The following is a 72,089-nucleotide window of genomic DNA, read 5'->3' on the forward strand; positions in this document are numbered from 1 at the left end:
TCTATCTATCCTTTCTTGCTTTTTTTTTTTAAAGTAAAAAATGTTCTCATTTTGGTTTTCTATATGTGGTACAAAGATACATATCAAACACGTTTCCACACTTTTTCTAAGCAACATATTAAACGCCCACAATTCTTGTTATTTTTGGCAATGCAAAGGATCCCACACTTCCATTCACGTCACCCAATCAGCTCGTGATCTGTGCAGAAGGCACATTGCATATTCAAACCCAAGCCCTCAGACAACAATCTGTCCGAAAAGGAAGGCCTACTGAAGAGCCCATGGGGTCTGGCTATCAGAGTGATGCATGGCATCATATGAACGGACACCTTTTCATGCTGCTGTAGTGGGTAGGAGAGCGGTCCGCTGAAAAACGATTAGAGGGCTGGGAACGTGACCCCCACAGCTTGCTAATGACACTTCTACAAGCCAGTCCAGAGCCGTGCACTGCTTTGCTGAGGGGAATATTCCGATTTTGTCTCTCTCAGGAATGATGAAAAGAGGAGCTGTTTAATAGATGTAGATGATTGCTGTTCATGGCCGCTTGGTGCTCTTCAGTCAGAGCTGGTGGGACAGACTGAGCATGGGTTTGGTAAATAAATGAATGAAATCTGCTTCCTATGCATAGCAAAATCTGTAGAAGCAGTTTTTGAGACCCCCTCCTGGAAATTTAGGTTAATGTTTTGCATATTCATATTTGCCTTGCACAAAAAAAAAAAAAAAAAACCCAAACAATAAATAAATAAAATAATAATAATACAAAAATGTATATATATAAAATATATATATATATATATAATATATATATATATATATATATATATACAGTATATACTGTATATATATATACACACACACACACACACACACATGTAGTGTTTTCATGTTTTATGGGGACTTTCCATAGACATAATGATTTTTATACTGTACAAACTGTATATTCTATTCCCTTACACTAACCCTACCCCTAAACCTACCCATCACAGAAAACTTTCTGCAATTTCACATTTTCGAAAAAACATCACTTTTTTGATTTACAAGCCGTTTTCCTCATGGGGACCAAAAAATGTCCCCACACGAACAAGGATTTCGGATATTGCCATCCTTGTGGGGACATTTTGTCCCCACAACGTGATGATTACCAACTCACACACACACACACACACACACACACACACACACACACACACACACACACACACACACACACACACACACACACATATATACACAGTACATATATATATATATATATATATATATATATGTACACACATATATATACAAATATATATAAATATATATGTGTGTATATATATATTGCTCTGTATTATAATCATTTTCTTAATATTATATTTTTTTCCCAATAAAAATATATGAACATCTTTAAAATAGATAGATAATTTACTTGAGAAGCAAAAATTTGATAATATTTTAGGACACGGTTTTAGAAAATGCATAAAAATAATGTGTTTTTCTTATACCATTGGCAAATAGTTTTTCTTAAATCAACATGTAATATAATTTCTGTATTAAACATTATATAAACATATTATAAAATGTATATTATTTAACAAGGTAAAAAAAAAAAAAAAACTATTTACCAATGGACTAAGAAAACAAACTTAATTCAAAGTTATATTATCTGAAAATACAAATTGACTTTGTGTTAAGGATGTTTAGACACAAAAATACTGGTTTGCAATGTGAGAAATTAGGTTAATGATTACATGAAAGAGGGCATTTGCATATTTTACGAATAACCTTTGGTTTCGTCACAAAATCAATATCAGTAACAGAACATGTGAGGCTCTCAATGAGGAAATATGACCTTATTTGTGATTTGTCCTTTTGGAAAAGGCACTTTTTTAAGCCTGAGGGGGTTTGGTGATTGGAGAACGCAGGAGCAGACAGTAATTTAATGACGAATGGTTGCAGGGGCCGCCACGCTGTTCATGGCCTCTCAGTGGAGACCGAATGGCTGAATCTGCTAGTCTCTCATTGCTTTAGTATGATAATGATGCCTTATGGGGGTCCAGAGGTACAGCTGGTGGGTCCAGAACACCTGAGTCTATTCAGTCACTTAAAAGTGAGCCGCGGCGACAATTAATGAAACACAAAGGAATTGTGGATTCCTGAATTCAGTGCTGAAGGCAAACTTGAGCATTTGTAAGATCAGATATAAATCTCAAGCCACACTGAAAAATGTCTCTGAAAAACTTCTGCCATTGAACAATTTCTTTGCTTATTTTGCAAGAGTCTGAGCAAAAGCTTTCTGAAATCTGTTTGCAAAAGTAAGAATCCATAATCTTACATCTTTCCCTCTGTTCCAGACGACTGCGGGGGTCTCTCTCCAGGTGTGTGCTGACGAACAGATGCACACCACAGGTGGGCTGAAGTTTTTTTTTTGGTATATATTCATGAGTGTGCCGATGTGACTGCATGAATGTGGGTCGCTCTGATGGTAAAGCAAGAGCCCAGCAGGGGCGTCCAGTTTGTATTTCACAAATGCTGCTCCCCTCACAAACTCATAATTAGCACTAGTGAACTAAAATGGCTAATGAGTCTCAGAGGGAGTTCAAAGATTAACCCACACAAGCAGGAGAAGACCTGGGGTTTATGGCCATGCTGGCTCTGACAGGTGTCTTACATTCTGCCTGTTTCAAATTGTAGCATACATGAATAAAGCATGCAAGAGGAACAAATGAAACATGATTGAATGAATGATTTTACATTTTTAAAATCAGCATGTGAGAGCAAACGAGAGCCCTGTCTCAGCTTTAATGCGGCGCATATGCATTTTTTTCAGACAGTTTTTTTTTTTTAACACTTAACTAGATTTGGTACAGACATTATAGCCAAAGATTATATATATATATATAATTTTATTTATTTATTTATTCATTCATTCATGCATTCATTCATTCATTATTAATGAAGCAAATGTGTAAAATAAACAATTAAAATAAAACAACAACAACAATAATAATAATAATGTATGTATTGTATGTAACAATATATTTTCTTTTTATTATTGCCTTATTTTTAGACTTTTTCCAATAAAAACATCTGAATATCTTTAAAATAAAATATATTTTTACTGGAGAAGCGAAAAATACATAATATTTTGGGACATGGTTTTAGAGAATATATCTTGAATGTGAATTAGATTTATTTTTCTTACACCATTGAAAACAACAAAACAAAATGTAATAAAATAAAATAAAATAAAATGTAATAAATAAAATAAAAATTACTTTATCTTCCCACCCCTAAATGTTCTGATTAGTCTCACTAACATAACATTTTCCATAAGAATACATTTATATAAATAAATAAATAAATACATTTTCCCACACTGCCCAGGTTCATTCAAATAGGACAAAACAAATACAGCCTTCATAGTTTATGTCACAGAAATCCATTTGGATCAGTTCTAAAAATGCATTAGTGTGATTTAAATGGATTTTCAGATATGAACCCATAAATTGAACTGCAATTCTGTTATGACAAACCCCTGCACTGGAGAGATAACACAAAGGTGGCCTCTTCTCTGGATGAGGCACAGGTTCAGGACACGAGAGGTTCCCGGGCTACTGTGGGTTTGACGGACGATGGGGATCTTCAGGTCTAATGAGCTGTGTAGGAAGCAAGTGGAAAGGAGAAGATTTCCTGCAGCGAGTCAGCCAAAAATGATTTAACAAAAGAAAATATGCAGGAGGTCCAACAGTGAGGGGCTTTTCATTTTCTCCCCTCTCTCTTTCTGCCTTCCTCTCTCAATTTCCTTCCTCAATTTGTGATCGCGACTCGCGAGTGAGAAGAGGAGATATAGAGAATGGGAGAGAAAAATTGTTTCAATCTGTGAGGAACAGGCAGTGCAGGCCCGGTGAGAGCCACGGGATGTGTGTGTGGGCTGGAGTTAGCTCACACTGTTTTGACATTTTTTATATGGAATAAAATAACAAGGCTTTGAGGATCAGGCAGGAGTGAATTTGTATCTGGAGTCGATCATTTAGTTCACGTTACGGCTGATATTGAGTGAACGGTGTTACCGCTGCGTTTGAGGGGAATGATGTGGCAATAATTTACACAGTATTCAGAGTCGGTTTGAACATTACCTACACCTACACAAGTCCACCGAACAAGATGTAAATTATCTTACTGAACTATGAGCTCAGCTTAACCTGAGTGGTAAATATATGCAGTATATACAGTGGCGGTGTGTGGGCATGAGAGATGAGTCAATATAGCAGTTAAAATATATAACTATTAAACTTTAAAGCTGAAGTGCATCATATGTGCTTTGTGTTTTGAATTCAGACTCACTGCAAATTAAAAGGACCCCCGATAATTTTTTTTTTTTGATGCCAAGACCATTGGACAATTTCCACAATTTAAAAAAAAATAAAAAAAAATAATAATATATATATATGATATAATAATTAAAATCTAAATTGACTGACACAATTTTTTTTATATTTTGTAATATATATATATTACAAAATATATAAAAAAAAATTGTGTCTCAGTCAATTTAGATTTAAATTATTATATTATATAATTTACTTTTTCATTTTTCATTTATTATATTACCATTAATTTACCCCTAAATGACAAATGAAAATTTGGTTGTTTTACTGTAAGTCTCGCTGTGTGTGAAATGATATACTGAGTACTACATTTGAATACTGTGTGACCGTTAGAATATGTTCTATATAGCATGAATGTGGATGAATGAAATTCGGACGAAGACTACATCCGCCATGTTGTTACTGTCACATGATCTACTTTTCACCTACTGTTTTTCGAATAATATTCATTTGGACTTACTATGTTGGCGTACTGTTTTCGTACACTATGTTAGTATTCGATTTCGGATGCAGCAACTGTCTTCTGTTTTAACAGGCCAAATAAGCTAAGCAAAGTTGAATAGACGATAGTCAAGCCTTTTAAGTCCTACTAACTTTCTTTTAGGCTGTTCAACTATTACAGGGTAATTTAATCATATGACTTTTTTGTCTGACTATTGGCAGATCTGGAGAGTGTTTTTTGGGAAACCTGATTGAAAACAATCATTATTAATTCCATTATATGCTTTACAGCTGTAAATAATTTCAGTGCGGCATCAGGTGCAAACTTCCCTCATTCCTCTGACCTTTAACCTTCTCTATTGAACCAAATTGTATTACACACATTGTTGCAATATAGTCCCCGGAGCTTTGGCTCTTCATTCATCTACTTGCAAGATGGTCTAGATCCACTCAAGGGAAAGCAAGTGACCCACATTCACTAGGCACTATCAATGAGACTAGAGAGCAAACTCTCTCACTGTGGCCCATATACAGTGAACACTATCCTTCATTTCATAAAATGATTACAACAAGGATGATGGATCACTTTTTGTTTGGACAAACAGTCATTACATAACATAAATGGATGATGTTCAAACAGACTGTGTGAGTCGGACTGAATCCCTCATTGTCTCTCTCTCTCTCTCTCTCTCTCTCTCTCTCTCTCTCTCACACACACACACACACACACACACACACAACACACACACACACACACACACCACACACACACACACACACACACACACACACACACACACACACACACAACACACACACACACACACACACACACACACACACTGATTGGCACTCACGTCATTCACACGTCCACTCTGTAACACTTTCTCCCACTCATTTTCTTTTTTTTCCTCCTGGTACTCATCTCTCTTTTCTCTCAAGATGCTGCTTCTGTTGTCGGTCATGCGAAGACTGTAGAAAAAGATTGGCCCTTGTGTTCACAAAAAAAAATGTAAATGGGGTTATTTTGAACCACACAGAGTAGTACAGTTGAATTGATTTTTGTTCTGTATTGCCATCTGTCTGTCAGCAAAAACATGGATAGGTGGATTCGATTCTAAGACAGTAGCCAGACATAAGGTAATTAATATTACACATCCTCTAAAAATGGTAACACACACTGTGCTCCAATACATTTGATCTTATGCATTGATTCAGTTTTAAAGACAAAAACAAACAACAAACAAATTAATATTTTGAATGGAAGTTAATGAAGAAATTACTTTTTTAGTTTTTAATGACTCTTTTTTGACTTGTGGGGGGGGGGGGGGGGGGGGGGGGGGGGACAGAATGTTCTTCATCTTTAAGTTTTCCTCACTGTTTTCATAAATGTTTTAAATATATTTGTTTATACTTGTTTATATTCTCTGGAAACTTAATATTTTACTGTAGGTTGTGCTGCTTCACAAGAAAATTAATTTTTAGGCATTTGAAGGATTTTTAAATATTATAACTGTAAACTAAATGAAAAAACTAACGAACGAACAAACAACATACATACATACATACATACATACATACTTGTATACATACACACACACACATACAGACAGACATATTATATTTTGTAGACTAAGTTGGGCAGTAAAAAGTATTTTAACATTGAAAATAAATATTCATTGCTCTGTTTGAGCAGACCAACATGAACCAGAGCCCCTCTCCCTAAAGCAATCTTAAAAATTGCTTAACATGGCAGTATCTAATATAACCAATCTCCATGGAGAAAAAAACTACTTTTTAATGAGTTTTTAATTATTAATATTTGACTTGTTTTCCAATAAAATATCTACAAATCCTTGAATAAAAAAACGACCCCCCCCCCCCCAAAAAAAAAAAAAAACCTTGAGAAGCACTGCATAAGATATTAAGACTTGTTTTCAAAGAACGTATCTTTAATACAAATGTATTTTTTCTTACTACACTAACAGATGTTATACTTGTTTTTATACTTTGTTTATATATATATATATATAATTGCTCATACTTCTGGATATTAAAGTGTATTCACCCTCATGTAAATGTCTGAGTTTATTTCTTCTGTTGAACAAAGTATTTAACAAAGAACAAATATTTTCTTATTTTAAATCTAAAAAGAATATATTTTAAAGAATTCTGGTAATCAAACAGCTGACGGGACCCATTGACTTCCATAGTAGGAAGAAAAGAAATACCATGGAAGTCAATGGGTGCTGTCAACCGTCTGATTACCAACATTCTTCAAAATATCTTCTCAGCTGTTCAACAGAAGAAAGAAACTCAGACAGGTTTAGAACAACTGTGAGTAAATGATGACAAATCTGTCCTTTTTGGGTGAACTATCCCTTTATTATCTTAGGTTGCTTGTCAAGAAAATGTGTTTGATGGATTTTTACATATAACTGAAAATAAGAAAAAAATAGTTAAACAACATTTTTATGCAATGCTAGATAGACGACAGATTTATACTACAGGTACAGTGCACACAAAACTCTTTGTACCCTGTCTACACCTGCAATCTTAATCCCAGCTTTACAAGGGGTCTAAGAAAAAGCTCAGTTAGAAGTGCTGTGAATAAGTGTTCAGCCACACAATAGAAAGCAGCAAGCCATTCAGAGACAACAGATATAGAGAAGAATACCAGATGGAGAAAAGAAAGGCATGAGTGCTTGAGATTCTTTAAGGTCAGAAAGAAGAAGTTAGATGAAACTTGAAGGGGAGGAGGGAAAAAAAGGGGTTTGAGATAAAGGAAAGACAACGGAGAGATAGGCGGCCGCTGGGATAATGATGAGACTGAGTTTGAAAAGTGCTCTGACAGTGTCCTTTACAACACCCTTTCTGCTTCCTTCAACAGAGAGAGAGAGAGAGAGAGAGAGAGAGAGAGAGAGCGAGCGAGAGCAGCCATCTGTCAAGACTTTACACTGCAGTCTTGCAGCTATCTGATAGCCGGCAGGAGAGAGCGGCCTGACAGCTCAGTGTAACACCTGCATTAGCATTCGCCGGGCGGAGAGAGAATGCATGTAAGGGCAGGACAGAGTGCTGAATCCTGCTGATATTACAAGAAGGCTTTTTAAGCACAAATTATTCAAAAGTAGCCCTTTTGTGAGGAAATTCACTTTCCTCACGCATCCGCACACACACACTCGGACTCCATTCTGCCCTTGGGGAGGAAAATAAACATTTGCCGCAGGATAGTCTTTGTTCTCAGGGTTTATTGACATTTCAAACAGATGAAAAATGCAGGGCTTCGTTAATGGCTTACTGTTTCCTTGCTGTTTGAGCAGGTTTTTGCAGAACGTTTTATTTTTTTATTAGTAGATAAAGCAGGTTATTTATGAATATAGGTTACGGAGAACACATTGGCTGATGCTTGACTCCAGTATATACACTAGCATGCTAATTTATTGGGTTCTTGAATAGATCACTATTACATTAAATTTCTGCCTTAGCTTGAGTTTAAAGACTGCTAATTACTCATTTGTGTATGTATGATCACATACAGCCCTCTTTTAATCCCATGTGAATGTGATAAGGTTTTAAAATATTATTCCTCTGAAACCTCCTTTTCTTGATTGGACTCTCATCCCAAGAGTCCAAAAATGCTGACTGACAGGATAATTCATAAGACACAGTCTTGGTAGTCATTAATATCTGTCTCTTTCTACAAACTGTCAGTAATGGTTAACGTCCTTCTTTTTTAAGCATGACAGATACTGGATACAGTACATCAATCTTAGTGGTGCGGCACCATCACCAAAAAAACCTGATTAGAACAACATTTCAATAGAGGTTTGTGTTCAACTAATAAGACCCACAAGCTAACACAGATTCTGTCTCTAGACAGCAGCATAATCCAAATTAAAATCTCTTTCCTCTTCAAAATACACCTAATACATTGATTTATACCAACAAAGTCCAGATGCATTCTATCACCAGCCCTGTTCAATTTGTACGCTGAAACGATCATGAGACAATGTAATCTGGACGAATCACCAATTGGTGTGAAAATCGGTGAGAGGAACAACCTTCGACATGCCAACGATACGACCTTGCTTGCGGAAAGGGAAAAGGACCTGGGGTATCTGGTTCAAAGATTCAAAGAAGAAAGCGAGTGCATGGGACTTAACATCAAGAAAACAAAGGTAATGAAAGCAGTAGGCAACGGCACAGTTCACATAACAATCAACAATGAAGAAACTGAATGAGACCGAAAATCAACAGAATAATTGAACTTGACGTGATGCAAGGAATGGCAAATATTGGGAAGAGCAAAAATATTAGCACTGCAACAAAGATTCGAATAATCAACGCAATTGTTTTCCAGATCTCCACGTAAACATGTGAAAGCTGGACACTCAAGAAAAGAAAAAAAGACGTTTTCAAACAATGATGTTGGGGGCGAATGAAGCGCACATCATGGACATCAAAGTTCACAAACAAGACAATCCTAGAGCGAGTCAAAACAAAGATATCGCTGGGGGGCAAAATCGCCAAGCAGCGGCTCTCATATTTTGGTCACATCATGCAAGCTAATTCCTTGGAAATAAGATAAATGTTTGGCATATTCAGTGGGATGAGAATAAGAGGACATCAAAGAACACACTGGCTGGAAAATAAGAAAAAAAGAAGGAAAATAAGTGGTCAAAGACCATAAAGCATAAACAAGGATGATCCATAAAGTTTCCGAAAGTTAGGCTCAACTGAACAGTTAAATCACTTACCAACAAAACTAACTTGCATGCGTTACATCAGGTATAGCTCTTTAAGGTAACAAATGCAAGTTACCACTTTTTACATTGAATATCCTAATGCATTGGTTGTTGACCAATCACATCATGCAGATGTTTACCACCAACCTCTGTGATTTTACATTTTCATGAATAGTGGCATTTCATCATCTTTGTTCTTGTTCACTCATCTGAGCTCTTTATCTCTCTTTCCCAGAATAATATAGAACAATGACTGTATAATACCGAACAGCCTGTAAGCTCTGTGTCTAGTGTGTTCAAGAGGGATGTACTACAGTATATCTGTGTCTCTGCAATCAGAGAGAATCATGCTAGCTTGCTCCTCCCCTCCCCATTACATTCTCCACACGATGACACCCGTGGTGAGAGGTGATAATGATTATTAAACCTTATTAATAATCATAATTTAGGAATCATGTTAGTATATCACCTCTAGATCATGTTCCAACATAGTCCTGTAACTGTAAACTATTATTTTCTACTGAATACAAAACTATGAATGATGAAGTCTATTAGGCCTAAATTATTCAAGCCATAAATTGAAAATCTTTTCTTTTTTTCGTTCTTTTTTTTGTGCCAGACACATGAAAAGAGGCTCATAGCAGGAATAAAAAGTGATTTATTTCTTAGCGACAAGGACTTCTTTTAAACTCTGCATTAAAACCCTCAGTATTAAAATGACTGTATCACCAAGCTTTATTAGGGAGAAATATTTTTTTTTAAGTGCCAGCTCAAAATATTCATGCTATTCAAGAGTGTTCATTACTGCATGAACACGCTCAATGGCACAGACATCAAAGGCAAAAGCCCAGGCCGTAGATCCGCTGAACCTTCAACACAGCATAACGAATCCCCCTTCTGCCATCCTTCAGTATTCATACTTTTCACACTCTTAGGTGGCTTTATATTAGAGTAAAATCATATCAAAGTGGAGGTTTTTACTTCAGATTGGTTCGAAATGACTTTAAACTGCAGGCATAGTGCTGCTGATAACAGTTTAACTATAAAGCATCAGCAAATATGATGTAAAAAAGGAAGCTTCACCTTCCATGCAGTGAAATTAGATAATTCAAGCCGCTTTTCTATAGGTCGATTATAGTGATGATATGGCAGAGAAAATCTCATGAATCTCATGACCATGCTTCTTTAATTTCAATTGACTGAAGTGAGCTGAAAATGTACTAAGGAAATAGGGAGGGGGAAAGCAAGGGAGAGTGAAAGAGAGCAAGGAGATTTCACACATGACTCTTTTTTTTCATTCAGTGAAGATCAAAGGTAACATGATTCCTTTTCTTCTGCCGGATCAGAGGTTTTTAATGTATCTGCTCCTCTCTAAAGTTGCTGAACTGGATACGACTGGTCAGAATATCACACCCTTAGGTAACCTCAATGAACATTTCCTCCTGTCAGAAACAGTTACTGTATTCTGAAACGTACAAATCACTTCATCTTAAATGGTAAAGCATCCTTTTTGTCATATTATGGAAAATTAGCATAACCATCATGTTGAGTTCAGGGTTTGAGGAAAACCCAGCAGCGTTTTAACAGCTCAAAAAATACACTGTCCATTGAAGTATTAGGCTGACACTTTATGAAACTCTGACAGTCGTTTGCTTTGATTTATTTTCTTGTATTTCTACAGTATGTTGTTGTTGGAATAAAATAGCCTAAATAAATTAAGAAAAACACTTATTAAAATGAAATATTTATATATAAAGATATTTAATATATTTAAAAAAACACATACACAAATATTTGATTTGTTAACCTGCATGTAATGTGACCATTAACCAACATCAAAGAACCACGAAATTTTGATGCTTTAAAGGACAAGTTCGGTATTTTACACTTAAAGCCCTGTTTACAGATCGTATCTGATGAAATAGAACGGTTAAGATTAAAATTTGGACACATGCTCCTGTCCCGAGAATTTTAGGTTTATTTAGCTTTTGTGGACCTATTTTGCTAAACGTTTTGTCACACCCGTGATTCTTCCGTTGAGAGCTTGAATAATAGACACTCCAGCCCAGTTGGTGGCGATAATGCACCTTTGCCAATTGCAAGCAAACCACGGGCATTTCATTGAATACACAGAAGAAGCAGAAGAAGAAGCGGCGGAGTAATACCGTAAAGGTGCTGCGGTCTCACAGCACGTCTTACAAGTCAATGGAGTTGGACAAAAACTACGATAAAACCTGTTGGAAAGCATCTTTTTCAGCGATTTTTGATGGAACATATCAGTGAACACCCCTGACCACTCGGTGAGTTTCACGTCTTTGTAAACGAAAGTTTAATGTGTTTTTAGGAAGGAATCTTCCAGTGCATATAGACAACCATTGTGGGGGTGGGTGGGGGGAAGCGAAATAAACCTAAAATTCTCGGGACAGCAGCATGTGTCCAAATTTTTATCTTAACCGTTCTATTTCATCAGATACGATCTGTAAACAGGGCTTTAAGTGTAAAATACCGAACTTGTCCTTTAAATTATTGAAATATAAAAGGGTAAGTTCACCCAAAAATGAAAATTTCATCATCACTTACTCACCCTTATTATTTTACTATCATTTGTATGCACCCCATAAACATAATAAATTCAATCTTAACAAATCACTAGGGATAAAAATGAACTGAATATGTCTCTCACATTTTTAGAAATTTCAAAAATGAACCAGTCTGTTCATGCAAACTGTCACAAGGCTTCATATGGGCCACTTTTATGAACTCCACAAACATTACGAACTTGACGAAGCTCGTAAGGTTCAGACCCCATTCATTTTAATTGCATGGAAAATACAAACAAGCAAAGTGTTTAGAATGTCTTCTTTTGGTTTCCACATCAGAAACATAGAGGGGTTTACTCTCCCTTCAATTCTGTAAAACTTACTCAAACACTCATAAAGAGAGGCTCTATCCTCTCAGAGTCAGATTTCCTGGCAGTCTGTCCCACAGGCTCTGACGTAAGAGAAGATCTCAAAGGAGCTCTCCATGGTGCTGATATTTCCGCTGAAGCGTGGGGCTCTTCTCTGCTACGAGCTTTTCAGAGCCAGCTGGATAACCAGACAACATGCCGGGTCACTTGGTCTCCCCTCCCCTCTCTTCCTCTCCGCACTTCACAGGCATGAGGAAGCACTAGTCAGACTCTTGGCTCTCCATTTGCCAGGACAGGCAGACAAATATAGAGTCAAAGTGCCCAACAGCACGGGGAAAGAGACATTGCCAGTTAGTTTTGGCAGGGACCCGATTCACCACTTCAGCAAGATTACACACTGTGCTGAAAAGGGCAAGAGATTAAAAAACAAGCACTTGGTGAGAGAAAGAGAATAATAATAAGCACGGCTACAATTTTTTTTCATCAACATGGTGATTATATAGGTCAAAGGTGCACTTAGTAATTTTTACTACTTAAAAAGTAGACGAAATGAACAGCATGTTTGCTCACATGAAATGAAGACTCATGTTTTATTTAACATGGAAGGTCGCCTCATGGGGGTCACATTGATCACATGACCAATATAATGAATACTACTCTTTTTATTGGACAATTTTGCTCAAGGCACAAATTATTTATGGCTGATTGTGAATAGCAAATTAAGGGCACTGGGTAACCAAAAACTTTGGTCTTATACTACACCCCTAAGTACTGAACATGTTGATGTGTTTAATATGAGTAAAAACTAATTAACAGCTTTTTAAATGTCACATTTTTAGTCTTTTACAGTTAAAATTATAATATTTTTTTACAGTGCATAAAAAAATAAATAATTTCTAAATGCTATTAAAATTGTTTAGCACTAACCCTAACATCAACTTTGCAAAACTATTTCATACCAAGCACACAAATGCTGAATCTATAAATAGCTACACATTTAGACCTGTACTTCCTGAAGAGAAAACACAAAGACATACCCAAACCCATATGTCCAAACAAGCAAGCACACACTATGGGTCAAATAGAGGTTGGCACATAGAGCTGAGGGCTGGCACAGCCACATCAGATCTGCAGTATGGTCACTAATCTGTGGGATCAGTAAAATCACGGAAATGAGAGCCATCACACTGCAGTAATCTCCTGCGTCGGGGAAACTGTGTGTGAGTGTGAAAGAGAGACGGATAATGTGAGATGAAAGAGGATGAGAGAGGCTGTAGAGGCCGGTAAACAGTAGCAGCCATGATCAACCAACTATTTAAACCATGTGTAATTGCATAGGATTAATGGCATCGAAATAAACCCAAGTTCAGCCTGCGTGTGAAGAGTCCAGACACCAGTTTGATGAAAAGAGGCTAGAAGGCTGGAAAAGGAAAAGATACATGGAAGATGACAATGAATCAGCAAGAATGGAAACAAATGGACAAAATAATGATGCAGAAAAGAAATTTTCATTATTCTGATTTTATCATTGTCTATTTTGAGCTCATGTTCTTTTTTTTTTGCAGCCTGAGAGATCCCAAAGCCCTTTTAATATCTCAAAAATATACTTACAGTCAAGATTTATCTTGTCTAGTCTTATCGTGAAAGATTCAGCTGTGCATGTTATTCCAAAGAGAAAATGCTTGTCTTTGTAATCTGTAATCTTTAATCGAAATTGAATCAAACTCAAAAAAAATTAAAAAATACTTCACATCACGGAAGTAAAATGGATTGCAGTTCATATGTAATATTAAAAATATCAGGTTGATACTTCGACAAATCTTATTATTCTTGATTGTAAACAAAATTTCAAATTGATGTGCATCAAACACCCTCTATGAAACATATTTTATGACTTCTGTTGATGGTCTCAGAGACCTCGGGTGTAAAACATGAATGGCCGCAAAAAATGTCTGTCAAAAAAAATTTAAAAAGGTTTTCTGTCATACACTTATTTTTGATTTATATTGTGTTTTTGTTTAAATAAATAGAAAGGACAACAATGCATCTGGATATTTTTACATGGAAACCTTTTATTTCACCATGACACAATAGTGCACCGAGCCATTGAAGGAAACAAAACATCAATTTGACAAAAGGTGCAACATAAAACACCAAAGTAATGACAGATTTCAAAAGACGTGAGAAACAAACACATTAAAGAAACTATTCACAACATCAAGATCATATTTCCCCCTGAAAGGGAGCGGAACTACCTTTAATACAGAAAGAAGTAAACACTGGTAATACCTGTAGGTCATTTACAAAGGGGTTTTACCATGGCTGCAGTCTGCTGAACCCATCAAGCACAAAACACTGCAATCAACGAGAAGTTAATCTTTATTTTCAACTTAGTTTTGACATTGAAACCTGAAAATTTAATGGAATTCGCAAAGGTTGATCTCTGTATCTGAATATTACATCATGGTTTCCAAATGATAATTGATGTACGACAAATAAACACTTTATCAAATGCATCAAGCAAATCTGAAACACCGCTTAAAGCTAAACCGATTCAGGTGTCTGATGGTTGCTTTAATTTTTTTGTTATATTGTTTATGTTACACATGAAGATTTGGTATAAAATGATCTTCCGAAAGGGATGAAACCGTGAGCTGAGACAAAGAGGGGGCAAAGAAAAACAGACAAAAGGAGAAAGAGAAAAGGAAAAGTACTCAGACATTTTGTCTTTGAATAGGACTAGAGGCACAAAGGGTCCACAGAGCAACAGATGTGACCATTCTGTAGAGAAAAAGAGAGGGAGGGTAGGGAAGGAAAAGGAAGAGAGACATTAGTCAAAAAAGAAAAGCAGCCAATGTGACACTCACTCAACCACTTCCATACTGTATGTGCGTAAAGCATCGTCTAAGCATCAGTACAGCCTCTCACTCTCTCACAATTCATCTTTCAGTTCAAACGATGCTGATGACCTTGGCCAGTCATATAAGGTGCTTTAATAAGTAGATGAATTCTCTCCTGTCCATGAGCACAGTTCTTTATTCCCGCATTCATCTCTGTTCACTCCTCGGCGAGGCAAATCTCGCAGTACCCGGGACCGTTTTCTGTGTGCTCAGATGGATTGTCCATGTTTCTTAGCCATCTATCTTTAAATGACTTATCCCATCATTTAGAGAGGAGTACAAATGCCTGAGACCAGTTGAAAGTACATCTATTTGAATTATTATATTTCATTATTTTTTACTTCTAATAATAAATTATTAATTTATAAATATATTTTCATTATAATATATATTTCATGATGGAAAAAATATATTTATTATTATATTTTTTCATTATAAATTATATTTTATGCATCATTTAAGTGAAAAGTTGAACTGAAAAATGAACATAAATTCTGAATTTCTTTGTATTTGGGCTAGGCGATTTTTTGCTCCATAAACTTCGTAAGTTTGTTTAAAAGATGATCCAAAGAGCATATTGATCTTTGATTGAAAAACATCTGACTGTCTGTAAAAAAAAAAAAAAAGAAGAAAAAAAAAAAGATTGGTGTCACAAATGTACTTATCTGATTAGTGACCTAGAAAAGGTAAAAAAAAAACTAAAACAAAACTAAAAACCATAAATATGTTTCCCTTTCGAGGGGAACAAGACGCTGCGTCAAGTTGATGCAATGGGGACGCGTCCCACAGGACCCGGTGTCTGAGGCACGTGTACCAACTAGCCAATCAGTGGTGAAGCAGTGATGATGTCGCAAGGTGCTCCCCAGCATATAAAAAGGGCACCCGAAAACAAGAAATAATTTTCAATGTCTTAAGGAAGCCGCTTGTCTGTGTGCTGTGTGAAGATTGCAGTGCGTGAAAGAGAAGGCAATATGGCAAGCAAACAGTTTAAACGCTGTGTCCATCCATGCCTGCGTTTCATAACACCGGGTCATGATATGTGTGTTTTCTGTCTAAAAGTGGAGCGTGCACGTTCAGCCCTCGAGGGGACTGCATGCATTCATTGCGATGATTTCTCACTGAAAAAGCTCCGCTTTCGGCTGGAGCTCTTCATGTGTGAAGAGTGTCAAGCCGCTGAGCATCGAGGCTCGAGCTCTGCGCAGCTGCCAGCCGTGGGGATCTCAGACCGAACTGCTTGAGGAGCGTGCAAGTTCCCCTCACTTCTCCCCCTAGCTCTGCTGTCCTCATGCCTGAAGCGGAAGCCCACTCGGCGGCTTCTTCCGTGGAGCATGAGGACTCATTGCTCGCTTGTGATTCTGACAATATAGAAAGCGTGGAGTCAGTAGAGTCAGATATTTGTAAAAGATCCGTTTCCAGCTCCATGCAGCAAAATGCCGAATACGATGAGCTAATGGAGCTTATGACTCGTGCTACAGACAAATGAGCTTGGAATGGTCCGGCTTGAAGAGTGAGATCGCAGGCAGCCTCCTATGAGCGATATCCTCAAAGTCATAAGTGCACTTCTCCGGTGAGCCTTCCATTTCACACTGAGGTGTCAGGTTCGTGGGAACATCTATACTCTGCTTGCATGGCCCATTCTACTTCAAATTATTCGAATGCAGAGGGGCTGAGTGAGTGGGGTTATGCGAGGACGCCTCGGGTGGAGAGGAATTTAGCGAATTACCTTTCTCCGGGGACATCCTCATCGTTGAAGGCTCCCGTTTCGCCCTCTAAGCCATGTCAGATGACATTCGAGGTTGGTTGGCAAAGCGTATGTGGCGACTGGTCAGATTGGCGGAGCTTTGCATATTATGACAAAATTGCAAGTTTACCAGGCAGATCTGCTTAAGGACCTTTGGGAAATTTATTTCTCACCAGGTGCAGGCTCCTCCTAGACCGTCTGAGCCCTCGCCAGTTCCTGGAGAGAAGAGCGGAAGGCGAGTGTGGCTCCGAGGAGGGAGTGAGCAGAGGCGCCGTAATAGGAGTAAGCCGCACTCAGATCAAAAGGCTTTAAATACGTCAGGAAAAGAGGAGAATGCTTAAGTGGGATTCTGCTATTTGAGCCTTGGTCCCGTTTTTCATTCTTTTCTTCTTCTAGTTCCTTTCTGCCATCTTTGAGGAGGGTGCTGGGGTACAACAATTCTGTTTTAGAGGAGACTAAAATCTCCTCCCTCCCCTTTTGAGGAGGGCCTGGGGTACAGTATGTTGCTTTTTGAGAAGGGTAAAACAATGTCTTGTTTTAGAGGGAAATAATCTCCTTACTCCAGCTCTGAGGAGGGTGCTGGGGTACAATAATTCTGCTTTAAGAGGAGAACACAGTGTATCTCCCTCCCCCTTTGAGGAGGGTTCGGGGGTGCAGCGAACCTTTTTTCATCGGTGCATCGGTCATGATTGGCTAGTTGGTACACGTGCCTCAGACACCGGGTCCTGCGGGATGCGTCCCCATTGTGTCAGCTGATGCAGCGCTTCGTTCCCCTCTCAGGGAACCATGGTTACATGTGTAACCTGAGACGTTCCTTACATCATTAAGTGTCTGTGTTTTAAATTTTTTACAATTGTAAAAACTTTGTTTATTTCCAGCCTTAAATTAAGATTCCAGATTTAAATTTGATTCCAAATCTCAGATTTTTCAATGAGTTCCGAGAAATTTGGATCTCACTGTAAGTGTTTTAAAAATATTTAAATGCACAAAAACAATATAATCAAAACCTTGACTGGGCACACAACCAAAAGCATTTGCCTTTGACTGAATTGGCATTCAAATGTTTAAAAGTAAATTAGCCAGATGTCCATGAAACCCTTAGAGGGCCTGTGGAAGCTGTGTTCATATTATGTGAAAGGATCCAGCTTAAAGTCGGCATAAAACAGACGTTGCGATAGCCTTTTCTTCCCTTTTGTGACATATAATATACGAGTCAAATGGATATGTTGTTCTTATTCTTCTTGAACAAGAAAAAATTTAGTGTGGGACTTGATTTAGTAACACTTTATTTTTAAGGTTACTTAGTTACACAATACAACAGTACATGTTACTTACAGAAGATTATGCATAATTAACCCTAAACCAAACCCTAATCCTAACTGTTACTCTGTAGTAAGTACGTTCATTTACTTTGAGAAAGTACAATGTGACCTTAAAATAAAGATGGTTTGATTTGCTATTGCTGTGATGTCATGTGGGTGACATGATGTCCCGCCCTCACGCCAGTCAACACATCATCAGAGAAGAGATGTAACAAGAGGAAGGGAACATTATTTTGATCAAAGATCACGAGGGTACGTGAATTAAAAATAATAATAAGCATGTGCATGGATAAATCATAAAAAAACAAGAATTGTCCATTTTGATTTAATAGTAACTTTAAACATAGCGACAACCACAGGGTTTTTATGTCTTAATATTAAACCACTCAATAAAGTGCTTGACCTTGGTAAATGTATGTCTGTGGGTGGTTATGTAAGTGTCAAGTACCTTGCACTGGCAGAGGGAACATTCCGTGCCGTGTTTGGTCCAAGCGGAGCCGCTGAAGCGAGTGATTCCGTATTCATCCACGCAGGTCTTGGTGATGTCATTCCGAACGGTATCGGCCAGGCAGGGGTCTGTGACGCAGCGCGGACAGCACTCGCCCTCAGGAACTACTGTAAACTCGCAGTCAGAGACCGGTGCGCATGATATCGGCCAGCAGTCCACTTCACCCCCCTGAGAAACACACAGACGGAGACATATTTCATTCCCACACTGAAAAGAATCAATATTTTTGCAATTCCATTCAGTGACGCTAGTGGCACATAAATTACACACTTCCGCTTTACCATGCTGCAAATCACAAATACTATGTTGTGCTCACTGATCCAGAGAGGAGCGTGTAATGAAGGATCGATACGACATTCCTAGGTCAGTGCTGGTTTAATATAGTCACACACACATGGCTATCTCCATTCTGTATTCTTTAAAACCTTGTTTAACATCTGTTAGAGTTAGACTGCAGGTGATGTGTCAAGATATATCAATGCTTTATCCTTGCACCTGTCGGAAAAAAAATCCACAAAGGACCAAAGTGATGGAGTTCTTGGAATGCCAAATATTAAAGTGTGTGAAAGTCACTCCGGTCAAACACTGCATGTTAAGTTTAAGACAGACTCTAGTCTACCCAGAGAGCATATGAGGAGATTATATTTTCTTAATAGATCCTGCATTTCAGTTCATAAAAAATTCCCTCACTTTTTTTGATAGAGGCATCACCTGCTTTTTAATTCTACAACGTAATTTATCCAGTTCTTATGTTCAACTCAGTTACTCAGTGTCTGGTGAGTAAATAATAATGATCAATAATTTTTTTTATTGAAGTCATGTAGACTATTCAGATGATACTTTTTTGGTTTTGAATCATGAAATTAATTGATATTATTTTTTAATACTTATTTTATATTTATTCTAAAGTTTATCTGTACATTAATCATTCTCGTTTTGTATTTCAGAGAAGATAAAAAGTCATACAGGTTCATTTTTCGGCGAACTGATTGCTGTAGTCCCCTGCAAGACAAAGTATTTTTCAGATTACATCCTGAATCAGACCGAGCATCTAACATAGACCTTGAATACAAGAGGAATGCAGATATTTCTCTGAATGTCACTCTCTCTCTCTCTCTCTCTCTCTCTCTCCCCTCCTGGAGTTTTCCGTTCCGGAAACATTCTTTGTTCTTTCACTCCTCGCACTTCTGTATCCTTAAAATACAAAGCATTCTTCCTGCCTCCTTCTCTCTTTTTCTGTCTCTTCCTCTCTTTCAAGTTATGTGTTCCTTTTACTTCACAGGGAACAAGAAAAAAAAACTGATGAGAACCAGGATTCGAAGTGTAAAGGGGGTTGAAAATGACTAAAAGAAAACGCTGACTGAAAGAGAATGTGATAACTGTGTAACAACATAAAAGAGACAAACAAAAACCAGCTGTACTGAAAGCTAATGAAATTTCAATACGGCCATGCAAAACTGTCTCTGTTTGATCATGTTCCTCTCTCAAAGCTGGTTTAATGGACACAGATTACGCTTGTGTAGGATTAAAAAGGGTTTTCAATTGAAAGTCAGTTATTGAGCAATTAATCCAGAGCCTGCATGGCTTTAGCATTAGCCTTCCGTCTGTGACGCTGTCCACTACTGTCCAGAAGTCTTTAACATAATTCATTACAAATCTACATGTTTAGCAGTCCAAAACCCTGTGGAAAAAGCTTCATTCTCTGTGTACCAAAAACCTTCTCTGACAGAGAAAAAGTGAGCTGGGAGCCTGGCATGTCACGAAAACCTCTGACAAGTTTAGGAGCCCTGTCTGAGCCCATTGTCAGTTCAGCAAATACTATTGAGGATTTTCACTAGAGAGAAAGATGGAGCCGGACTTTATAATTCGATTCTTTTCAGAGTGCAAAAAGTTTTGCATAAAGAAAGAAAAAATTGCAGGAAGGACAAACACCAGAGGGGCTGAAAACTGCATTGTTCAAGGTTTGGCGTCAGACTTCCTGACTGAGATATTGCAGAGAGTTCCACTGTGAACAGCAGTTTCTCAGTGTAATAGATCTGAATCTAATCCACAGAGAACAGCATGACAGGGGAGTTTATTCTGTGCATTGTGCATTTGTGAATGCATACTGTTTTCTAAAGACAACATTTCACACATTTGCATCATATTCATTCCCTCAAGTCGTTATAACGCTAGTCAAGGTTTCTTGAAAAAAGGTTTCTATTCAGTTTTATGTGATCATTTTCCAACCCTCACTCTGACACTTAGACTATTATCTCTGTTATGATTGGCTAATCTCCTCATATCACAGTTTTCATCCATATTTCACCCACCCATTTCATCCAATACTGAACAACTTTTGATATAAAAATGTGGCTGGCCATTGTGCTTTTATTTCATTGATGGTAAAAGCCCAAAACTCCTACTAGAACCAGAAAAATGTTCTACTACTACTGCAACTAATTATCATTAATATTAAATAATAATTTATTATACTTAAGTAATGTGCAATTAATATAATACTATCCAAAATACAACTTTTTATTTAAATTTAGATTTTGAAATTTTTTTGAACGAAGCGAAAGTATGATACAAAAGATTTAGGAATGTTTAAATATATTATTTTCAATACTTAATACATATTTATATGTTTAAATAATAAATATTTATAATAATTTTATTATAAAAGATATATGACATTTACCACGTTAACAAATTTCATAGCTCCTACTAAAATACACAAGATGCTCTATGGAACATTCTCAGATCAAGCTGTATGAACCATCAGGTTTTATTATCAGATTCCATAATTTATACTGTAATATTTTATTTTATTTTTTACGTTTTCAATTAGAAAAGAATGCGCAATTCAAGCATTTTCACTAAAGGCCTGTATTTGGACACTGTATATCTCTAAATGCTGAGATATTTCAAAATTTGTTTTGAAAGAACCTTTTCTAATGTTCTTCAGCAATATTTCTTTCTGACATTGACCATATCATATATAGTTTATAAATACTGGAGTTTCACATGCTGTCACTCACCATACACTGGCACTGCTGGCAGTTTTCCACCCAGGTTTCTCCATTACTGTATGCTAGCAGACCGTTCTGATGCAAACACTGAGAACTCAGGCGAGGATCGCATTCAGGACAGCACAACACATCCACCGTGGGATTCTCACAATCACACACCATCCGCCTGCACATCACCAACCCCGACTAAAACAGGAGAGAAAGACAGACTGAGTAAAAAACTCATTTCTCAGTTTTCCTTTGACTACAGCTCCCACCAGTCCCTTTGGCTCACCTGACAAGAGCAGACCGAGCACCTGTCGTCCTCCAGCACCCAGATCTGCCCGTTGTGTTTCACCTTCCCGTCGTGGGCGCAGTCTCCCGTGCAGTTCCTACCGTGCGGACAGCGGCAGTCGTAACCTCCGTCCACGTTAAAGCACACGGTGTCGTTGGCACAGCTGTGCCTCCCCATCTCACATTCATCAATGTCTACCGACAAGAAACAGACACAATATAAGTCACTGGTTAAATCCAAGGGGTCAAGGCTCAGCTGGTTAGCACGGCCCAGTTAGCCCCTGTTAGTAGATGTCGTAATTACAACCATGCTTAAATGCATGTTTCTCTATTGACTTCCATTCATATTTCATTAGAAATAAGTTACCTTCACATGACTCTCCATTGGCTGAGAACATTCCGTTGTCATGGTATCCGTCACGACACTCGCAGTGGTACCAGCCAGGTAGGTTGACGCAAGTGGCTCGACTGTCACACTCCACAAACCCATCGAGGCATTCGTCGATGTCTTAGGTGACAAGGTGGAGACATGCATGAGGAAACCCAAGAAATATATGAAAAAAAGCACAGTGTCACTTCTCTGTTGTTTTTAACATTGACAATAAGAAGAAATTTTTTTTTTGAGCATCAAATCAGCATATTAGAATGATTTCTGAAGGATCATGTGACACTGAAGACTGGAGTAATAATGCTGAAAATCCAGCTTTGCCATCAAAGGAATAATACACATTTATTTGAACAAACAAAGAAACAAAGAAACAAAAACTGCCATAAAGTGCATATTCAAATGATATGTTTTGCTAGACTGTATTATGCTGTCTCCACAACCTTTTCAAATTCCTTAATGAATGCAAATCTTCATATTTGATGTTTGTCCTCACACCAAACACAAAGTAAGTAAGACAAATAGAGCTTTTGCCATGGTCGTCTTGAAAGGAGCGTATCCAACAGCTGTTGATAATTATTCTCTTCAGTAGCTATTCAACTTCCAGTCCTTGTCCTTGGATTACACTCTCACAGAAAGATATGAAGAGCGTCACACAGACCAAGTCAGTTCAATGACAACTTCAAGCAGAATGGGTTAGAAATGATTTTGTGACTTTAACCCTAGGCTACAGATTGTGCTTCACCTCACCCATCTCATTATTAGATTGCTAAGGGGGAATTACATTGTGTTGTATTTCAATGCCAATTTTAAAGTCTGAAACACAGGCAAGGCTGAGTAGTGGGGTTAAACGAAAGCTGAAGAATACTTTGGGTTTGTGGGTATGTGTGAGAGAGATTTTTTTTAGCCTTGAGAGTCATTGTGAAAGAGCATAGAATATGAGAAACAGCCTAAAGGACCTTGTGAATTAGGTTTGCAAGTTTTGCTTGTAGTATCGCATGGGCTGAGAAATATTTAAAGGGATAGTTCACCCCCAAAAAATGACAATTATGACATTATTCCCCTTAAGTTGATCTAAAGCTGTTTGATTTCATATCGAACACAAAAATAGACGTTTAGCAGAATGTTCATGCTGCTCTCTTCTACACAAGTAAATGGAGACCAGGGGCTGTGAAGTTACAAATATATTACATGAAAAAATGATAACTTCTGAGAGAAAAATACACTAGCACTCAAAAATGTGGGGTCTGTAAGATTTTTCCTGCTCACCAATACTGTGTTTCTCAAAATTACAGTAAAAGTAATACTGTGAATATTATTCAAATTTAAAATATAATTTCTTCTATTGAAATATATTTTCAAAAGTAATTGTGACCTGATCCAGCAAAATGAGTCACAGTGACCCAAACTTCAAAATTGAGATTTTGGTATTAATGGAAAGAGGAGACCATAAGCTTTCAACTGATATCCTAGTCAAAGTCATACCTTGAATGGTTGTAAAGATATACACATTTAAATTATGGTCGTCTGCCCTCTTTTTCCAATTGAAAACCTGAGAAAATCGCTTTTAAAGTTTTTTTGCCCGTTTTTTGTTGATATCTTTCAAAATCCATTGCATTTAAAGGGATGAACTATTTATTGTACAGCTTAATTTGACCAAAGACATTAATATATGCTATTATGCCAGGCTGAAGCTCAAATTATTTTTAATTTTTTATTTGAATAAATAATTTAAAAGGAACTTTTACACGTGCATTTACTAAAATCAGAAAGATTGAACAGAGGTGCTACAGTTTTGCTTGAGAGAGGGGGTGTGTGTGTGTGTGTGTGTGTGTGTGTGTGTGTGTGTGTGTGTGTGTGTGTGTGTGTGTGTGTGTGTGTGTGTGTGTGTCTGTCTGTGTGTGTGTGTGTGTGTGTGTGTGTGTGTGTGTGCGTGTGTCTGTGAGAGAGAGAGAGAGAGAGAGAAAGTGAGAGAGGCAGAGAGACAAGGAAACAGAGAACAAATAATGTTAGCCTATGCAATCATATCTTTGTGTAGGCTAGTTGACAACAACAGTGTAACATATTCATAACGGAGATACCAACAGTTAAATATTGGGTTAAAATAAATCAAACACATTGTAATGGATTCTCCTTGCAGATAAATACACTCACATAATAATTGCACTCACTCACATCCATACACGATAAATACCACAGGGCTGTCTCTGTCATCAGTGGATGACACGTCTCCAGATCCAAAACAATCACTGACTAGCCTTAGCCACTCTTGATGACCAGCAGCAGAGCTTAGGTTAGAAGCCTCCAGTGAGTTCAACGCTTTTGGCGACTTTTTGGCGACTTTGCTCTCTTTTGACAGCGACATTTCTCAAATTAATAATATTTAATCTTTCTGAGGAGATCTGCTAGCTTGTTTACACATAGCGCTACGAGTCTGACGGGAGGATGGCTGGACCAATCGCGTGCCGGTCAGTCGAAACGGGGCTTCCCATTGACAAATGATCAGCGTTTGTGTACATTTCTAAGCTTTATGATTGGTTCTATACAACGTGTAACACCATATTTGGAGAGCAGAGACGTTTGAGGGGATTCCCGGGAAATGCTCAGAGGTGACGAGAGGACTTGAGAAAAGCCATATTCATTTCCAGCGAATTTAGTAAAACTTTGTAAACTTTAATAGTCATTTAAATACCTTTTCTCAATTATCTGGACTACGAAACTTTAGGAGATTATTTTTGAATGTCTGTTCTTTGAAATTTAGCAATAATAATAATTTAAAAAAAAATCTATTATTTCATTGTTTTTCCACATAAACGGCCCATATCTTAAAATGGAACGTTGCGACTTCCGACTCATTTCGCCAGATCGGGTCACAATTTATTCCTGTGATGGCAAAGCTGAGCATCATCACTCCAGTCTTCAGTGTCACGTGATACTTCAGAAATCATTCTGATATGCTGATTTGCTACCCAAGAAACATTGCTTATTATAATCAATGTTGAAAAGTTGAAAAACAGTTGTGCTGCTTTTTTTAATGGAAACTGTGATACATTTATTTCAGGATTCTTTGATAAATAGAAAGTTAAATAGAACAGCATTTATTTGAAATAGAAATCTTTTGTAACATTATAATTGTCTTCACTTTCACTTAAATGTCATTCATTGTCGTGTAAATTCAAATATTGCACATTAGAATGCATCAGAACATTGTGAACATTCGAATGTGAACATATTCTAATTATGTACGACAGAACATTCTTTTTTAACTAAACTGTTCTTTTATTCTGAGGAACATTTCATCAGAAAAAGGTCTGATATGAAACATGTTCCATGCAAGAGTTATCAACATCTCGCTTCTAAGATTGCTTCACTTTTGTCAAGATTTCACTCCCCTAACACAAAATACCTTCTCCATTAAAAACAGAGAATGGCGAAAATAACACAAACAATACTGAATAATACATACTGTAGATGTAGGCAGTGCTGATGACATTTATTCATTTTCTTCCTTGAGCACAAACACACAGCGCACTCATCTCTCTCAGAGGAATGGCTGGCATTTGTGCTGTCAGAAAGCAGTCGCAAGTATTGATTGACTGTGTATTCACGGGTAAACCCCCAGGGTTCCCGCTGTCCTGCAGCCCTGCCACTAATTTGTCACGGAATGTCACAAGTCGACGGCACAATACATAGTCTCCCATCTCATTTGCTCCATCTTCAGCATTTGGGATTCCTCATACACTTCCATTTGTGTGCATTGGTGAGTTGTGCTCTAGCAAAAACCAAGGGCGCAGTTTATTTTAGAGGGGACCTATTCAAAGTCTTGATTTTGTTTTTGGGTCTACTAGAATAGGTTTTCATGCTTGAATGTAAAAAAATCACACCTGATTTTTAACATATTTTTTATTTTTGCAGCACCTCTCTTCCCAGTCTGTCAGTAACGCTCTGTTTAGTTCCTGTCTCTATAGGCCCTGACATGTTGAGCGTCGACCGGCCCAATTTTTGCAGTGTGTTCCACACCGTCGGCACTAGTTGGACATCGTCAGGGGTATTTTGGTCAAATGAGCATGAATCGAATTGAATCGAATTGATCAAAAGTAACCGTTGGCATCAGCGCCATTGGTGAGAGAGAGAACTCTGATTGGCTGTTCAGTTTAGCGAACGAGTCGTGCACGAGAATAAAGCGAAAGTATTGAAAGCAAGCAAAGATGTATAGATGGCAAAGACAGAAGGCTGCTCTAGTTTTACGTCATCTTCCCTGAACATTCTAATGCTCAAATATTTTCATAACAATATGAGCCACCTGGAATGAAGAAAGGGATCAGCTGATATATATACAGTACAATCTATAATCCCATGAGGACGGTAATAGTTATGAGTCCACAGTGGTATCCTCAAGTCAATTTCATCAGGGACGATTCTTCAAACGGTAAGTCATCAATCCACTTAGTCCCTGAACATCTTGGCTGTTCCCATCCCAGCTATCTCCTTCATCTGCCCTGCTCTCGTTCCCACCCCCTTCCCTTCATCCTCCCCCTCCATCCTCACACTAATGAACAGATTCACACCCACTGCTGGGTCTCGCTGGGGAGCTCGGCACTGTAAAAGGGCCTCGGTGCAGACGAGGGAGTTGAAGTGCGTTGTGTGCATGAAAGCCTGGTCCCATTCTCAAACAAAGTCTTTTTCTTTTCTTTTTTTTTGAACAGGAAGTTCAAAAGCAAACCTTTTCTTAATGAGAATACAGACAGCAGATTCTCAGAGTTTCCCAAACAAAAGCAGAGATTCAGAGGAAAGTCTTATCTTTAAAGTCAAAGTGAATTACTGTTCGCAACCCATTTTATTGGTGATGGAGACATATTTCAGAATGAAACGGATATTCAATGAGACCCAAAGTTTTGGAATAACATGATGAAACAATAGGACCTGGAAAGAGCATTTAGAAAGTAAACTTTATTTTATAAACTATAAAAAAAAAGTTGCTGCCTTAAATTTGAAAGTACAATCAACTTGGATGTTTACATTAAAATGACTTACAAATTATTTGAATCTTGTATAACTTATAAAAAGAGTTAAGTTAAAGCAATGTAAAAATATATGTTGTCATAACTTATTGATCATTAAAAGCAACAATATATCCTATAATATATCCTATACACTCACCTAAAGGATTATTAGGAACACCATACTAATACTGTGTTTGACCCCCTTTCGCCTTCAGAACTGCCTTAATTCTACGTGGCATTGATTCAACAAGGTGCTGAAAGCATTCTTTAGAAATGTTGGCCCATATTGATAGGATAGCATCTTGTAGTTGATGGAGATTTGTGGGATGCACATCCAGGGCACGAAGCTCCCGTTCCACCACATCCCAAAGATGCTCTATTGGGTTGAGATCTGGTGACTGTGGGGGCCATTTTAGTACAGTGAACTCATTGTCATGTTCAAGAAACCAATTTGAAATGATTCGAGCTTTGTGACATGGTGCATTATCCTGCTGGAAGTAGCCATCAGAGGATGGGTACATGGTGGTCATAAAGGGATGGACATGGTCAGAAACAATGCTCAGGTAGGCCGTGGCATTTAAACAATCCCCAATTGGCACTAAGGGGCCTAAAGTGTGCCAAGAAAACATCCCCCAGACCATTACACCACCACCACCAGCCTGCACAGTGGTAACAAGGCATGATGGATCCATGTTCTCATTCTGTTTACGCCAAATTCTGACTCTACCATCTGAATGTCTCAACAGAAATCGAGACTCGTCAGACCAGGCAACATTTTTCCAGTCTTCAACTGTCCAATTTTGGTGAGCTCGTGCAAATTGTAGCCTCTTTTTCCTTTTGTAGTGGAGATGAGTGGTACCCGGTGGGGTCTTCTGCTGTTGTAGCCCATCCGCCTCAAGGTTGTGCGTGTTGTGGCTTCACAAATGCTTTGCTGCATACCTCGGTTGTAACGAGTGGTTATTTCAGTCAAAGTTGCTCTTCTATCAGCTTGAATCAGTCGGCCTATTCTCCTCTGACCTCTAGCATCAACAAGGCATTTTCGCCCACAGGACTGCCGCATACTGGATGTTTTTCCCTTTTCACACCATTCTTTGTAAACCCTAGAAATGGTTGTGCGTGAAAATCCCAGTAACTGAGCAGATTGTGAAATACTCAGACCGGCCCGTCTGGCACAAACAACCATGCCACGCTCAAAATTGCTTAAATCACCTTTCTTTCCCATTCTGACATTCAGTTTGGAGTTCAGGAGATTGCCTTGACCAGGACCACACCCCTAAATGCATTGAAGCAACTGCCATGTGATTGGTTGATTAGATAATTGCATTAATGAGAAATTGAACAGGTGTTCCTAATAATCCTTTAGGTGAGTGTATATATCCTATATAATTAATAATATACATAGATAATTATGATGAAATGTTTTATTGTACATTAAAATTTATAATAAAATGTATAAAATAATATAAAGATATGATCACATTATCACAAATTAAAACATTATCATTTATTTCCATTATATTATTACATAATGTATAATATTATATATTAGTTGTGCGGTGTTAATCTGGATAAAACAGAGGTCTGTGTTGCACAGCAAGGGAAGACGTTCAACAGCTAAACTCTAATTATCTCCACCTCATTAGACATGATGAGTAACGACTTGGAATACATGAACCCAATGAAGCAGACATAAGCAGAGCACTTAAATAAACATGGAGAAGTTTTATCGGAGGACAGAACCAGCAGCTGTTTTGAATCTCTTTGTACACACAATTTTACGCTCCTCCCTGTAGGCCTTTCTCACTAGAGCTTCTGAAGATATTCTCATTAAAATTTGATAGGAGTAGGGCTCCATTCTAGCTTAATATTAAGGGTAAACACTTCTCAAGACTCCCATCCTGGTGCAAAGATACATTTAAGGTGTTCAGTGACACAATGCAGCCATTTTATCTGCAAGTTGAATGTGCTTACATCCCTTTGCTGTACACCCATCACATAAAGAATTAACAAGTAGCCTGCAGAAACGTCTTGATTAAGAAGAAAGACCCCGAGCCCAGGGCGTTTAACCCCTGAGGACCTGCTGTAATTGGGTTTCCTTTATGAACAGAGCATGTGTGAAGCATCTGAGCCAATCCGATGGATAATACATGGTGCCAGCTAGTCTTCTAAGAGGTAAGAGCTGAATATGAAAGAAAATGTGATTCTCTACAGCTTTCTTATTCAGGGGAAGATAAAAAGAGAGTGATTCTTATTCAGAAAGCATCTTTGCAGCAGGATATTTGATGGAGAAGATAATTCTGTGTCTTTGTGCTTCGGTTGATTACTCTCATTAAAGAACAGAATAAGAACAAAAACAATGCTCTTATCAAATAATTTCTCTATTTTACCAGGACTACAATATCAACTGAACTAATGGATTGCTTTGTATTTACAAAACTGGCAGGGAGTCGCCATATGTGGTCATACGTGCCAACGTCAAGCTGGCATGGATAAAAAAAGAAGAAGAAGAGAGGCTTACTGACAAAGACGGAGAGTTTAATAATGCAGTTCCTTTAGTGGAGGGATAGGAGGTTTCAAAGGGATGAAGAACAGACTTTTCTTTGCCTCTTATGTTTGTTTGTGCAATATTTATCCTCTTTTGTGCCTTTGTCATAACATTATATTTCCCCTCAGAGGAAGAAAGAAAACATGAGGGAAAACCGTGAGGGATTACAGACGACTGAGCACACAAAACAAGCATAAAGCGCATAATCTGTCCTCCATCACAAAAATATTTATACACAAAAATGCCACAACTTCATGAAAACCTCTCCAACATAAATGCATATGGTGGTGTCCAAAAGTCAGAGCCCACAAAAAAAATGTGGGTTTCGAAATCGAATTTGTTGTGAAATGAAGAAAAAGTTTAAGGATTATGTGAAATAAGAGGATTGTAATTTAGGATTATAAAATAATAATAATAATAATAATACTTAAAAAAAAACTTTATAACATAAAATGTATTCACTTCATTAAGAATTAATTAATTAATAATTATTACATATTTTGTGATTTTACTCAAATAAATAAATGAATAAATAAATAAAATATTGTGTTCTTTTTCTTTTGATAATTTCTCTCTGTAATTCACAAACAACGAATGAATGAATGAATAAATGAATTAATGAATTAATGAATAAACAAGTAAATGTCGTCTTGTTTTTTTCTCTGTACAACATTTTAGTGTTTTTTTTGTTCTCTGATTTTTTCCTGTCTATTTAATTATTTCCAGTTTTTTTGTAAGTTTAGCTCTGTAATTCACAAACAAGCAATAAATAATAACATTTTCTAATAATGTTACATTTGTTTACATTAGTTATTAGTTAACATGAACTAACAATAAAAATACTTCTAAAGCATTTATTAATAGTTCATGTTAATTTCAACATTTACTAATATATTCTAAAATCAAAAGTTGTATCTGTTAATATTATTTAACAGACATGAGCTAATATGAGCTAACAATAAACAGTTGACTAACATTTGCAAAGATTAATAAATACTGTAACAAATTATTTGCTCATTGTTAGTTCCTATCAGTTAATGCCTTAACCACTGTTAACTAACCTTATTATAAAGTGTTCCTAACAACTAACTGACTAACTAAATAAATAAAGCTAAAAAGAAATTGGAAGACCGATTGGTTTTACCATGTTTATTAAGCTGTATTCCTACTGTATGTAGTTATTTTCAGCTTTTACAATCCTTGTGGGGACATTTGGTATAATGTAGGCAAAACCTGACCCATGTAACATAGCTGTGAGTTTGTCTGTGTGTCAGCCAGTTCTCTCTCCAAGAACGGTGAGTCAGGCGTTCAGCACACACAGTGTCTCGCAAACCACACCTCACTCTATCTTCTCTCTATCTCTCCACCAGCTGTCTCCCTTAGTCCCCATGCCTCCTCATTTCCTCTCTCCTCACTCCTCTTTTTCTCTTTCCCTTCATCATCCCTCTGTCACTCACACATAGGAGCGAGTGGGTGTTGGACCGGTTTGTAAAAAACCACCGGCAGATGCCCTGCTGGGTAACGTTGAGCAAAGGGTTCTGAGGTCTCTGCTTCTCTATCTCTCTCTCTCACTCACACACACACACAACGCACACGCACACACACAAACACACACACCGATCCCCAGAGCCATAAAAAAAGCTTCATGTCTATCTCTCTTCTTCTGTTCCAGAGTTCAGTGTCTCACTTGAAATCATACCTGCCAACAGAAGCCTGCACTGCAAAAAAAATAAATTAAAAAATAAATCTTAATCAGTATTTCTGGCTTGTTTTGGAGTATTTTGAAACTTCCTTACAGCTAAATTATCTGAAATCAAACCAAAAATATTGTGCAATTTTTCATTCTCTAGTTAATTAAACGTATAGCGGAGGATCTTTCCAAATTTTAGATAAGACCCGCCCTCTCCACTTTTTGAAAAGTTTGATTGATTCACCAGAATGATTGACAATTAGGAGGACCAATAGTATAGGTTACCCACCAGGAAGTAAAACATCCTCCGCTATACCTTTAATCTAGCTCTAAGGAAGTTTCAAAATACTCAAAAGTGATTAAGAATATATATATAATTTTTATTTTTTTTGCAGTGTGTTCCCTTTCGGAATTTACAAGTTTGCACCCACTCAGGGAGAACTTGTCCTCAGCATGACATGACAAGTTCTCAGCATCAAGTAATTATTCTGTCAACACTAAAAGCAAAATACTGCATGAATCCACAAAATCACAGCCCTTCAGAACATATTTAATGTTTAATATACAGCTATGAGTGGATGGGGCAAGTCAGTGCAGTGTGACAAAATACAAACAAAGCAACTGGCAAGACGTCTTGACGTGCGTCACTTGTCGTGGTTGATTAGGACACGAACTGAAATTACATGGAAGTGATGTGATCTAAATCTTGACGCTTTCATATCACATTTGGTTACAGCACGTTGTCGGGGGAAACAGGTTTCATCTATCTTCACAGTCAGACATGCATATATTTAAAATGCAATGACATAAAGCTGACCACTGAATCTTGCTGACTGACATTACAATGAAAGAAGAGTACAAGAAGACTAAAGATAATTAGTTGTCATAACTTCACCATACTCACAAAATAATAATAAATGATGATGATGATTAAATTATATGTATTTATATAAATTATATGTAAATGACAAGTAATTATTTTAAATTACAACTGAATTAATATGAATAATTTATATTAATATTTAACTTAAATTTGTTCAAATAAAAAAGTTAAGAATTTCACTAGCATTGGTATCGATTACTGAAAATATTATATTTAAGTTTTTATAACCATCATTATTATAATTTATTATGTAATTATATATTTTTTATGTTAATTTATATTAATATTACAATGTTTATACATTTCAATATATTAACATTAACTTGAACTATAATTCAAATGTTATATATCCATTATTATTATTATTATTATTATTATATTAAGAATTTATATTATGTTTAAATATAAAAACATAAAATATTAAAAATATTAATTTTTTTTGTTAAAATTGTTATTGAGAATAAGAAACACTTCAACTACTGAAAATAACATTTTCATAATAATGTGGTATTTTAATTATTATAAAATAGAAAACATGAATTTTATTTGTTATACTCCATTATAATACAGATCTATATTGTAATATTATGCAATCAGCAAAATATAGAGAATAAGTTTAGCAAACTACTTTAGATTATTATAGTGCAAGCATTATAAGACATTATTCATCAAATTCATAGCAAACATGCATATCTACAGAGTCATGAAATATTGAACAGTCCACAGAGACACATCTTTGGCCATGTTCACATTCGTGGAAATCATCTGAGATAAATCTCACTTGCCTGGAAAATATAAAAAATAAATCACCTCCCCTCCGCCTTCTGAAGCTCTGAATATTTCTACCATCTCAGTCCATCACTATAATATGAAAACACTTGAGAGGCGACATCGCAGTATGTGAATATGTTGTACACTTTTCTTCACTCTCATTTTTTTTGGTCGTTGCTCTAGCTCCCGTTGAAAGGTTACAGGAAATGCCCTTCCATTGGCCTAATTGCGTCTTACCTGTCTCACATCTCTTTCCAGTAAAGCCTTGCTGGCAGACGCAGGTATCTGGAGTGACGCAGGAACCTCCGTTGAGACACTGGCCCTCACAGAGCGCTGCACACATTTCAACACAACACAAGACACACATTTCAGCAGGGCTTCACCATCCCAATGAAAAAGAGTCTCTGCAAACCAGAGGCTGAGCTAATGCATGTGTGCAGTGCAGCCATGCAAACGATACTGATTTCCAGTGTTGGGGAAAGGTACTTTTAAAAGTAATGCGTTCCAATTTTGTGTTACTCCATAAAAAGTAACTAAATGCATTACTTTGTTACTTTTTATGGAATGTAACGTGTTGTGTTATTTTTGCTATACTTTTTGTCAATTGCAGGGCTGGGTTTGCTTGTCTGTTATTTGATGATAAAAAAAATTTAAAAAATTCTGGCAATGTAAAGGTCATTTCCCACCAAAAATGAAATGAATAAGCCGACGCCGGTACAGTAGAGGTCAATAAATGGGAAAACTTACTAATGTAACTTCATATATTTGAAAAAGTAACTTGTTTTATTTGTAAATTTAAAAGTAATGCATTACTTTACTTGTTACGTAAAAAAAAGTAATCTGATTGCTGTTAATAAAAAGTTACAAAATAAAAATAAAATTTGGTACCTGAGGACTGTCTGACTGACATGGACAGTAGATATAGAGAGAAAATTTATAATTCTGAATTTAAGTCATGCAGTGCAAATACAGTCTAATAGACCCGCCGCTTATCGCTTTATTTGCTTTGCTTTGTTTAATTGAATAATCACTTCAGGAAAAAACTGTTTACATAATTGAGAAATAAATAAATTAATTAATTAATTAATATTAATGTCAACAATATCAAAAAATATATAATAAATTATAATGAAAGGAAAACTACACGAACTTTTAACATAATTTGTTCATAGTCTTTTTTTGTTTCTTTTATTCGCTGTTAATTTGTTTAGTTAAAATTGTTTACTTGAATAACTTGAAAAGATTTAATTAAAAATACTGTTTGTTTTAATAAAATTTGCACAATTTGCTTAGTGTATATATTTGTATTGTTTTATTTGCTTGAAATTAATAATAATTTTATTAATTAAGAAATACTTTGTTTTAATTACATTTGTTCATATTAAAATGAACATATATTTAAATTAGCATGGCCTTATAAATGTTTTCATATAAATATTTACATAAACAATTACATTTGTTATTGGAAATTGTGTGGAAATTGGACATTTATACTATAATATTAGTACAATGTGGAGTTCAGATGTTTGCTCTTACCTCCGCAGACGGTCCCGTTACCGACGTACCCTGGTTTACAGGAGCAACTGTGTCCGCCAACCGTATTGAAGCAAAGAGCGTTTTCATCACAGGTATTCAGTCCACGCACACACTCGTCGTGCTCTGAAAACACAAGGGGAGTGTGCGTCAGTGTGTTTTTGAACAATTTCCTCTAACTTTTTGGACGTTCTGCACTTTCCTTGCAGCTGTTTCTCTCGGAGGGAATACAATTCCATCTCAAAGATGAAAAACAGGCAGAAGGAGAGAGAAAGAGACAGAAAGAAAGAATAAAATCACTGAAAGGGGAAGGAGTCAGATGTGCATGAGCACGGTGTTTAGGGAATAACTGACACTATTGTGCAAAAATAATATGCCAGAGTCTTTGCCGGAGGTTGTTTGAGATGCTGTCACTATCTGGATAAAAGCAAAGGCTCAAAACCCTAAAAAAATGCATATAGTTTATTATATTAAATAAATAAATAACATAATTTATATAATTTTCTATAACAAAACTCCCCAAGCATAAACTATGGGCATTTTTCAGTTTGAGCCTTTAGGTTTTTCGGTTAGCTTGCTAACCCTAACCAAGAACGATAACTATAAATATAACTATAACGATAACTATATTAGTGTCCACACCAGCGCACAATATTGTTCTGTTTATTATAAGAGCGTGCTAAAGTTTGACGTCTGCTGCCTTAAAGGGATAGTTCACTTTGAAATTCATTTTTGGTATGTTTTAGCTTACCTCAAGGGCATCCAAGATGTAGGTGTCTTTTTTTCCGCAGTAGTTTCAATTTTGATATTTTTAGGTCAAACCGTTCTTGTCTGTCAGTCAAATAATGCAGGTCTATGGTCACGGTCTCAAAACACAAGCACAGAGTCCAAATTAAAACAATTCCCCGTCGTCCAAATTAAACAATTCCCCATCGTAAGTACACATTGATGGCCTGAGACACGAAACGAGCGGTTTGTGTGAGAAAACGAACAGTATTTATATCGTTTTTACCTCTTATACGCAGACATGTCCGAGTGATCTGATCTGACGTGTACGCAGACTGGTGCATAGATATATACACTAGATGTCGCCTTAAAGACATTCGTTCCAATGAACTGCCGTAGACAAGGCGACATCTAGTGTGTATATATCTATGCACCAGTCTGCGTACACGTCAGATCAGATCACTCGGACATGGCTGCGTATAAGAGGTAAAAACTATATAAATACTGTTCGTTTTCTCACACAAACCGCTCGTTTCGTGTCTTAGGCCATCAATGTGTACTTACGATGGGGAATTGTTTCATTTGGACGACGGGGAATTGTTTTAATTTGGACTCTGTGCTTGTGTTTTGAGATAATGACCATAGACCTGCATTATATGACTGACAGACAAGAACGGTTTGACCTAAAAATATCAAAATTGAAACTACTGCGGAAAAAAGACACCTACATCTTGGATGCCCTTGAGGTAAGCTAAAACATACCAAAAATTAATTTCAAAGTGAACTATCCCTTTAAATGCTCACGCTCTTTAAAGCAGGATGGATTCTGATTGGCTGGAAAAAAATCATTCTGAAAGACACTCCAATGATATTGTTTCTCTGCGCCGTTATCGTTATAGTTATGGTGTGGACTATTCTTTTATATCTAGAATGATTTTTAGAACTATAACTTTATCATTATCCCCGGCACGAACGGGCCTTCAGAACCTACCAGGCTGTTTTATGGTGCTGTTCAATTAAGACTTCAATGTAAATGCTCTTTTTGTATAAATGATGCAGGCTCAAATTTAGCTTGCACTGTTCTATCCTTCCATCCTCATTACAGTTTGACGGGTTTTCTACAATATGCACTGTAGAATGGCAATTAAATGTTTCAAGTCAGACTGCAGTGAACAGGGACACTGGTAAAACTCTTCAGCGACTCTGACATGACTATACTGGACTAAAACACTGATTTATAATAAGGACAGCATAGCAGTCCATTTATTGTTTAAAAGAACAGGGTTCAACAGTTCAGTAATAAAAATGTAAAATCTTTCTTGAATCTCAAATTGAGCTTGATCATGAAACATTCAACAATCATCTGTTACAGTCTTACAATGACCTCCAGGTGACCCCAAGCCTTTGCTCGGACTGCTTGAAATGCCAATGAAAGTTCCTCATTAATTTCTGTTTCGGGCAAAATGTTCCCAAAGCAGCCAAGAGTTAAGGAGAATCGGAGAGACTCTCAGAGTGAATTGTGAAATTACTCTGTAAAAAAACAACAACCTGATCTCACGGCAGTTCATACGACCACACTCGTACGAATTTGTACGATTTTTGCTAAACGACCTACCCCTGACCCTGCACCTAAACCTAACCGTCACTGGGTCGTGAGATAGCATTGAAAAAAACAGTGGTGAAACTTCAGTGAACCTCATAAAAACAACACTAATTGTATTTAGCAAATATAAGACTGAACATCCATTGTTCATATACTTTACATTATACTGTTGTGGAGCTTAAATTGAACTGCAGGTTTTAATACGATTTTTCTTTTTCCTCCTCATTGTAAGACCAAAAAAAACAAAAAAACAATTTGGTCCAATACCAGCTCCATTGGCTTCCCTGATGCCATCCCTGTTTATCTCAATCATTAATATTACGGTCATGCCAAGCAGCGTTTGACTGAGATGAATCCCTCACTGTGGACGTGTTTGTGTGGTCTGATTTCTCATCTGCGTTGACTCATCTGACTATGACAGCTAAAGTGACATCAATTATCCTCCTAATTATTCATTAACAAGGCTCTTCTCTCCTTCTCTCACACATATTCATTTAATTTCTTGCTTCCAGATGGGCAGATCTGTCAGCTACCACCAGGTGGAAAATAGAGAATGTTCTCTCTGCTTCTCATAGTCTGTCTGTCTGTCACTCACTCACTCACTCACTCACTCACTCACTCACTCACTCACTCACTCACTCACTCACTCACTCACTCACTCACTCACTCACTCACTCACTCACTCACTCACTCACTCACTCACTCACTCTGTCTATCTATCTATCTATCTATCTATCTATCTATCTATCTATCTATCTATCTATCTATCTATCTATCTATCTATCTATCTATCTATCTATCTATCTATCTATCTATGTTTTATCTCCCAAAATCCCAGTGTTTACACCTGTCTGGTGTCTTTTTCTTCACCACGTGTTACTTTTCATCTCCTCAAATTCCCCCCACAGTGAAGTGAAATTGCTTAATCAACTTTAGTCATACATCTTACAACACAGATCTTTAAATCGCACTCATTAAAATGTCATTAAATCATCTCATTAAAATGCATTTTGACTGATGAATGATGTTGATTGGTTGGGTGTTTTTATGCTGCGGTTCCTCATCAATGAACATCCCAGGATGCTTTTACAGCTGAATTGAAAATCGTTCAACAACATAAATGCAGATCACATATTCAATCTGAATGCTTTGCTTCTTTTCAGATCGAACAGAGAGACAAAACCATATTCGTTCTATCCCTCTTCTCAAGCATGCAACAAAATCGCTTTTGGAAGAGATGATTCTTTGTGTTTGTACATAAAAGGGATGGTGCATCCAAAAATGATAATCATTTACTCATCCTCGTCATTCAAAAACCTGTATGACTTAATTTTTCTGTGGAAAACAAAAGTGGTCACCATCCACTTTCACTGTATGTAACAGAACAGCATGAACATACTTCAAAACATCTCCTTTTGTGTTCCATGAAGCAAAGTCACACGGATTTGGAATGACATGAGGGTGAGTAAATGACAAATGTTGAGGTAAACTATCCCTTGAAAAATAGAAATTAAACGAAGGTGAAATCTCTCTCACCTTTGAAGAAACATTTACACTGACATCTCTGTCCATAACAGTGCATAAATGAGCTGATTGGAGACTAACATCCCTTTAAGCTTAACATCTGCTGACTGCTCAAGAGGAACTAATGAGGAACTGTGTGAGAGACACGTAAAGAAAGGAAAGAGGAACTCCACAATGTCCATTATCAATGCCATTTACTCTTTTTTTGAAACAACAAATGCTAACTAATGACTGGTACCGTTCATGTAACTGACAAAACCTCTTATCATGCCAACAAGTTTGTTCATTGCAGAGTAAAGGATGCAATTGGTAAATATCACTGAGCCGATCATGAAGGCAAGACAGAGCAATAATGAACAGATATGGAAACAGTGGAGCACAATTAAAATAATTACAGTCATTTAAATAACGTCTGATGTTTTAAATTAAAATAAGATCGGCTGATTAAAAGTGTTCTCGTTTTATATCAGGTAAAGTCTATTACAGCTTCAAATTAAATGAATTCCAGTTTCAGCAGCCTGCAGATTATCTCATAAAAACCCCACAGGCAAAATATGCAATATATTTCTCTGTGTGACTGCACACATGAATAATTGAAAATAATAATGTTTTGCCATCAGAACGCCAGCCTCACTGAGACTCTAAGTCAGAACAGAAGCAGATGCACAGCTGTGAGCCAATCAACAACAGACGCACGGCTTTCAACCAATCATCAATGGGCTAGATATCCAGAGGGAAGAAGGAGAGATTAAATAGAGTTAAACTGATAACTGCTGTGAGTAATGATTTTATTAAATTGATATAAAAGAAGCAGGGTGTGCATTTAAACTAAAAGGCATCTCTCACCTGTACGTTTTGAGAAGACACAAATTCAGAGGAACAAACAAAATCTGGATTCTATGGTTCTAGAGTAGAGTTTTAGCCTTTGAAAGGTCACTGTGAAAACCATTTATTTCATATCACTTTCTATGACCAAAAAAAACGCATTCTAGACAAGCAAATTCAACATTAGAACTGACTCGACACCTCCAAATATGTTTGGGGCTCAAGTCTGTTCAAATGATACAAGTAAGTTTCCTCATCAACCACTGAGTATGCAGGTTTGCTTGAAGAAAGCAATGAAAAGCAAGCAATGCTGAAGCTTGTTCCATAGTGCGCCATAATCAAGCCCTTTCCATTACAAAACAACAACATGCAGCATTAAAATGAGCAGAGGTCAGAGAACTTGATGGCGAGGTCGGTGTAATGCAGACTACTTCAAAATAATAGCAATAAATAATAACAATGCAGCTGGCCTTGATTACTCATGGATTTCTGAGATAATAAGCAGAAAGAAAACAAATCTAGAATAGTTTCCAAAATAAAAGCTGAATTGTTGTTGGCCATGATGCACCTTACAGCCCAGGTGCAGTTTTATTTATGCTTTTTTGTGTATTTATTGAGATAGAAACCTTCTTGGACTCTGTTGTAATTAATTGAGTTTTAAAGTAGGTCACAGAAGGACTAAGATTCGTGTAGCTGTTCCCTTGCACCATGTTTCGCTTCCTTATCCTGTGCTCCTGAAGAGATTTAATTGCTTTTTTAAGTTAAAGATCAGGAACACGTACCATCTGTACTTTCCATCAGTGAAAACTTTCTCATAATGCTGCCTTTCTTGAACTTTTTGTTTCATTCTTATTTTTCCACTATTGCACGCATTGTTAAAACAATGTTAAACAACGCTTGATAAGATGCATAAAACATGTATATGTAAACAATAATATTTTGTTGTGTCTGTATGTTGCCTGGAGATGTAATATATTTAGAATTCTAATGATTTATATATTAGTAATTAAATCAAACAACATTCCTTTATTTACTTATATTAAAATGTTAAAAATAGCACAAAAATAATGCTATTAAATTGACACTAAACACAACATAACAGAACTGGCTCCTACTGTAGATTAACAGGTATAACACAAAAAAATAAGGTTGCTGCATGAAATAAAATATAGTATAAAAAAAAAGAAAGAACGAATGAAAGAAAGAACGAATGAAAGAAAGAAAGAAAGAAAGAAAGAAAGAAAGAAAGAAAGAAAGAAAGAAAGAAAGAAAGAAAGAAAGAAAGAAAGAAAGAAAGAAAGAAAGAAAGAAAGAAAGAAAGAAAGAAAGAAAGAAAGAAAGAAAGAAACTTTTTTAATTAAAGGACAATTCCGGTATTTAACACTTTGAGTCTATTTTGTAGTTTGTTCTGGATGAACAAGAGTGGTGGACAAAGACATTTTGACAATGGTTCCTGTCTCGACTTTTTGACTATTTTAGAATTGCCCATGACCGCTTTAGAATGGGAGTCTATGGCCATGCACAAACATGCCCTTAAAACAACCCTTAACGTTCGTTTTCAAAACTGTGCAACTCACCGAGTGGTTAGTGGTGTTCGTTGATGATTAAAAACAAATATATCGGCGCAATGTATGATTTCAATCCGTTTATTTTTCTATAGTGGAACTATTTTTTTAGATACCTCACAAAAAAAACTTCCGCTCGATATGTGAGTCTGAAGCGTTGCCACACTCCCGACCACTTGATGGTGATAACGTGTCTAGCGCATAGAGTAAAAAAAGGTCTCGCGGGACAGTCACAGTCGAGTTCAACTTCATACCCAAGGCCTCAACATTGCACTGGTCACTGAGCCATCCAATATGGTAAAAATTTGTGCGGTCAGAAACCGCGGTAAAATCCCTAAAAATAGGAGTTGTCATCGGATTCCTTTCCACAACCCCGAACGACTAAAGTTGTGGCTTTCATTCCTCGGGTTTGACATAAACACCCCTTTAGATGTTCTTCGAAAAGCTGACCATCGTGTTTGTGCATTTCACTTTCGGGACGAGGACTATGTTAAATCTACAGGTTCTCGAAAAAAGTCTCAGAAGAAACTCTATCTGAAAAGGGCAGCTGTACTGACGCTCAGTGGACCAACGCTAGACGAAGAAGACCTTTCCGGTAGCGCAGTAATATCAACGAGCAATAAGTCCTCCTACGGAAATCAATGGGATTTTACAAAATGCCAAATAAAACACGACAGAAACTGTATTTCGCTACGCTACTTGTTTTGGAACATCAACGAACACCACTAACCACTCGGCGAGTTGCACAGTTTTGAAAACGAACGTTAAGGGTTGTTTTAAGGGCATGTTTGTGCATGGCCATAGACTCCCATTCTAAAGCGGTCATGGGCAATTCTAAAAAGTCGAGACAGGAACCATTGTCAAAATGTCTTTGTCCACCACTCTTGTTCATCCAAAACAAACTACAAAATAGACTCAAAGTGTTAAATACCGGAATTGTCCTTTAAGTCTACTTATTCACAAATGTGAATCATATTTTTTAAAAGGTGAAAAAAGCAATAAAAAAAATTCTGAGTGCAGTTCGCCAGAGCAAAACTGTAAATAACAGAAAATATATTAAACGTACCTTATCAAATGATTTTATGGGGTCTTTAAAAACATTTTAATGACCTATACATCTATTCTGATAGATTCAGGTTTGAATGCAGCCTGCATTCTCCCCAATAATTAATTATATATCCCTGGCAAAAACACACACACACACACACACACACACAAAATAATGTTCTCTGTACTCACCTGTGCAGGAGTAATCATCAATACGGACGTAGCCGGTGTGACAGACACACATAAAGGATCCGGGTGTGTTCATACACATCGTGTTCTCCCTGCAGTAGTGCTTCCCCTCTGCACACTCATCGATATCTGCAAACCATAGCAGAACACAAGACACTCTGTACCATGACCTGAACACAACACAGTTCTCAAAACATTTGGGAAGAAGCTTTGCCAAAAAAAAAACCATTCACACTGCAGCTGTGATCAATTAACAGCATTTGTCAAGTGTGCTGGAAGATCCAGTCATTACATAATGATCGAATAACATAACTGTTCACACTGCTGCAGGAAACTGCTAAGACTGTAAAATAACAGGAACGCCAACACCATGTTTGAATGTTTCAAAGAATATTTAAGGGAAAGCACAAAAATGATGTAATTATTTAATCAAGCTTTTGTTGCCTCCATTTGACTCCTTGTCTTCCATGGAACAAAACAATTAAACAAACTTTTCATAATAGCTCCAGGTAAAGCTTTTAAACCTTTTGTGCATCTTCCTGAAGGTTTGGCAGCATTGATGACAGAAAGAAGATAAATACATCAAAAGAGTTAAAGGTTTGAATAACTTTTGAAAATAATGTACAGTACTGTACTGTATGTGTCTCAGTTCAGTTCTTAAACTGCATTAAAAAAACACAGAGCACTTCTAGACCTTTCACTTTCTGTCCCTTTCCTCCACCTCCTTCACTTTCTCAGCCTCCAGTTTTTACACTTTTCATAGAGACGCTCTTGTCCTTCAGTCCACCCACTCTCTCCTCCTCAAGAATACTTTATATAATCTTTCTTACATTTCTTTTCTTCTCAACCAACCAATCTACAAAATCTACAAGTTCCACAAATAGCACAAAACCATGTTCTTAATCAGCATTTTGTCTCTTTCCCAGTACAAATATCATTCAAACAAGATATATTTAATAAAGAAACAGTTGCTTGAGATAAAGTATTGTCCTGAACTGATTTGTGTGACTTTTATGCTTAAAATAAAAATCCACCCATCTAACAAATCCACCAACCAAACATCCATCCATCCATCCCACCCACCACTACAACCCAAAAACCAACCAAACCATCAATCCACCCTTCCATCCATCCATTCATCCATCCATCCATGCATCCATCCATACATCCATACAGTACATACATCCACCCCACCACCACTCCATACATCCACCGCACCCACTACTCCAATCATTCATCCAAGCAACCAATCATCCATCCATCCATCCATCCATCCATCCATCCATCCATCCATCCATCCATCCATCCATCCATCCATCCAGTCAATCAACCGGTCAATCAACCAACTAAACCATTCATCCATGCACCCCAACTTACCAATCATCAATGCATCCATATATCCATATATCCATCATCCAAACCATCCATCCATCATCCAACCAACTGTCCATCCAACCATTATCATCCAACTAACCAATCCTCCATGCATCCATACATCCATGCATCCATACATTCATCATCCAACCAACCAACCAACCAACCAACCAACCAACCATCCATCCATATAAAAATAAATAAATAAAATTAAAATAAAATAGAAAGTATATTCTCTGAAAACAATTCTTAATTACAAACACAGAGTCATAGCAACCACTTTTGAGAAATAATAATTATAATATATAGCCTTTGTGTACCTGTTGCTTCAGCCATTGACTGATAAAGTCAAGCTTCTTTTTTAATATAGCATTGCAGGGCAGCTGTAAACAAACTGTAAATCCATCAGAGCAATATGTTTGGCATAACAGTAAATAGTGGAGGGAAATTCTCCAAAGTCTTATCTGTCCCAATGTGTCTGCTGTGTGGGATTCAGAGCCTTAACTGAGGAGGAAAAAAACTCTCTCATCACATCTGTAATTGAAAATATAATGCCTTTTTCGGCCGCTTTTGTTCTAGAAGATATGAATCCCAAATTAATAATTTATCGTTTTTTTCAGAGCCGCATTGGCACTGGTATTATCCATATGCCTGAGGCTGCTGAAAACTACAGAGTACAACAGTCCACGTAAACATGCTGAATTTCACCGAAACTAACAGACACAGTCTTTCATATAGAGGCATTATTTAAAGCTGATGTGTGTAATTTCAATGTTGAAACACTTTTATTTTATATATATATATATATATATATATATACACTGTATATTGTCTATGCCGGAGGTGTCCTACTACGAATCACAGTGACAAAGGTCCCATTAAGACAAGCAAGTTGTTCACCTATGGTAAAACAAACAAAAAAATAGTCATTGGTCTTTTGTGTGGAAATAAATAGTCATTGGTCTTTTGTGTGGAAATAAATATCCATCACACACTCGCTGGGCTACCGTGTATGTTTAGACAAGGGTACATCCTATTAAAAGCCAGCGAGCCACAGGAATCCCCCTTCACATCTGTACACACACTCGCACAGCATGAACTCCAGGGTTTAAAATGCATTAATTACAGCTGTAAGGATAATAGTGGTGCTGAAATATTCATTCAGCGAGACACTAAGTAATCACCAGTCAACAGCTTTTATCGGCAACTCCTCCTTCTGTGATTGCAGGCAATTTAGTGATTTGTGTTGTTATTTGCTTTTACAAAACAGAAATTTTAAGCAAGCAAATATGTGGCAGGTTTGTCTGTGGGAGTTTGAATACCTTGGCAGTAGGCGCTGTCGTCCCTGAGCGCATGATATCCCTCTTTACAACTGCAGCAAGCTCCTGCCTCTAGGTTAATGCAGTCCGAATTCTCCACACAATTGCGGTTGTGCCCATCAGCACAGAAATCATGCCCTGGGAGTGAGATAAAGTAGAAGTGCTATGCAATGCCTAAAATCTGACATTTATAATTGATGGATTATAAATTACACTTTTCCCCCCCGTGTTGACAAATTTTCAGCTCATACTAATAGATGAAAAATTATACAGTACATTCAGTTGGGGAGGATTTATTGTTCACCTACTCCTGGCTAATTGGCATAGCATGTTGGGACGTTTTGGGACATCGCATGTCCTGCGGTGTGACAGGCTATATACACCATCTTAAACCATTTTAAACAGCATTTAGCTAATTATTTTATAATTGTTAATAAATGACTTCTTAATGGGGTTTTAATTGGTTTTTTTTAATTGTTTTCAAACAAACCTATTAAGCCTTGTTTTAATAGATTGTATCTTAAATGTAACTGTACATTCGTCTCTTGCACTGGTTTCATTAGTTTTTAACTTGTTTACACTGAAAACACGTAAAGAAAAACGATATCTTATGCAGTGTTGCTTGTAAAATAAATTGATTAGATATTTTAACTTGAAAATTTGAGAAAATGATTAAAATATTTCTCTTTTTTGCAGTGCTTATATGATCTCAAATTAATAGAAAGAATACATAAACTATTTGTACTTTTAACAAATAATTTTTCACATCACAAGATTCTTTAAAACAAAATTGTTTAAAAATGTTACTGCACACTGTGGCTCGATCTGTGAACTATGAGAGGTGCGGTAAAGTCAAGCATTACCTGCCCTTTGAAGCATCACTGTTACACTGGGGCGTTATGTGTGTGTGGTGATATGTGTGAAGACTGGAATAGATGTTTGCTGTCATGCACAGTCATGGCTTGGTGTTGAGCACAAATCTAGTTTGTGTGCACAGTGGTCAAAGGTGGCTGCCCTTAATATGACTCCAATCAGTGGAGTGTAGAAGGTGTGTGTTGTTTCTGCGTGTGTGAGTGTGTCGCACCTCTGCACACTTTGCAGCAGCGGTCTGTGAGTGTGATCTGCTCTGACTCTGGGCAGTTCAGCTCTGGACAAGTAGTCATCTCAACCCTACGCATACTTCGATCCTGCAAACACACAAACAAGTGTTTATTCAATTCATCTTGCAAGTCAAACATCCAGGTTAAAATGCTAGCTGCTAGTTAAGATGCTAGTTTCTGAGCATGGTGGCTTTTTCTAAGCTGGTTAAAGCAACAAACCAACTTCCAAGATCATCCAGATGATTTCTGGAACATGACCAACCAGCTTTACCAGTTTGGACGAGCTATCATGTTCCAAAAAACAGTTTTGAGCTTAAGATGGATTTTCAAATTCAAATGCTGCTTGGAATAAAAAAAATTGCAAACAGTCAGACATAATTCAAATTCTGCCTGAATTCAAATGCTGCTTAGAATTCAAATTCATAACCAGGCTCAGAAAAAGAGTCTAAATTCTGCCTTGAATTCAAACTCACAAACAGACCCAGACATAATTCAAATTCAGATTCTGCCTAGAATTCAAATTAGACCCAGACAGAATTCAAATCCAGATTCAAATTCTGCCTGTAATTCAAATATATAACAAGGCCCAAACAGAATTCTAATTCTGCCTGAATTAAAATTCAGAATCAGACCCAGATAGAATTAAAATTCAGATTCCAAAGCTGCTTGGAATTAAAATTCTTAACCAGGCTCAGACAGAATTCTAATTCTGCCTGGAATTCAAATTTATAACCAGAACCAGATTGACTTCAAATTCGACTTGGAATTCAAATTCATAATCTAACCCAGACAGAATTCATATGCTGCTTGGCATTCCAATTCATAACCAGGCCCAGGTAGAACCAGCGCCAGCAGAACTCAGATTTCCACAGAATTCAAATTCCCATCATTCATGTCATCCACCCATTGTGTGTTTATTTATGACATATTATGATTGATCATGCTTTCATCTACAAATAAGAGTGCAGTTCTCGCAGCTCCAATTAACACATCCACCTTACACAATTCAGAAGATTTCTCCAAAAATGAGTGCAAAAAATTGCAGAAGGGTCAGATTCTGGTTTGGGCCTGCTGAAAACCTTCCGACCATCGGCCTGCAGTTACACTACTTACCCTGCATTCAAACAGCAGACAGTTTCCCTCAGAGTCGTGTACGCTCTTACGATCACCTTCCACGTACACTCTTCCTCTGAACAGACACACGGCTATAGACGGAAAGATATAAAGAGAAAAAGAAGAAAAAAACAAGGAACACGCAAGAAATTAAGAGGATAGAGACAAAACAAAGCGCTTTAGAGCGCAAACCAGTAAAGCATCGATTGAACAAGCATATTAGATTATGCCAACCAGAACGCAGTGTTAAATAAAGCCCTGGTCATCAGTCAAACTGCTATTAGCTTCTGCACATTAGCTCTGCTCACTCAAACACAACATGCTGCACACTGGCCTTGAATTATTAATGATACCAGAGAAAGTGTGTGACAGCGTTGTGTGTGTGTTGACATTCAAATTTGTGGCAGCGGTAACCTAGCAACACAGGGATGTGGTCAGTTTGTCATCAAGACCGGAGAATGATTATATAAAAGATTTTGGGTGGAAAAAGATAGTGAGGTGAGAATCGAGAAGATGGAGAGATAAAGGAGCAAGCATGAGACAAAGGGAGAGAGAGGAAAAGTTGTAAAATATATGCAGCTCTATAGATGCGTTGCCTCATTTTGTGCGTGTGAGTGTGTGTACTCACGCTGGCACTCTTTACAGCATTCCCCAGGCATGTAGATTGGAGCTGTATCAGGGGGGCACTGAGGGGGTGGGCAGAAAATACTCTCACACTCCACTGTACCATTCTGCAGGTGGAACACACACACCAACATCATCCTCATCCTCATCCTCATCATCATCGTCAATAAAACAGCTTCACAATCACATGATTCAGCAAAATAAGCGAACAGAATCAGACATTTCATGAGTAATGCAGGCAACTTAGACTAAAACAAATCCCAACAAATACTTGTGCGTTCCAACAATGACAACTACAAAACAGCTAGACTTGCCAAACTTCTGTACTATGGCTTCAAACCTGAGCATTTTATCTTTAATAAATGTACAATGATTTAAGGATGTTTGGATCTTTTATTCTGTGCTGGAAGCAGGGAATCAAAAAAGGCGATTTTTTTCCGTGCAATTCTGAGTTTATATCTCACAATTCTGAGACTTTTTTTCTCAGTATTGTGCGATATAAACTTGCTATATTGCATGTTATAAAGAAATAAAAAAGGTCAGAACTGTGAAAAATAAACTTGCAATTGTGAGAAAAAAAGTCTTAATTGTGAGAATTCTGAAAAGTCTGAATTTTGTATTTTTTTCATTTCATGGTGGATACAAGCTTCCATATTACAGAGCACCGGCTTAAAGGGACATGGTGATGTAAAAAAAAAAAAAAGGATGTGAGGAAAACTCGTATATTTCAATACTTTTGCGTTTTCTACAAAACTAGCTTTCCTCTGAGAAATTTTGTGCACTCACAAAAACTTTATGATGGAAATAAATATATATTTTTTAATTTCTTGTGGAACGCAATCGTTTTGCTAAAATAAAAGCAAATGTTTTGTGAGCGAAGAAAAAGTTTTGGGGAGAACGTAATACTTTTGCAAAAGAATGCAAAAGTTTTGTAAAAGCATTAAAAGCATTGAATTTTTTCCCCATCACCATGTCCCCTTAGGGTACAGGAAAATAATGCTTCCCACACGTAATAGTCACATCATAGCTTGTTTCCATAATTTGCACAGTCATTCTTGTCTCAAATAGCCAACTATCAATGAAAAATAATGATTTCTAGTTGCTTTGTCGCTGAAAATCATTGCAATTGTGAACGGCCCTTGAGTTTGTAGTTTGGATAGACATCTCTTGTTTAAAATCCCAAACAAACAATCCTAAGTTTCCCCATCCTGGGAATTCAAGAGCTTACTGAGCATGTGCAGTTTCTGCATCCATCTATCCAAGCATCATCGTCCCTGTATATCTCTCCGTTCAGGGTACACGTCCTCTCACAGTAACATCCATCCAAGTACTTCATCTTCTCTTCGGCAAGTGCCAACTACAGCACAATAAAGACACGAGGAAGAAGAGAGGCTATGACTGAATGATGAATCAATATAGTGGGAGGCGATACAAAAAAAGAAGAGCAAGCAAAAAATAAATGTCAGAAGGAGAGGGAAATAAGAGTTTTATGATGAAGACAGCGTTTGTGTTCACTATTAAGGACATTAAACAGACCATAGCAAATAAAAACTAGTGACATTTAACACACACACACACAAAAAATTTATTATAAGTCAATGCTTTTGTGTTCCCACAATAAACTTTGCGTTGGTTCACAAAATGTTTGCGTTCTCCAGAGAAACTTTGTATTTACTTGCAAAGAACTCTTGCGAGCAAACACAACGTTTTCTCAGGAAAACGCAAAAGCATTAAAATATATTTCTTCCTCCCATCTGATATTTTTTCCATCACCATGTCCCTCTTGGGGCTCCGTACACTACAAACCTTGTGTAGTGGAAAGAAATGAAACAAGTCCCAATAAAATGAAACACATCTCTAACTCAATACCTTTCTAAACTAATAACAATAGCAACATTAGGATCCTAAAGTACCGGTAGTATTTTTTTTCCACTCTTCTCCATATAAGTAACCCCCAAAATATAACAAAAATTCATTTAAAGCTCAAGTTAAAGCCACACCGTGGACTTTGTGACCTAAAGAGTTGACGCATACAAGTTATTTTAAATGATTCCTCAGGCCAATATACAGCGTTTGACACTATTAATGCTCCGAGCGGGGCTGCCCTCTTGAAATACCGCCTATGTAAGTTTGGAGAAGACGGACCGTCGTTGGCCAGGTCATGTGACCTGGAGAACGTATCGCTTTACGGCCATCACGTGACCATAGGCTCTGATATACTCATGGAGCAGACTTTTGCGACAGTGCTGCGGCGCTTGTGGCCTCTAGGGGCGCTAGACGTGAAAGTTACAGGTCTAGCGCCCCTAGCGCCCGCAAAAGTTCCGCGGTGTGGCTTTAATCCTAACAGACCTCCTTCTTTTGTCATTTGGCTTAAAACCACATAAAAATGCTTAGTTTCCACATTTCTCATCTAGTTCTGTGCAAAGCATGCTGGGAACTAGAAAATTCCCTTCTCAAATGAATGATTTAGTCCCAATGCAAATTGATTAAAAAACGTGTATATTACAAATCTAAATTCATTGCACAGAATGAAAATGAACTTTTTTTTTTCAACAATTATTTTGCATTAGCATCGATTAAATCAAGCAAGCAGAAAAATCTGTTTTTGAAGTCAGACTACCCCAATGCTAAACATTTTAACTTGCCTTGTTTGATGTTTTAGCTAAAATATCTTGAAGTTCCATGATCTTCTGAACCAGCCCATGGAAATCATTACAAGTGGGACAAGCTGCAAAAGTGGTGAACGTGCATTAATGGCATTTCCAGACCAGTGAGTAAACAGAGAGCATTTCTTTTTTCTGTGCCGTCTACAGAGAGCATGCACTTACTACGATTGAGATCTGGGCACTGGACGATGTATCCATGGGGTACAACTACCAACTGAACATCTTGCATCACTCCCTGACAGAAAGATATTGCAGAAAGCAAGTCAGAAAGATGTAGACAGGACTAATGTACAACTTTTACATATGGTCAATTTTCAATGTGCAAGGCTATGTTGTACCCTGAAGAATCCATGGGCGTCGTTTCTTTGACCAAGCCAGATGTTTGTTCCTCTGGGAAAATCCATAGATGGCATCTCCATAATCCTTTCGTAAATTCTGAAAGCAAGGACAAATAAAAAGCAATGAGTGAACACTGATAAGTACGAATACAAGGCATTCAAATCCATCTCTGTTGGTCCTTTTATTTTCAAGCCATTCACCTGTTGCAGTCAATATGGAGCACCACTTGGGTGGCGCTGAATGCCAGGGAGACTTTGTGCCAGTGTCCATCTGCCAGACTATAGGGGAAGACCTCTTTCTGCTGCCGCTGGTCTGAGGTTTGGAAGAAGAGACGGATCTCATTACGCAGACCGCTGCTCTCTACCTCCAGAAACCTAAGGAGGAAGCCAAGGAAACAGATTTACTTTGTGAAAAGTCATAATCATGAATCAGTTGTTTAAAATCTTATAAGAACTCTGGGAAATAACTACTGCCATAGCTCTTATGATCCCATGCACAATACCTCTGCAGGTTAAGCTGCCAATTGGTTGTTATTAAATTCTGGAATGTGGAAAAACAGCAGGGAAAAAAATGGAGCTATGGGGAATGAATGTGAAGACGAGCAGTGATCCGTGAATTTCTTGGCCAGTACTCCGAGTGCTGACCTTAAAGATGTGGTAGAATCAATACTGTGAGTGTTTAAGAAATGTCAGTGGACACTCTAATCAGAAATGTTTCAGACATTCCATCGGGAGAAGAGATTATGTGTTCCTCTGAGAAACAGTCAATTAAAATAGAAAAAAATAGAAAGAAGGTTTTAGAAAGAAGAGCGAGAGAGAGAGAGAAAGCGAGAGAGAGAGAGAAAGCGAGAGAGAGAGAGAGCGAGAGAGCGAGAGAGCGAGAGAGACAGACAGACAGACAGACAGATAGACAGATAGACAGATAGACAGACAGATAGATAGATAGATAGATAGATAGATAGATAGATAGATAGATAGATAGATAGATAGATAGATAGATAGATAGATAGATAGATAGATAGATAGATAGATAGATAGATAGATAGATAGATAGATAGATAGATAGATAGATACCTCTGTTCTCCATAGTGGATGGACAGCAGCACTCCTGAGCTGAACTTCTCCTGTTTGAGAGTCAGTAGAAGAGTGAACTCTGTTCTTCTTCTCAACTTCTGAAGAATTCTCTCTGCTGCCTTGAGGGAAGCTCTTGCATTCCTAGATGAGCCTGATGGACAGAGTGACAGAACAGATAGAAAAGGAGAGCAATACAATACATTAAAAACATATCAAATATATATAACACAGAACAGATCAGACAGATGAAAATGTTTGATCCATCCATCCTATGTCGTCAAGTACTGTACACAACACAATTATCAGCTTGTAATTGAATTTGTTAATCATTTAGGCTCATAACTACTGGTACCAAACAAAAGCGGCATAGAAGCAGAAAGCAAGTGACTTTAGTTTCCAGACCATGATGGAGATAACTATGGCCGTTTTGCACCAAAGGTGAAATTTATGTTTTAAATATCCACTCTGGAGCCAGTGTGAATACTGAACTAAGCAGAATAAATGAGCGTGATAAATACCAAGGGGTCAAAGTTTTGCTGGGTAGCATGGTCGGGTTAACCCCCGCTGAAAAGAAACCATACCATCTGCACCTTGCCATACCATGTCTATTCATTTTTTTTTTATTGTGTCAAAAAACAACATATACAGTGCATGCATTTTATTACATTGCTGCCTTTTCACATAACAGAGCAGGATAGCAAATTCTTGATGTGATTTTTCAGAACGATTAGTCAAATAGCATCAACAGCTCTAGGGCCTGATGTATAAACGTTGCATGTAGGCTACGCACAAAACCGGCATATGTGCATACGTAATTTTCCACGCACATATCGGGATTTATACAAAATAAACTTGTGAGAACCGTCCACATGCACAGGCCCCCAAAACGCATAAAAAGTTTTCCTTTTTAGTTGGTGTCGTGTAAACGACCCCTAAGACTAAAAACAAGACTAAAAGAAAACATGATCATGACAGTTATATAAGCATACAAATAAAAAATTTAAGGAAATGAGGATGGTAGACAGACATGTGGGACACGTGGCTCGTGACACGTAAAAAGAAAGAGACAGAAGGAAGGAGGAAACACACTGGGAGAGGTGATGAGTTGGCTAAGGCGGACACAGGAAGTTGACTGTCTCCTCAGGGACGAATGTTTAAATCAGTCCTGTCAAAACATAAGAAATGTCTGGGTCTATTCCTCTCAAAAGGTGGGAAAAAAAATGCAACACACACACTCGCACACACATAAAGGCCAACCGGGGAACACTAATGTTCTGTAGCTATTGTCAAGTAAAGCTCAGGGGAGTTGTAAGCTGCAGCCGTGAGCCTATTGTATGGCAGGAATAAAGCAGAGTTTCGCTGCCTTCATTACTCAAATACACTGTATGACAGTGAGCTGAAGCTAACCTGGTAACCTCAACAATCCACAGAGGACACCACAGCTGATCTAATGGATTCCAGGACGGTTCCTCTGGGGTAGTGCTAGGAAAACAGGTTTTTTTCTGACACCTCTCTGATTAATTCCCATTGGATCGAAACGTCATCTCAGATGTGCTATCCTTCAATCGGGATCGCCATTGGATGGCAGCATGTAAAGGTCAAAGAGAAGCAAGGAACTGCTGGCTATCTGCAAGGAAATTATGCAAATGACCAGTAATGACCCTTTAAATAAATAAATGTAAAATCTATATCAAATAAATAACTGATAAAGAGCTAAATATTAAAATATAAATACGTGGTTACAAATATATACAGACAGAGTTAGCTAAATAAATAAATAAATAAATGTTTAAATATTTATATATTAGTTCATTTTTAAATAAACATAAAAAGCTAGTTTATTCAACTCTGACATTCAAGTTCCCAGTTTTCAGGCCATGAGTATACACTCACCTTTCAGCAAGGAAGGTTTTTTTTTTTTACATCATGATATAATCAATCGTTCCAAGTTATCAAACACCCCAGCTCAGCTGCGCCTCAAGAGAACCAATAACTTCAATAATGATAAACGAGAACCGTGCTCCTGGGAGCAAGATAAACACGGTGTGATGCAAATTATGTAACTCTTTCGACACTATTCTGGCAGAATTTAAATTAAAAACCTTTCAAGAAGGTTGCTGGGAATTTTTTTTCTAGTGATGTCGAGTATCCATGCCAGCAATAATATGAGCAATTACATCTAAAAAGCACTTAAATTGATCAAAAGTCAGACTACTAATGATGCAAGCACTTAAAAGTGTGTCCTAACACCATTGTAACGAACAGTACCGTAATGATAGTTTTAAGCCAATGTAAAAAAAAAAATTTAAAAATATTTAAAAACTCATTTACAACTGATGAATTATTCACAGCCTATTATAATGACATATCGAACAAGTGTCTCTCCCCAAATTAACATTGCATTAATCAGAAGACATAGGTCCATTATTCCTTGCCTCAAAGCTGTGTGACCAAGACTTGAAGCAATGCAGCAGAGATGAGAGTATTAAATTAACAGTTTATGAATGAAAATTCTGTCATTCACTCACACTCTTATCTTTTCAGTCTGCTAAACATCATCTTTTGTATCCCACGTAAGAAAGACAGCCATACAGGGTGAGTAAATGATGACATAATTAAAATTTTTGAGTGAAGTATCCGTTTAAGTCTCTGCAAAATATGTGATCTTACTGCAGACACAAAGTCGAGACATGGAATCTCAGTTATGGGATGAGGGTTGAGTGATACGAGTGACGTAGAGTATTCGTCTGGTCCAGGCCGTATCCTCGGGCAGGAGAAACACTTAGCTAATGTCCCTCTTGACTGCATACTCAAATAGCTGATGAATAAGCAGGAATCTGATCCTGGCACTTAAAAGACCCAGTCAGCACCGGGTCTGACGGAAGAGGAACAATTGTGCCAAACTTCTTTCTTTCATTGTTTGCTGCTGCTCTGTTCCACCCATTTACTCATTAATTAATTCAGTCAAGACAAGTTATTCAGCAAAACATTCATACTCATATTAGCACTGGGCACTGACATGTTATACATATAAAACATTTTAAGGGCAGAGATTCAGCTATATCTTTTGGTTTGTGTCCATCAGGAATAATCAGAAAACTTAAATAAAGTATAAAAAAGGGATAGTTTATACAAAACATTTCAATTCTTCCTTTTTCCCACTCTTATGCTATTCCAAATCTTCTGTTGGAAGTGTCTTATTTAAGACATTATTTACTGATAATCTTCCCATCAAGTGGGCTGTGACTGATTCACTGAATCACTGAGTCAGTGAGAACCAGATTAGTCCAATCCATGAACGAATCATTGAGGTTTTGTGAACTGGATCAACAGATTCATTGAAGAGAACCGACTCGGGCCACTGGGCTATTTTTCCATCTTTGCTCTAGCGTCTACAAAAATATGCATGATGGACCACTTTTATGATACTTTTTGGGGCTTGTTTTGACATTTTGGAGCTTGACAGCCTCAATCACTGTCATTATATTGAGAACAGTGTCCAGGATATTCCAAAATTCACCTTTTGCAGTCCACAAAAATCATAGGGGTTTAGAATGATGAGTGAATAATGGCAGAATTTTCACTTTCGGATGAATTATTCACTTAAATTTGCACACAAAAAAACGAAATAAATAACTACCATGACATATACATTACTGTGATATAGAATTACTCCTTCTATTATATAAGCAGTGGCGGAACTATAGTTTTACACATGGAGTGGCCGCCGCACATCAAAATAAATGCTGCTTTCAACACGAGATTAAATAAAATTTCAATTTGCATCAAACTGCCAGTATAGTGAATAACATTTTGGTGTGGCACCCTGGAAGGCCAATCAGATGTCAGGGGTGTCCAGTGGAATCCAGGACACCCCTTTGGCTCCGCCACTGAATTCAAGATTTTGTTCATACCGCCCACCGACACTTACACAATGTCTGGCTACAGTGTAACAACAGCACGCTTAGCCTTGAATTACCTCTGATATCAACCCATCCTCCCCTCTTCTCTTTTCCCCTTCTTTATAAACAGCACAGCAAGGATGTCATTGACGGACATTGATAGGTCTCTCATCTGCATTCTGCACATTTATGACCTTGTCTCGGAGCCTGTCTGTTAGATCCCAATTCCGCAATCCCACTGGCATTTACTGGAGCGCCAATCAATACTGTGGAGGTGCCACCTGCCCAAATTAGAACAATACTATTGCTTCCACAGATATCAAATGCCTCTGCTTATCCTAGAATACCAGAATTCATTTTTTTTCGCCAAATATGTATGCAACCTAAGTCTGTCTAATGCAGTGTGTACCTTTTGTGTGTGTGTGTGTTTATGGGTGTACAGTTGCACACATAGATTGTATCCAGTATAAATACATTCCCCAGAACTGCAGTGCGGAACAGAAGTGATGACACAGATGCTGGCTAACTGCAAACCCAGAACGTTACTGCATGCATTAAAATCTGTCATCATTACAGGTCACGGGAGTGGTGACAGCATAGAGCTTAAGTGAATAAAAGGCTGGCGGTTTTGTCCTAAGGTGCTGAAAAGTGGTTGAGCCAGAAAGCAGAGAATGACCATCACCATTGTGCCCTTGAGCAAGACACTTAACCCAAACTGCTCAAAGTGGGATGTCAATCTGGATAAACAACCACATATAAATCACCAGAGGGACACCAATGCTATAGACAGATCTGCTAAATCTGTCAGATCTGGACAAATCCCTCCAGATGAATAGAATGAAATTTGATTTAATAGAACAGAACAGACAAAATTAGAAACACCAAACAGAGTAGAACAAAGTAGAATACAGCAGAGCAGAGCAGACATAGAATAGAATAGAATAGAATAGAATAGAATAGAGTAAACTACACTGATAATAGAGTATAAAAAGAATTGAATACAGCAGATCAGAATTAGAATAGAATAGATGTGGAATAGTGCAGACAAAGAATAAAAAAATAGAACAGAATACAGTAGACCAGACATATGGAATGGAATAGAATCAGACACCAAAGAGCATGGAACAGAATAGACAAAGAATAGAATATAGTAGACACTGAACAGCAAGTAATAGACATAGAATAGAACAGAACAAAATAGAACACAGTTCAGCATTCATATAATAAAACGGAATAGATTAAAATATACTAGACGTACAGTATCACAGTCACACACACAAATACAGCAGAATAGAATAGAATAGAATAGAATAGAATAGAATAGAATAGAATAGAATAGAATAGAATAGAATAGAAGGGAGCAAAGACTTAAAAGACCAATGAACAGAACAAAATAGAGTAATTGTCACGTTTGGTCTGTGTTTGAGTTGGTTTTCACTGTCTCTAGATCAGTTTCCTTTGTCTGTGTTTATTTGTTCCCATGGTTTTTGATTTACCATCATGTGTGCCACCTGTGCCTTGTTAATTATCTTGTTATCTAGTCCCGGTGTATATTTAGCTCTGTGTTTGGTTCAGTCTTTGTCTGATCTCATCGCTACATTGCGGTTGTTATGTTCATTGTGTTTTTTACTCCTGTTACCCTGAGATAGTGTTATTTTGAGTTTATTTAATTAAAGAGACTGCTTGCAAATAGATCCAGCAGTTCTATTTCCATCTATGTTTCAACCCTCACTGACAGTAATAGAATAGAATATAGTGAACAAATGTGATTAGCAGACAATGACATGAAAAACTTAATTTTAAATGCTAGAAACTGAGTTCTTTAATAACTGATCCTATTTATCATACTGCAACTCTAGAGCAATAAACAGCATCATCATTGCATTCAGAGTGAGCCATGGAGCCAGATGTTATTCCCTTCTCTACTCACTGTCCTCATTAACTGCATCTCCTGAATGGGATGACAATTCTTTGATGGACAAGAACTTGCTGCTCAACACAGGAGCCTGTTTACTCCTGGGACTGATGTTTCACTGTTGGGTTGATCCATTTTTCATGAGAGATTAAGTGGGATCTGGAATTATGCCGTTTTAAACCAGCTGTCTGCCTGGCTGTTTCCTCTCACCAGATGTTCACAATGGATTCCAATTTCTCTAAATTGACGAGGCTCAGTGCAAATGCTTTTTCTGGAAAGCTGCTCTGATGTCAGTTACACTGTGACGCTTAAACAAAATCAAAGACCCACATGCCAGTTCAATTGACTTGTGAAAAGCCAGTTACTCGTACCTTCAAACAGATATGCTCTGCTCTCATTGTGGAACCCCTGGACCTGGGAGACTCCAGCACTTGACCTCACAAGATCAAACTCCTGGAAAATGTCCACATGTAATGCTGGATCAACCCCGAAACCTGAAACTAAGGGAACATTAACATGAGGAATCACTTTCTCTGATACAAACAGAATTGAATAAAACAATTAAATATAGTGAGTCGCATTCTATATTTGTAGAAAATATAAAATAAAATGACACTTTACTTAAAAATCTGCTTTTGTAAATTTAAATACACAGATGACCACAACGATAAATCTGGTAAAACAGAAAACCACTTAATATATTAATTTATATTCAATTTAATCAACACTGGCTTTTCCATGAGCCATGAATAATAAACGTGCTCATTCAAACTCCAAAACACCATCACACAAAATGAATGGTACATTAACAAAAAATTTAGCATAAAACACCCTAGTGTACATAGCTTACTATTTTCCCCACAAAAAGCTTTTTTTTTTTCACTTAAAGAAAAGATATAATTTAGATATATAATAGTAAATATTATATATTTAAATATGTAGTCATATATATATATATATATATATATACACACACAAACACCCTTTAATAGCCTATTATATCATTATAAATTACTTCAATAAATTTGCACGTTTTATAATATTTTTATTATTATACTTTTTACATATTAATATAATATGTTATATAAATAGCATAAATGTTACATGTGATCATAATCTACTGTAGCCTAAAATAAAACCAGTTGATACAGGTACCCATCCCGTTGCTGAAATTCACTAGCAATAAGACATCTGACAAATACTGAGCTTACCATAGAAAAGACCGACAGCGCAAAGCGCAAAATAAAGTTTGAATAATCCCATTGTGAAGGAGGGGAGAAAAACGCCTATTCCATCATGCTGGTGTTCTGCTGGAGGCTGATGAGATGCGCATCAGTGATACATCTCCAAAAAACGCATCCTCAAACCTTCGTTATACTTCGGCAAAACTTTAGCAAATAAACACGGGGATATAAAGCAAGAGTGAAAACTCCATGAGGCGAAAATTCAGCTTGTGGAGATGCAGTGTCCTCTTGTGAATGAGCGGTCAGTGGAGAGATGCAGGTGCGCCTGTCCTTCCTTCGCTTACGGCCGGAGAGAGAGAGAGAAAGAGAGAAAGAGAGAGAGAGAGAGAGAGAGAGAGAGTGTGAGATTGAACACACGCACCTGCATCTCATAAATCCTGCCACCTGCTGGTCACGCACATGAACTTGTTTAACATGACGTTCACAAAACATTTAAAGTTTGCAGATACATTAAAATACAATATGCAGACAGCGTCACAATAATAGCTTTTATTAAAGATGTTAACACATTATGCATTCAAATAGTTAAAAACCTGTCATTCATGAAGTTTCACACAGAGGGTTAGTTGATTTTAAATGTCTATTTCTGTTTTATATTTTTGCTGTTTCATGATTTATTTATTTTTTGCATAACTCTATTAGAGTTTCAATTTCGCTGAAAAGCCATAAAACACTAATGTTATTTTTGTTTTAATTTAAAAAGAAAGTTATGAAGTTATAAAATACTGTTTTTTAAAATATAAGGATATATAAAATAAATCATTTTGATAATTATAAATCAATTATTAATTATTCTTGACTTGACTTTTTTTTTAATGGGCTACATTGAAGATTTAATTCTACTCCCCAATATGTTAACGATATAAAATAACTAATGTAAATCAGTGGAGATTAACTGATTAAATATTCTTCCACTAAAGTCATATGGACAGGATTTTGTTGCTTGGATAATAACTAAGACACGTTGCCATGGCATCTGCAGTGCATTTGCATATGGTGAAGGGTCAAAGAAGACGGTCATGTGAGGCAGAACTGATGATTGCAGGACCAATCAAACAGGTCATGCATCCAGCAAGAATTTTACAACAGGACGTGTCAGACTTGCACCCTTGACACATGAAGCACAGCACTGTGTTAAAATGGTCTGCTTTCTGAAACTGTTTTCTTGCATCTGTTATCTTTCCATGCAAATATGGCTGCAACGCAGTTTGTGTGTGCAGTGATAGCTCATGCATTATTAATGAATCATCTGGATGGCAAACCTATAAATCTGATTACATGATCCCTCCGTCACTTATTATTTATTAGGCCACTATTGCAATATGCGTTATATTAATGTAAGTGCATATAAACCAGAAACCAGCGGTGAAAACTGAGAGAAAGAGAGCGAGAAAATGTTGGATGTCATTGTGCGCACCTTTCAGTTTCCATAATGACAGCTCAAGGCATCACTTAGACAGAAGGCAACATAAAAAGCAATGCACAGGGAGGTAGCTGTCCTCGATATACATGACAACAAGTGTTTCAGACAACAGCCTGTCTGCATGACAGTTTTTGAGGCCTCCATAAAAGCAGCAGTTGGGGACTGTAGTATAGGCTATAAGTGCTGTGATCATTATCTTAACGATAGAACGATAGATAGACAGACAGACAGACAGACAGACAGACAGACAGACAGATACCGCTAGTTTAGTTTATGATGACTGATTATGCTGCCGAAAAAATTGTTTAAACCAGTGGTTTTCTGGTCTCACAACCTGGTCAGGCTGGTCTTTTGGTGGGTTTTAGTTCACTTTTCATCTTAGTCATGCCGGGAGACCAGCTTAAACCATCTAATACCATCTTAGGCTGGTTTAGGGGTTTTCAGGATGGTATGGGTTGGCTTTTTATACAGCTATGTAAAATACACAGGAGACCAATGCACCTATGTACATCTACACCCCATAAAAATGACTAAAATGCAAAGATTCAGTCTTACAGTATCTCACTGCTGCTGAGAACTTGGCATCCCTTGTAGGGGGTGGTGGTGGTGGTGGCGGCGCAGTGGATAAGACACATGCCTTTGGTGTGAGAGACCCGGGTTCGAATCCACTGTGAGACACCAATGTGTCCCTGAGCAAGACACTTAACCCCTAGTTGCTCCAGAGGCGTGCGACCTCTGACATATATAGCAATTGTAAGTCGCTCTGGATAAAAGCGTCAGCTAAATGAATAAATGTAAATGTAAATGTAAACTTGACAGGTTTGCTGTGGCATCTGTGTTTTTAATTAATCAGCACAAAGCCATCTTAACCTAAGCCGCCACTCAGAGATGACTGCAGATCCCTTTTATCCAACATGACTACTCTTCACTCAAACAAGCACTCACTGCTGTCTCCACTTCACTAACGAATGAGCCTCTCTAAACCTGTGAGAGGCACACACACAGCTCTGCAAGTGCACCATGAAAACACTTATCCAATGTACAAGAACAATTGCGGAGGATGGAGTGTTATCCTGACATCACAGACAATGGAGTGTTTCTCATCTTCAAAAGCTTGTTCCTCAACCTGAGTCTGTGTCGCTAAGAAACAAACAAATATTGCACTGTGAATGTTAAATGATGTTCTAATGCAGGTTTATTTAAAAAAATTCACAAAGAGTATAACATAAGGAAAATGTAAAAGTATAGTTGAACTGTATACTATTTATGATTTTACATTATTATACATTGCATAATAAATAAAACATTCTGAATATAATATAATCTGAATATATTAAAATCCAGACAGACGGATAGATAGATAGATAGGTAAAGGTGAGATGGATGGATGGATGGAAGGAACAAAAAAAATATAGAGGTACAATGCTGACATCTAGTGGAAAATCACATAAACGCATTTTCTTATATCTAAATGGAGGAATACTATTGGCTTGTATATATATTTAATCATCACAACATTACAATGTACAGTAAATTCATTTAGCGATTTAGCAAAAGATTACAAAGTGCATTTATCAAATATTTAGATACTACAAATTTGTATAAATACGTTGTGCAACTGACCAAAAACAGACAAAAGTGGCAGTAGAAAGTCTAATATTTCTGGAATGAAAAATAACCTGTGAATTGACACACACACACACACACACACACACACACACACACACACACACACACACACACACACACACACACACACACACACACACACACACACCTTAAAAAAATTGCAAAATATGCAGTAGCAAAGTAAACCAGAATATAAACAAGCATAAATGGGCAGCCTAAGCTCAAAATGACTCACGTGTACACATCCCCAGCAATGACTTCTTATCTGAAAATCATCCCATAATATCATCAACTTGACTGTAATGAATACCCAACTGTTCTGATTACTCTATTTATCCTTTCTTGTCAGTTTGTTTAGATCACTTCACTGTGCAACATCATAAGCCATGTGAGCCAGTGCGAGTGGTCAGAGGTGAATCTTGTTGCTGCCACAACATTAGCGTGATTCAGCAGTACGCTGGTTTAAGGGCTGCACACACTACACGAACACGCAGCCAAACGTGAAGACCTCTGGCAACCCATGTCATGCCATATTAACTAACTGCTTTGCCAATATATGTACTTTTTCCAAACACTTAGGAGGCGTCCCCTGCGGGCTTGATCTACAGTACGTAAAATCAAATCTACCAGATCAGCTGTATATGCAGCCTGCCATATGGCACCCATCTGAACCAATCATAAACGCAGCTGCATGCCTGCTCTGAGTGCATGTGGCCCACCAGCAGTCTCTTCACCTTGGACCCTCTTAAAAGGCATTGTTGCCAAATAAATCTGTACACAAAGTGTAGGCAAGAATGTTAATCTGTTATAAATGCTGCAGGTGATGTCTTTAAGTACAGTCATGCAGGCTGGACATGAGCCAAAGCCTTTTCAGGAGGTCAGAAAACAACATTGTGCAATTAGATGAAGATTTCTAAGAAATCTTTTTCATTTCACCAACAATTTTCTCAAAGTACATTGTATCTTGCTCTCATGTTTAAAATGACCTAGAAGACATCAATGCTATTTATGTACATATATTTAGTGTACGGAGAGTCAGCCCTATACTTGAGAGTGCATTTGTCCATCTTTATGTGCATTTCTGAGTGGAAATGTCAATCTGGCATGTACCCACTCAATGTATGATTCATTATGTTTTTAAAAAAATAATTTGTTCTTTCTTTGCGATTGAATTCAGGTGAACTTTTGCAGAGCATGAAAGTTTGACTTGCAACTAGACGCTTCATAAGCACTTTCATCAGGTCATTATGAAGCATTTGTTGATGTTGACTTTGCACAACTCATTTACATTCACATCAAATGGACATCAAGCAATGATTCATTTTGCAATCTTGCCTTCCCCACGTTTTCAACAGAAGTCTCCACATGTCCAGCCTCAAAGAATAAATAATATGATTCAGCACCACGGACAGCAACTATGTGACTGTGCCGTTGCTGTCCATGGTGCTGATCCATATTAGCTTTTTGCTTCTTATTAGTAAAAAGAAAGCATTTGATTACTTTATTGAAATAAAATAAAATAATGAAAAATAAAATAAAATAAAATAAAAAATAAATGCTAAAATGCTTGTCTGTTTGAAAGTCAAATATTTTTCTAAATAATTCACCAAATCGTTTCAATCTTTTCTTTACTCTCTGGTTTATGTTATGGTGGTTTCTATTAATTTGTGCTCAGTAACAACTTAGTGCTTTCATTTAATCAAATGTTAAAAATAATCATACTTACAGGATGTGTAGACGTGGGAGCTGTGACTGGTGATCTCGTACCTAACTGAGGAAGAGAGTCATAGCACATCTATTTGATGAAATGAGACAATAAGTTACTGAGAGAGACAGATATCAGAGCAGACAATCCAGAAAATGAACAGATAATATAAAATACGATGCCCTGCATTTAACAATGTTACATTGCTTGAATTCACCGCATGGAGCCCCATTGTAAGTCATTCATTCTGTTAAACCTCACGTGGAGCCAAAAGACGTGATATATACAGACCCTTTCCAAAAAATTTGAATATCATGAAAAAGTTCATTTATTTCCATAATTCCATTCAAAACGTTAAACTTCCATAGATTATAGATTCAGGGCCCACAACTTAAACGATTTCAAGTATTTAGTTGTTTATTTGTACATAATTTGGTCTTCCAGCTCATAAAACCCTCGAAAACAGGATTTCAAAAAATTCGAATATTACATGAAATCACACAGTAATTACACAGTGATACCATGGTCATTGAACCAGGTTTTGGTTATTTTGGCAGTGTGGGCAGGTGCAAATCCTGCTGGAAAATGAAGGAAGCATGAAGTGCTCTGAAAATGTCCTGGTAGATGGCTGCGTTGACTCTGGATTTAATAAAGCACAGTGGACCAAAGTCCTCTTTTCTGATGAGAGCAAATTTTGCATCTCATTTGGAAACCAAGGTCCCAGAGTCTGGAGGAAGAATGGAGAGGCACACAATCCAAGATGCTTGAAGTCCAGTGTGAAGTTTCCACAGTCTGTGCTGGTTTGGGGAGCCATGTCATCGGCTGGTGTTGGTCCACTGTGCTGTCCACTCAACGCAGCCGTCTACCAGGACATTTTCAGAGCACTTCATGCTTCCTTCAGCAGACAAGCTTTATGGAGATGCTGACTTCATTTTCCAGCAGGATTTACACTTTCCCACACTGCCAAAATAACCAAAACCTGGTTCAATGACCATGGTATCATTGTGTAATTACTGTGTGATTTCATGTAATATTAAATTTTTTTTGGGAAATCCTGTTTTCGTGGGTTTTATGAGCTGGAAGCCCAAATTATGTACAAATAAACAACTCAATTCTTGAAATCGTTTAAGTTGTGGGCCCTGAATCTATAATCTATGGAAGTTTAACATTTTTAATGGAATTATGGAAATAAAGAAACTTTTCCATGATATTCAAATTTTTTGGAAAGGGTCTGTACACTTCTTTGACACATATACCATACCAAACCCGACAATTGTCAGTATAAACAAGACTGGGTCTTTTCAGGATAAAATGTAGATATTTGAGGCAAAGAACTTTGTCATCAGGCTCAATTAGAAAACTTTAACAACTTTTTATAATTATTATAATTATTAATGAAGGTGAAGACAGTTACTTTCATAATATTTTTGAACTTTTTAAGAACACCATACCATTCAAAGAGTTTTAATTTTTTTTTTAAAGAAATTCTGAGTTTTCTAAGAAAAGATGTATTGGTTAGAATGTCAAAAGTGACAGTAAAGACATTTATAATGTTTAAAAGATTTAGATTTATAATGTAATAAAACATTTGCATTTAAAATAAATGCTGTTCTTTTGAACTTCCTATCATTTAAATAGCCTGACAAAAATATGCATCAAGGTTGTTGTTTTTTTATATAAGAACAATTGTTTTCAATATTGATAATAATAATAATAATAACGGTTTCTTGAGCACCAAATCAGCATATTAGAATGATTTCTGTGGGATCATGTGACATGAAGCTGAAAATTCAATTTAGCCATCACAGGAATAAATTACATAAAAAGCCCAGTTATTTTAAGTTGTAATAACATTTCACAATATTACTATTTTTACTTAATTTTCAATCAAATAAATGCAGCCTTCGTTAGCATAAGACACTTCGTTCAAAAACATTTAAAAATCTTACCAACTCAAACTTTTGAATGGTAATACTTCAGCAACAAAAGAAACTATTTTTAGTTGTAGAGTTTTATCCAGTCATCTCATCTTTATCACTTGTCAGCTTGTTTCATTCACATCATCATATAAGATGACATTTTGTCCACAAGCTATTTTCATCCCTGAACATTTGAGAGGAACACTCACTGTTTTATGACAGTTTGTAAGATTTTGCATCTAACTATAGTGTCTTGTTTGACCCATTTCCAGCTGGCTAACGTCATAGTTACATTCAGTTTTACATCGACCCGTCATAGCCGTACACATCGTGCCTTGAGGGTTGGGTGGCTTATGATCGTAGTCACAGCGAACATCCAACCACATTAACACAAATGTCTGAGGTCAAGTGTCTCATACCGAGCACATGCAGCACACAATGATAAAGGGAAAAAGCTTGATCATACTTGCCACATCAGTCACCACATTCCAAAGGTTGTTGGGTTTGGTCGGATCACTGTGTTCATGCTGAGTGCACTGGGCCTTAATAAGCAGAAACAGTGTTCTCTGTCTGTGTTCACCTTAAGTGTTCGCTCTGACTCAAAAACACACAAAGTATTTTTCCTTCCAATCAGCATACACAGTCCATTTTACAGCACCTCAAAACACTGAAAAGACAAATAATAATAATAATAATAGTTTGTGAAAGTTTTACCCATTTTATAGATACATTGATTTTTTGTTGTATTCTCCCACATTAATTAGAATGGAATGGAATGGAACTAAAACTAATTGAATTGAACTGATAATACAATGGAATGTAATGGAATGGAATATAATATATAATGTGCATGAATATAAATATTATATTATTATATTAGAATTATTATATAGTTCTAGAATTATTATATTATATAGAATAGAATTATTATATTAATTCTATTCTATTCTATTCTTTTCTATTCTATTCTATTCTATCTATTATATCATGTCATATCATATCATATCATATCATATATCATATCATTTTATATTATATTATATTATATTATATTATATTATATTATATTATATTATATTATATTATATTACATTAATATTTTTTTGGAACCACTTCTTTTAATTGTAAAATGCAAGACATAGAACAAACATTACTTATTTTTATTTCTTATATCTATTTATTGTAATCCATGACATTTTCCAGTCTTTGGAATTATTCAAATGCTTCACTGAACACTGACAAGGCTGAATTAATTAAAAACTCTAAAGTCAACTCAGTCCAAGCTCTGTAAACTATTTATTCTCTACAATGACTATTTAAAGTGCACGACTCACTGGCGTTTTGGGTCATGTAGGATGTCAGAAGGCAAGAGCGCCAATCACCCAGGTTACTCTGATGGGGCAGATGACAGGAAACAGAGAGGGTTAAAGAGGTAAGAACGCAAAATCAAAGCGGGCAGCCTGCAGGGATTGGGGGGGGGAAGAGGCATTAGTCACCATCTGATTGAAGGAACGGACACAATGGACTATGACAATCATGCCATCATCACGCACGCATACTTTTCATGCCCGCCCCCTTCGTTCCTTCCTTCTCTTTAATGGGCAGATTCGTCCCTCAGCACCTAAACTCTGGACACTTTAAATAGCAGCCCGACCCCTTGCTGTTCCACAACCTCTCCTCTCCTCTCAGAATGTCTAGGAGCCTGAAGCAAGGTATTTCCATGAAGTGACAGAGACTCTGATTCAAGGAGACTGGCTAGCTTTTGAAGCCCACAGTTAGAAATCAAATATTTTTCATCTGTGAAATATTGTGGATGTATTTCTCGGTGGAACTTGTATTTTCTCTAACCCTCTGCTTCTCTGCTCTCTGTCTCTATTTCTCTTTCTCCCTGTGGCTTTGTCTCTGCCGGCAGTGGCTGTGCTACTTGTGGCACTTCTGTGCCTGGATCCTCATGGCCGGGTCGGCTCTACACCCATCTGCGCACATGGGCCATCAGGATGCCACGTCCCGTCCCTGGCAGATCTCTTCGACAGGGTAATTCAGCACTCTGCCAGAATGCACAGCCTCTCCAACGATCTGCACTCAGAGTTTGTGAGTCGCATCTGTCTTTTCTTCTACCTCTAATTGTTCTAATGCAACTGTCATTGTAACAAGGAGGTTGTAAAATGTCTTGCAGATGCTAAAGTAAAGTTTGATTTCTACATTTTGTAATGCAAGTGCATTAGCTTAATGAATATTTCTGATCAAATGTATCAAATAATCATGATCATATTTTAAAATCTATGGTATATGGATTGCAAATATGGATGATTATTACCAGAAACTAAAGTAAATAATGTTATTTTAAAGCGGGAAAAATTTCAAATGTTGTTAAAAGTCAAATCATGACACAAGCACACACAAAAAATACAAATTACAATCTGACTGAAATATTTTTTCTTATTAATAAAGATAAAACTCTCTTTTTGATAAAATCAAGTATGAATTAAAATAAAAACAGACTTTTTAAAATATTTAAAGTGAATGATAATATGTATTAACAGCTTAACAGCAAAAGGAACTTTTCTTTGCTAATAATATAAAGTATTAATTTAAATAATAATAGAAATTGTAAGATTTTAAAAGGGCATAAGATATTTAGATGTCAGATATTTTATTGTACATAATAAGAAAATGCATAATAGCTTTTAAATGAAATGTAAATGATCTAAATATAAAAGCTATATTATTTGTATGCAATTTAAAAGTTGTCTAATATGATGAATAAAGTTATTCTAATGCTTAATCTCTAATCTAATCTATGTTTTTTTGTTTGTTTTTTTGTTTGTTTTTTTTGTATAAAGGAACAGTATTTCCTGCCCAGCAAAAATCATATCGGAAAGATATATCGCAAATGTCACACCTCCAACATACTGACTCCTAATGGCAAAGAAAATGCACAGAAACTAGCTGTGAGTATAACATCCTAACAAACCCTTCCTAAAAAAAAAAACATTCAGATTGCAAGTTCAGCTCTAAAGTGCATTTATCACATCGAGCATCTGTGATTCTGCTGCCATTGAGTTCTCTGATCCCACTGCTATCTTATCACCTCTGTGCCCTTGAGCAAAGCACTTAACCGCAGTCCGTCCCAAGAGGACTGTCCCATCAATTAATGTACTTAAAGCCACATCTGCTAAATTAAGTAACCCAGCAACCATCTCCTCAAACTCTTAAGCCTCATTAGCTGATTTTCTGCAGTTTCAGCTGTAGAAATGAGAAATAACTTAATGCATACCTGTAAATCTTTAAACGGTTTACATTTTGTGTCTCAGCGTGAAGAGTTAACCGAGGTGATTCTTAAATTGCTGTTGGCCTGGAGGGACCCCCTGTTCCAGCTGCACCAGAGCATGGCTCACCAGCAGGACTTCAACAACTTCAGCAGTAACAAAGCCCTGGAGATGGGTGACATGGCCCACGAGCTGAGGAAAGGGGTGGAGAAAGTCACCGAAAAGGTAAGTCACATCAAAGTAGGAAATAAGAAACGGAAGTGCATGGTTAAGAAGGTTCAGGAGAGGAGTATATGACAAAGGCCAGAGTGTGTCTGCGTCATATATTAGAAATAAGCAGAAAAGATAGGTGTGTGGCATCTGTGTGATTGTGAGTGTGTTTTGCACTTTGATGTCCTACTATATGCATTAGAGATGATTTCTGTTGTGAAAACTTGTAAAAATAAATAAAAATAATAATAATAATTATATAATAATTATATATATACACACACATATATATATATATATATATATATATATATATATATATATATATATATATGAAGAGTTCAGATGCAAAAGCCTCTAAGTGCCATCTGAAATTTTCTTATAGAATGATCATTTTTATCAAGCTTGTGTATTTAAGTTCAGTAATTTCACTTAAATGACAATTAATAGGTAATCTTCATTGCCATTTAAGTGAAATTATTGAATTTAAATATACGAGCTTGATAAAAATGATCATTCTATAAGAAAATTTCAGATGGCATTTAGAGGCTTTTGCATCTGAACTCTTCATATATACATATACATATACATATACATATACATATATATATATATATATATATATATATATATATATATATATATATATATATATATATATATATCCACACTTAAAAATGTCATTTAGGCTTGTCACACCTGAGATGTCAATTAAAATGATAAATCAATGTAATCATTTTGACACAATCTGTTAAAACATAAATAATTTTAGTATTATAATTAACATCTCATCCATGATAGTAAAATAGTTTGAAATGATTAAATTTATCTAACACATTTTTTTTCTAATTGCAAAAAAATAAATAAAAAATAAATAAAAATAAAATACATTCCTAAATATTGTGACATGGAGAATTTGGAATAATTAAATTTTCTTCATTTTAACAAAACAAGCTTAACCATTTAACCTTATTCAAGTTATTGCAAGAAAAAATAATAACATATACATTTAAACAGTTTCTTTATTTCATGGGAAATGCATAGTTTAATCAATAACTAAACCAACATTTGGCCTATATAATATATACTATTAAATGTTTTTATATTTATGTAAAAAGACACATTAAATCAAACATCCCTCAAAATTTGGAAAAGGGTTGCAAAAATGGAAAATAATAATAATAATAAAAAAATATATATCATATCATATCCTAAAATAAATAAAATAGAATTCAAAAAATAAATAAATAAATGAAAATTCAGCTTGACCTCCCATGTGGTTGACAGAGTTTATGAACTTTTCTGATTTGTGGAAAATGCCTGCAGCACTGTGATTCATTCATTGTTTCTCTCTCCTCCTCTGTCAGATGAGGGTACTGGGAATGCTTGGAAACTCTGTGACAGGTCTGTCGGCACCAGAAGCCATGCTTCCTATATCTGACAGCGGAGAGGCCATGAGTGACTACGAGCTCCTGTACTGCTTTCGTCGCGATTCTAACAAAATCCAGAACTATCTAAAGATCCTTAAGTGCAGAATCGTACCTGAGCATGACTGTTAGGAAAAAAACATGGGCCTTTTACCTGCACTAATGGACTACACATGCTGGTCCCCACTTATCAAGCATGTTTGACTCTGTACCATCAATTAAGAGTTGATTTGATCCTAATTGCTTTGCTAGTACTCCAAACCAGTTCACTGCTATAATTATCATAACATAAATAGTATGCAGCAAGAGAGGGGGAAATTCAGTTTCGCCTCTAACTGGAAATGATCTCTAAAGTCAATTTATTCTTTAAAATACTTTTCTATGCTTTCTATTTCTATTTCCAGATCAGTTACACTCATTTTAATCTTTCTTTTTTGCTTTCAAAATTTATCAATCAGTTTTCGCTGAATGAACTGACAACACAAAATTCAAATAAAACTTTAGATTCTTCAGCAGAGACGCAATGTTTACTGTATTTATTAAAGAATATGAATTAATCTTTAAATGGTGTTCCAAGCACATGTCCCACAATACAACACTGAACAGACACACACACCAGCACACACACGCACGCACACACACACACACACACACACACACACGCACGCACGCACGCACGCACACGCACACGCACGCACGCACACGCACACGCACGCACGCACACACGCACGCGCACACGTGTGACAATATAAGCATAAAGAGTGTGTTGAGCAAACATTTCACTCATGATTCATTAGGGTAAGACAAAACTACATGCTTTGGGGTGAATACATATTTAATTAAATTAAATCTGGCCTAGACTAATCTGGATGGAAGTTGTGTGTGTCTCTGGCTTGCTCTCTGCATATAATGACAAGTTACTCTTCATACAGTAGGACAGAAAGACCTCCAATTAGAAAGAGTTCAGTCTCAGCCTGAGGGCCAGTGCTTCCGCCTGAACTTTACCATTTTACCAGAACATGTCTCAGAATCAGGTGCGCTGTCATGTTCAAGGAGGAACAAGCTTTGAAACAGCACAACAGTTTCATCTAGGAAAACTGCATTATTTGTAAAGACACATTAAAGACCACAAGAAAAAATACTTTCTTTTAGTCCATTTTGTAAGTTTTAAGGTAGTCGATGTGCTTAGATCTAAACATTATACAGATATCTTACAAATTTAATAAGAGTTGGAAAATGATATTACGTCCTTCATTCATTACTGTTTCACATTCTAACAAAGGTCACAAGTCATCTGTGTATTCCGTGCAAACAGTAGCACACGTAT

At 36.9% G+C, this 72,089-nt stretch overlaps 2 protein-coding genes across 2 annotated transcripts; one reads left to right on the plus strand and one right to left on the minus strand.

Annotated features, from left to right (window-relative positions):
• Nucleotides 1–14,516: 14,516 nt before the first annotated feature.
• Nucleotides 14,517–59,485, minus strand: nell2b (neural EGFL like 2b). The gene is made up of 20 exons (XM_082166684.1): nucleotides 59,148–59,485; nucleotides 58,308–58,436; nucleotides 52,120–52,270; nucleotides 51,247–51,420; nucleotides 51,046–51,142; nucleotides 50,870–50,942; nucleotides 50,687–50,769; nucleotides 49,270–49,398; nucleotides 48,046–48,148; nucleotides 47,418–47,509; nucleotides 46,289–46,391; nucleotides 45,208–45,342; nucleotides 42,515–42,640; nucleotides 35,036–35,158; nucleotides 33,737–33,832; nucleotides 22,590–22,730; nucleotides 22,224–22,417; nucleotides 21,959–22,135; nucleotides 18,876–19,103; nucleotides 14,517–15,245 (listed from the first exon to the last, which is right to left on the minus strand). Exons 1-20 carry the CDS (start codon nucleotides 59,197–59,199, stop codon nucleotides 15,204–15,206), a joined length of 2,448 nt encoding a protein of 815 aa, XP_082022810.1. The 5' UTR covers nucleotides 59,200–59,485; the 3' UTR covers nucleotides 14,517–15,203.
• Nucleotides 59,486–67,211: 7,726 nt separating this feature from the next.
• prl2 (prolactin 2) lies at nucleotides 67,212–70,966 on the plus strand (the record flags this gene model as incomplete). The annotated part of the gene is made up of 5 exons (XM_082166466.1): nucleotides 67,212–67,288; nucleotides 67,710–67,947; nucleotides 68,700–68,807; nucleotides 69,171–69,350; nucleotides 70,703–70,966. The coding sequence occupies 5 exons, from the start codon at nucleotides 67,212–67,214 to the stop codon at nucleotides 70,892–70,894; spliced, it is 795 nt and encodes a 264-aa protein (XP_082022592.1). The 3' UTR covers nucleotides 70,895–70,966.
• Between the last annotated feature and the right edge of the window lie 1,123 nt (nucleotides 70,967–72,089).

Source organism: Leuciscus leuciscus (assembly GCF_965113295.1).
Source record: "Leuciscus leuciscus genome assembly, chromosome: 4".
Taxonomy (NCBI): domain Eukaryota; kingdom Metazoa; phylum Chordata; class Actinopteri; order Cypriniformes; family Leuciscidae; genus Leuciscus; species Leuciscus leuciscus.

Excerpts from the sequence above, each read along its gene's own strand:
- nell2b (XM_082166684.1), bottom strand. The coding sequence starts at position 59,199 with ATGGGATTATTCAAACTTTATTTTGCGCTTTGCGCTGTCGGTCTTTTC. Across the intron at positions 58,437-59,147 it reads CGCTGTCGGTCTTTTCTATG|TTTCAGGTTTCGGGGTTGAT; the intron begins GTAAGCTCAGTA and ends ATGTTCCCTTAG. Across the intron at positions 47,510-48,045 it reads ATGCTGTAAAGAGTGCCAGC|CCGTGTGTCTGTTCAGAGGA; the intron begins GTGAGTACACAC and ends TTCCGTCTATAG.